This window comes from Oryctolagus cuniculus, chromosome 7 (genome assembly GCF_964237555.1).
Source record: "Oryctolagus cuniculus chromosome 7, mOryCun1.1, whole genome shotgun sequence".
Taxonomy (NCBI): Eukaryota; Metazoa; Chordata; class Mammalia; order Lagomorpha; family Leporidae; genus Oryctolagus; species Oryctolagus cuniculus.
Genome location: NC_091438.1, coordinates 38,117,311 through 38,183,774, shown reverse-complemented (window position 1 = coordinate 38,183,774; position 66,464 = coordinate 38,117,311). Strand labels below are relative to the sequence as shown.

At 44.3% G+C, this 66,464-nt stretch overlaps 1 protein-coding gene across 1 annotated transcript; it reads left to right on the top strand.

Annotated features, from left to right (window-relative positions):
- The first annotated feature begins 20,521 nt into the window (after positions 1 to 20,521).
- Positions 20,522 to 38,251, top strand: SLAMF7 (SLAM family member 7). The gene is made up of 7 exons (XM_008264211.4): positions 20,522 to 20,657; positions 29,197 to 29,529; positions 31,727 to 31,999; positions 32,215 to 32,334; positions 33,178 to 33,281; positions 35,182 to 35,244; positions 36,082 to 38,251. Exons 1-7 carry the CDS (start codon positions 20,603 to 20,605, stop codon positions 36,151 to 36,153), a joined length of 1,020 nt encoding a protein of 339 aa, XP_008262433.2. The 5' UTR covers positions 20,522 to 20,602; the 3' UTR covers positions 36,154 to 38,251.
- Positions 38,252 to 66,464: the final 28,213 nt, after the last annotated feature.

The window sequence follows — 66,464 nt, the reverse complement described above, 5'->3', positions numbered from 1 at the left end:
AGTGCCCAGACATTACCATATCAGTTAAGAAACAAAATGCACTGTTTCCTATTAGATGCACACCTTGAAGGTGTGTAGTACACCCTCACTGAGAACCTGTTTTACTTCTGGAACTCACAGTAGAACATGAGGATGAGAAACGTAGACCAGAGCAGATGTAAGATTAAGAGAGCCTAGAAAGAGGAAAAGTGCTTGATAAATGTGTAGGGGAATGTGCATACTCAGAGGAGAGAAAAAGCAGGATGTAAAGTCATGCATGAGAGGGGACATTGCAAAAAAGCAAAAGTAGGTAATGAGGGGGGTTAATAGAGGTGTTTCAGATTAAGTCAGCTGGCAGACATGCTGAGTCCTTTCAAAGCACTGGTTCTATCCAGGAATGTAGAGGTAGGCCTCAAAGGTCATGAGTTTCCCATAGCTGGTGGAATATGAGTACAACAAGATGGTCACTCAAAAGAAATGATGAGGACTAGATTCATGTTTCTTCTAAGACTGAATTTTTGGGCTGGGCACTGTGGTCAGAACTTGGAACCTCTGCATCCCATATCAGAGTGCTGATCCAGCCCTGGCTCCTCCACTTCTGATCTAGCTTCCTGCCATTACACCTGAGACACCTGAGAAAGCAGCAGGTGATGGCTCAAGTAATTGGCTTCCTGATATCCACATGGGAGACACAGATGGAGTTCCTATCTCCTGGCTTTAGTCTGGCCCAGCCCTGGCTGTTTTGGCCATTTGGAGAGTGAACCAGAAAGTGGAAGATGTCTCTGTTTGTCTTTCTGTGTCTCTCTCTGTGTCACTCTACCTTTCAAATAAATAAATAAGTAGAAGATGGCTGAATAGTGAGAAGCAGCATTGGCCTCAGCCCTGGAAAGCTAACAGAAAAAACAGGAAGGACCACATTCCCAGGGCTCTGATTGAGAGAATTTTTCACTGGAGAAGTAACAAAATATAAGACTCCAGAGGCAGCAAGGAGAGAGGAGAGACATACCACTGCTAGTTGTACCACTAGCCATGCCTGCATCTACATGCCCAGCTCCTAGCTGAGAAAGGACATATTGGCAGAGTAAGAAGAGGCTGCTGTGGCCCCTGCCACTGGTGGCTTTGAGGGAGAAGTCTATGGTCTTCATTGGCACTGAGTCAAGCCTGAGGAGCTGGCAAGGGTCTGCATCATCACTTTGCTCCATGAAGGGAGGCCACATTGCATCTCTCCCCTTCCTCCCACCAAACGCCATACTCAATTTGCTGTGGCGAACTCACAGTTGAACTCTGTCCTGACTCAGGGAACAGTGGTCAGTCCTGTTGCTGCTGGAGGTCACTGGGGACCATTCAGCTTGACTGCAGAGACTCAGAACTCCCAGCATTCTAGCTACAGATCATGTAGAGGGGTCTAGGGACACACTGTGGAGTGGATGAGATCTCCAGATAGTGTGTGCACCTGGGTGGGTAAGGTGCACTGACACCACAAGCTCAATCTAGGCTGTGATTTAGCTGGTTCACCCTAGCACAGAGAAGGGTTGGGACTGTGAACACACTAGCCTGCTCAAACACCCCTGATCCCCTGACTGTAGCCAGAAACACTCTACCATGCCCATCTTGGGTGTCACTTTGGACTATTGCTCTACACATAAATGGTGGCCAGATCTCTTTGGCCCCACCCAGAACACACCCCTGGAACTCAAGTGTAAACCTTAGGCACTCCATCAAGCCCCAGAGGCACATTTTCAGGAATAAAATCTTCAATAAAACAAAAAACCTTATCTTCCAGAGGTGATGGCAACAAGAGTTGCCCCAGATTGATAAAAACAAGTGTTGAAGCATAAGGAACATGAACTAGAAAGGCAACATGACCCCCTAAAACAAACACAATAATGCATCAATGTTGGGCTGTGATGAAGGAGGGATGAAATGCCTGAAAAGGAATTCAAAATAATTATTGCAAAGTCACTAAAAAAAATAGAGAGAAACAGGTAAATGAAATTAGGAAGTTAATGCATGACTTGGATGAAAAATTCATCAAAGAGACAGGGATGTCGAAGAATATCCAAACAGAAATATTAGAAGCAAAGTATTCAATTAATCAAATATAAATACAGTGGCAAGGCTTAACAACAAACTTGGCGAGGCAGAAGAAAGAATAACTGATCTGGAAGACAGATCTTTTGAAATAGCTCAGTCAGACAAAAAGAAGAAAAAGAAGAAGGAGGAGATTAGAAAGACTGAAAACAATCTGTTTGGGATCTAAGGGATACTATCAAATGAGCAAATATACAAGTCTTAGGAGTTCCTGAAGATATGACTTAGAAAAATTATTCAGTGAAACCCTAGAAGAACAATTTCCCAAGTTAGAGAAAGATATGAACATCCAAATCCAGGAAACACATATAATCTCAAATAGGAATTATCTGAAAAAGATCCTCACATCAACCTATTTTAGTCAAACTTTCAGATGTGAAACATAAATGGAATATACTAACATTTGCAAGAGAGGAATGCCAGATCACCTATGAAAGATCTCCTATCAGATTGACAGCAGGTGTCTCAACAGAAACTCTACAAGCCAGGAAAGAATGGAGACATTTACTCCAAGTCCTAAAAGAAAAATGTACCAACCTAGAATTCTTTACCCAGAGAAGCTGTCATTCATAAATGAAAGTGAATTAAAGAATTTTCAAGACAAGCAAATATTGAAAGAGTTTTTGCTCCTCTGTGAGTCTTCAAATGATGCTTAAGGATGCACTATAGACAGAAATCGAGAAAGACAATCCACATCATGAAAAAACCTGAAGATAGAAAACCTACTAATAAAAGAGCAAAAGAGGTTCTAAACAAACAATATGAATATTTATGAAAAAATGGCAGGACCAAGTCATTACTTATCATTAATACCCTTGAATGTAAATGGACTAAATTCCCCAAATAAAAAATACAGACTGGTTGAATGGGTAAAAATGAGACCCATCTATATGCTGCCTTCAGGAAACAAAATTCACCAACAAAGATACACACAAACTGAAAGTGAAAGGATAGGAAAATATTTTCCATGTAAATGGAAATAAAAAGCAAGCAGGAGTAGCTATACTCATATCAGACAAAATAGACTTTAACATCAAAACTTTTAGGAGACAAAGATGGTCATTATGCAGTGATTAAGGGACCATTTCAACAAGAAGATGTGACCATAGTAAAGGAACATGCACCCAATGCTAGGGTACCCAGTTTTATAAAACAAATGTTGATAGACCTAAAGGATCACATAAACTCCAAAACAATGGGGGAGTTCAACAACCCACTTTCATCAATGGGTAGATAAACCAGACAAAAAAATCAACAAAGAAACCATAGAGCTAATATACACTATAGACCAAATGGACCTAGTAAATATTTATAGAACATTTCAACCCATAGCTGCAGAATACACATACACACATTCTTTCCATCAATGCATGGAGTATTCTCTAGGATAGATCATATACTAAGCCATAAAAAATGTCTCAAGAAATTAAAAAAAATTAAAATAATATCACATACCTTTTTTGACCCCAATGGAATAAAGCTGGAAATTAACAATAGAAACTCTAAAAAATATAGATACTGAAAAACATTCTTCTGAATGAAAAAAGAGTCACAGAAGAAATCAAAATGGAGGGTTAAAAATTCCTTGGGTAGAATGAGAATGGAAACACAACATATCAAAACTTATGGAATATAGCAAAGGTACTGTTAAGAGAAAAGTTTATAACAATAAGTGCCTATAACAAAAAAAGGAAAGTTATCAAATAAATGATCTAGCAGTGTATCTCCAAGATCTGAAAAAAAGCTCCAAAATTATAGAAGCAAAGAAATAGTAAAAACTTGAGAAGAAATAAACAAAATAGAAATTCAAAGACCATACATAAGATTGTGAAATGGAGAGCTGGCTTTTTGAAAAAAATAAGCAAAATTGATAAACCATTGGTCCAACTAACCAAAAAAAGAAAGAAGATTCATATCAATAAAATCAGAGATGAAAAGTGGGATGTTATAACTGATATCACAGAAACACAAAGAATCATTAGGAATTATTTTAAATAGCTACATACCCAGAGTTTGGAAAAATCTAAAAGAAATGTATAGATTGCTGGACACATACAATTGACTAAAATTGATGCATGAAGAGAGAAAGCCTGTATAAATCCATAACCAAGACTGAGATTGAATCAATAGGAAAGAGCCTCCCAACATCCATTAGAAAAGCCTAAGAATGGGTGGCTTCACTGCTGAATTCTACAAAGTTTTAAGGAAAAACTAATCCTACTTCTTCTTCAACTATTCAAAACAATTCAGAGTGTGAACCCTTCCAAACTCAGTCTATGAGGTCGGTATTACGTTAGCTAAAACCAGAGAAAGACACAACAAAAAAAGAGCGCTAGAGCCCAATATCCCTGATAAACATAGATGCAAAAATCCTCAACAAAATACTAGAAAATTAGAGAGGAGAAAGAAATAAAGGTTAATCCTCTGCCAGCAGTGCTGGCATCCCAGATGGGAGCTGGTTCTAGTCCCAGCTGCCCTCTTCCAATCAGCTCTCTGCTATGGCCTGGGAAAGCAGTAGAAGATGGCCCAAGTGCTTGGATCCCTGTACCTGCATGGGAGACCAGGAAGAAGCACCTGGCTCCTGGCTTCGGATTGGCACAGCTCCAGCCATTGTGGACATCTGGGGAGTGAACCAATGGAGGGAAGACCTTTATCTCTGTCTCTCCCTTTCACTGTCTGTAACTCTACCTCTCAAATAAAAAAATTAAATAAAATCTTTAAAATAAAGAAATAAAGGACATTAAAATTGAAAAGAGGAAGTCAAATTATCCATGTTTTCAGATGACATGATGTTGTATATGGAAAAAAATCTAAACACTCTACCAAGAAGCTCTTAGAATTGATAAACCAGTTCAGTAAAAGTTGCAGTTTGTGAAATAAGCATACAAAAAACAGTAGCCTTTTGTACGCTAATAAGGAACTCACAGAAACAGAAATCAAGAAAGAAATGGTACTACAAATGCTGCAATAAATTAAGTATCTAGGAATAAATTTAACCAAAGAAGTGAAAGATCTCTACAATGAAAATTATCAAACATTGACAAATGAAATCATCAAGGACACAGAAAAATGGAAATATATTCCTTGCTCATAGGTTAGAAGAATCAATAGCATCAAAATATCAATAATACTTAAAGCAACCTATAGATTCAATGTAATCCCTATCAAAATACCAATGATATTCTTTATAGTTAGAAAAAATAATCATAAATTCATATGGAATTCTAAAATAACCTGAATGGTCAAAACAATCCTCAGCAAGAAAAATTAAGCTGGAGGCATCACAATACCTGATTTCAAAGTATACTACAAAGCTATAGTAATTAAAACAGCTTGGGGCTGGCGCCGCGGCTCAACAGGCTAATCCTCCACCTAGCGGCACCGGCACACCGGGTTCTAGTCCCGGTCGGGGCACTGGATTCTGTCCTGGTTGCCCCTCTTCCAGGCCAGCTCTCTGCTGTGGCCCGGGAGTGCAGTGGAGGATGGCCCAAGTGCTTGGGCCCTGCACCCCATAGGAGACCAGGAGAAGCACCTGGCTCCTGCCATCGGATCAGCGTGGTGCACCGGCCGCAGCGCACCGGCCATGGTGGCCATTGGAGGGTGAACCAACGGCAAAGGAAGACCTTTCTCTCTGTCTCTCTCTCACTATCCACTCTGCCTGTCAAAAAAAAATAAAAATAAAAAAATAAAATAAAACAGCTTGGTACTAGCAAAAAACCTGATACACATATCAACGGAACAGAATAGAGAACCCAGAAATTAATCCATGTACATACAGCCAACTGATTTTTTTCAGAAGTGCTCAAATCATACAGTGGAGTAAAGATAATCTATTCAACAAATGGTGTTGACAAAACTGGATGTATATATGTAGAAGAATAAAATTAGGTCCATACCTCTCATCATATACAAAACTCAACTCAAGATTGATCAAAGACCTAAATTTAAGACCTGAGACTATGAAGTTGTTGGAAGAAAATGTAGGGGAAGCACTCCAAGACATTGGTGTAGGGGACAACTTCCTGGAGAAGACCCCCAGACACAGACAACAAAAGCAAAACTAAATAAATCAGACTATATCAAACTCAGAAGCTTTTGCACAGCAAAGGGAGTGATCAAGACAACCAACAGAATGGAAACAAGTATTTGCAAACCACCTATCTGACAAAGGACTAATATCCCAAATATGTCAGCAACTTAAAAACTCAACAACAAGCAAAACAACTAATCCAGCTGAGAAATGTGCAAAGGATCTCATAGAGAGTTCTCAAAGAAATACAAATGATCAACAAATATATTTAAAAATATCGCTTCTTGACCTTTTAGCTAAAATCAAATGTAACATATATTTTAAAAAATGATCAACATCACCAGCCATCAGGGAAATGCAAATCAAAGCCATAATGAGATATTATCTCATCCCTATCAGAAAGGCTAAAATCCAAAACAGAGAACAACAAATGTTGACAAGGATGTAGGCCATGGAGAACACTCATATAACCCTTGGTGGGAATGTAAATGAGTTCATCCACTATGGAGAACAGTGAGGATTTCTTAAAAACTAGAAATAGATTTGCTGTACGTTCCAGCAGTCTCACTACTGGGCATGTAACTGAAAGACTTGAACACAATGTATGAAAGACATACCTGCACCACCATGTTTATAGCAGCAGTGTTCACAATAGCTAAAATTTGGCACCAACTGAGGTGTCTATCTTCAGAAAGAAAATGTTGTGTGTGTATATATATATATATACACACACACACACGGGAATATTATTCAGCTATAAAAAAGAATAAAATTCTATCCTTTGCAGCAAAATGGATGCAACTGGAGAACATCATGTTGAATGAAATAACCTGGTTCTAGAAAGACACATACCACATGTTCTCTTTTATAAGTAGGAGCTCTGGGCCAGCGCCATGGCTCACTTGGTTAATCCTCTGCCGGCAGCACTGGCATCCCATATGGGCACCAGTTCTAGTCCCGGTTGCTCCTCTTCCAGTCAAGCTCTCTGCTATAGCCCGGGAAGGCAGTGGAGGATGGCCCACATGCTTGGACCCTGCGCCCACATGGGAGACCTGGAAGAAGCACCTGGCTCCTGGCTTTGGATTGGCATAGCTCCGGCCATGGCAGCCATTTGGAGGGTGAACCAATGGAAGGAAGACCTTTCTCTCTGTCTCTCTCTCGCATTGTCTAACTCTGTCAAATAAAAATAAATAAATTAATTAAAAAATATAAGTGGGAGCTAACTTTTAGGAAATAAACAAAAAAGAAAGAAATGTATGTGTGCATCAGTATTGCTAATATTTGTAGTGTTTTGTTTTGTTTTGTTTTGTTTTGTTTTACTTATTTGAGAGGCAGAGTTACAGAAAGAGAGAGGGAGAGACAGAGGGAGATCTTCATCTACCAGTTCACTCTCCAAATGGTGACAACAGCCAGAGCTGAGCCGATATGAAGCCAGGAGCCAGGAGCTTCTTCAGGGTCTCCCACACAAGTGCAGGGGCCCAAGCCATCTTCCACTGCTTTCCCAGGCCATAAGCAGGGAGCTGGATGGAAAGTGGAACAGCGGTGCCCATTTGGGATGCCAGCACTGTGGATGAAGGGTTAACCTAATACACCACAGTGCTAGCCCTGCAAATATAGTTTCGTAAAACTTTGTTTTATAGCTTTGTGAAACCAGTGGTTAAGGGTGTTATATTACTGGGGCCCACGCTGTGGCACAGCGGGTTAAAGCCCTGGCCTGAAGCACCAGCATCCCATATGGGCACTGGTTCAAGTCCCAGCTGCTCTTCTTCTGATCCAGCTCTCTGCTGTAGCCTGAGAAAGCTGTAGAAGATGTCCTGGGTCCTTAGGCCCCTGCACCCATATGGGAGACTTGGAGGAATCTCCTGGCTCCTGGCTTTGGATTGGCTCAGCTCCAGCCATTGCGGTCATCTGGGAAGTGAACCAGCGGATGGAAGACCTCTCTCTCTCTCTCTGTCTCTACCTCTCTCTGTAACTCTTTCAAATAAACTAAAAAAATCTTTTAAGAAAAGAATGTTATATTACTATAGCTTTAATGCTTGTGATTACTTTAAAATTTACTATATATGGGTGAAATGATCATTTTTCCATTCAATTGTTGTTTATAGCCATCATCTATATTTCCACTAAACTACAGTCTTTTTGCTTTTTACTTGTTAAAATTCTTATATGGTGAACTATTAAGCCTATTTAAAATATGTTATCTGAAAAAACTAAAAAAAGAAAAAGAAAGGGAGAAGGCAAGAGTGTGGGAAGGAGAGGGGGGAGGGAGGAAGGAAATATCATTATGTTTCTAGAATTATATCTACAAATCACATTGAATCTTAAAAACTGATTAAAAATTAGAATTAAAAAAAGAATGCCTCTTAAAAAGACTGACATTTTCTACCTACTCACTAACCTCTGATACTTGAGTGTTCTTTTGGTGAGCTTCCACTGACAGTAGCTCTGCACTCATTACCCAGGCGAACTGTGGGCTTACTGCTGCCTTCTTCCATGAACTCACAGCTGCTCAGAGTATGTCAGTACCTTGTGGCAGTGAGTTCTTCTACCACAGTCTCCACTCTTGGATTTGAGGTCATTTTCAACTTAGTGTACTAGCACAGTTTGTCTTCTTACATCCTAATAGTGTGTTTTATAGCAAAACTACCCTTAATTTCTACAAAATGGTTCCCAAATGCTTTGTAAATTTATTTATCCTAATTTACATAACTGTCAAACAATTGACAAAATGTGAAGTTTCCACCAAGCTCTTTTTTTTTTCTCTTGAGAAACAATTATAGTTTATGAGTAAAATGTGTGAATTTACAATCTGGAGTGCAAGCCTCGTGGAAACAGGACTACGTGTAGTAAATGTTCGTGTCTGTCACTTCTACACATCTGCCAGTGCTCCCTGCACCTCGCTTTTCCACCCTAACCCAAGCCTGACAGAAGGAAGACATACCTTTGTCAGCAGAGGGCAGCAGGGAGTCAAGATGTATGAGATGAGGCATCAGGGTGCTGTGGTCTGCCTAGAGAGGCCAGATGGCTCCGTTTGCAGTGGGAGGAAGCAGGGACATGAACACTGAGCACAGAAGCCTGGAGGAGGGATGGTCCAGGCATGTGGCTCACCCACGTTTCTCACTGAAGTCTGGGACTGGGCCTTCACTGAGTATCCCAAGTGCCTTAGCTCAAAGCCTGGTTCCTTAGAATTTCTCAGGGATCAGTGGATAAGATACTGCTTGGAACCCCTGTATCCCATTTCAGAATCCTTGGATTTGAGCCTCAGTTTTGCTCCTGACCCTCGCTTCTTATTAATGGGCACCATGGGAGACAACAGAGAATGGCTCAGTTGCATCCTTGTCACCCACATGGATCAAGTTCCTGGCTCCTGGCTTCAGCCTGGGTCAGCCTGGCTGTTGAGAGCATTGGGAGAGTGAAACAGGGAATGAGAGAACTCTGTCTCTGTATCCATCTCTGTCTCTTTACCTTTTAAATAAAATAGATTATTAATTAATTTAAAAAGAAGTTATAAGAAACTTTTAAATGATTTTATTAAAATAGCAACTGGTGTTAACCAAAGACTTGCTAGTTAGGAAGCAATCTCTTAGGCTATTTTAATATGGATTACCCCATTTGATAGCTACAATTGGGAATTAGGAACTGTGGTTCTCCCCATTTTCCAAGTGAAGAAACTGGGGCATCAAACATTAAAATCAACTTGCCCAAGGCCAAAAAAGAGGGAGGGACAGAAATAGGACACAAGTCTAGGCAACGTGGTTGGGGAGTTTGGGGCTCAGCCGCTCAGCACTCAACTGGACAAGAGTAAGTAAGATGGGGTGACGAGGCTGACAGGAGGATGAGTTCCAGGGTCCTACTGTAACAGGATTATGGTGGTTTTATTGCATACATTGACAGTGAGTACATGGGGCATGTCTTCCCCCTGCCTTCTGCTCGGACTTCTCAAAGGAGGTTGAGCAAAGAGGTTTCAGAGAAGCCTTGTAATTGTTTTCTCCCCCAACTGAATAGTAAATGCTCACCTATGAAAGAGGTAGTGGTTAGACCCAAGAAGAACCAGTCTCTAGACACTAGGGTGGAAGACCAGCAGGGCGAGAGATGAGTCAGCCCTGCCTGAAGCGTTCCTACTTTCCAGTCCTTTGGTGTGGGTGCAAGAAGGGACCTGGGGTATGAGAGACTCCTCGTCTCCTTTCCTCTATCCTACTTTTTGCCTCTCAGATGTTGGGAAATGGAGCTAGGACCAGCTCTGGGCTCCAGCTGTCTTGGAAGTCCTCAGATCCAGTGAAGCTCCAGGAGGCTGGCACAGGAAGACTGTAATGGGAACCACCTGTGTGCCTAGTGGTACCTGTGGTACTGTTCTTTCAAGGGTTTTCACATTCATCCAACAGTGTTGTCCCCACAACAGCCCATGCAGTAGGCAAGAGAAGATGGTTTCGTTCTAATTTTATAAATGAAGATACTATGAATCAAAGACATTAAGTGAATTTTTTTAAGGGTTATAGTGCCTTTATTTTTTTTTCGCAGTACTTAGGTAAGTTTATTTTACTGTGTTTCAATGACTTCTTAGGTCATTCACTTTTTTTTAACTTTTATTTAATAAATATAAATTTCCAAAGTACAGCTTATGGATTACAATGGCTTCTTCCCCCCCATAACTTCCCTCCCATCTCCTGCTCCCTCTCCCATTCCATTTGCGACGTTAAGTGACTTCTAGTGGAAGACACTATATTAGAATTTCTCTGTCCCCTAAAAGCCCCCTGGACTTTTCCCATCAGAATCCTTGACTTCTGCATTGTAATTGTTGCTTTAAAGTGTGTCTTGAAGAGTATGATATTTTTGAAGGCAGACGATGTCCTTCAAATGTGTTTTAACATGTAGCACAGTGACACAATGCAGGGTAATGTCAAGTGAGGAGCACCAGGGTTTCAGTCCAGGACTCTACCGCAGTACTGGAGGTGCATAAATCTTTGGTACTTGGGATCAGCATGTGGGGCTGTAGTCATGCTGGAGAGTGTCCTGGATACAGGAAAGGAGGGTAATGTTCTATCTTACATTTTCCTTCTCTAAAAGACATGTCATGTGATCAGTGGAACCCAGAAGCACTGTGAGGGAAACTTGGAATGCTCAGTAGAGATGGCAGCTCTACAATGACTCACCTCTGCCCACTAGAATCAACTTGTGAATGGGGCAGTTTGGGGAAAGCACAGCCATAGACCATAGATCACAGTCAGCTGAGCTGGACAGGCTATGCTGATCTGCAGAGGTTAGCCCTGTGAGTGGACAGGAGAGGAAGCAAGGCCCAGAGAGCAAAGCGTGCACTCCCTGCTTTGGGTGTGAGGCTGAGGATTTCAGCATGACTCTGTGTGACTATGATGCAAGGAAACCACTGACCCATGAGGAAATCACACCCTGCCAGGTCTGCAGCTAATTTCTCTGAGGCCCCAGGCACTGAATTCTTAAAGTTACATGCAGCCCCAGGGATGCTTTAATACTAATAAAAAGATTTCAGAGTGAGTTGGAAGATGCATTTTATTCAAGATGTTGAAAAATTTGCTTAAATAGCAATTAAAATATATTACAAAGTACCCAAATGTTCCTTATTTTTTTAGCTTAAAACTTAAAACTCTCTGTTTCATGTTTTAATGCAATGTTTAATTATTTTATACTAAAGAGTTTAGATAATAATTCAAATCCGTGGTAAGATAAGTGCTATGCTTGCTTGTAATATGACTACTTCTGCTTAACATACATGTTGTGATGTGAATGAATCCCCCTAAGTTCATGTGTTGGAAACTTAACCCCAATGCAACAGTGGAGCCTGTTGAATGGAGTGATGCCAATCAGTATCTTGGAGATGGTTTTCTGATAAAAGGGTGAATTCCCCTCCCCCTTTTTCCTTGTGATTTCTCTCTTTTCCTTCCTCCTTTTGCCATGGCTGATGCAACGAGGAGTCCTCGGCCACATGCAAGCCCCTGGACTTTCCAGCCTCCAGCAAGGTAAGTGATGAATCTCTGTTCTTTATATATTACCCAGCCTCAGTATTCTGTTGTAGCAGTACAAAACTGACTAAGAAAATACTCTAATTATAGGTATTGAAAAACAAGTGACTACTGAGCTGCTGTTTTTAAAATAAAATTACTTGTAGCAATACCTTCAGGACTTAAAATAATCAGCAACAGTTTCTCACTTTGAGATGACACAGATATCCCCCTCCAATAATATATAAGCACTCTATTCATTCTAAATTTTCTCTCATCCCCCTAGAGTTTCTGAATTTCCTCCCATATTCTTCTCTGCCACCATTACCAATCTCACAGAAGATGGCGGGTTTGGAAATCCCATCCTTCATGCCTTCAATTATTTTATATAAATAGAAATGCTGGATGTAATTCATAATTACTCAGTTTTGTTGCTTATGACACTTATTCATTCATTCAGTATCTGTTTTGAGGGCTTATTATGTACCAGGCAGGGTGCTAGTTGCTGGGATAGGACAGCAAGCAAAGTAAAATCCCTCTTTTGATGCCCCTTTTACTTTACTATAGTGATCCTATGGGAAAAAATAATACTGGAGTAGAATAAGGGACCAGAAAACAAAAGGTCAGGGAGTGATGTTTTATGGAGGGGACAAGGAAGCCCTGATTGATATGTGACAATGAGTAGATCCCAAGGAAGAGATAGGTGTGTTGACATCACAGGGAAGAGCTCCTCTAGTGCAAATATGCATGAACAATGAGATGTTTAATGTAGACCAGACCAGGGGGAAAGCGATAGGAGATGACACAGAGAGGCAGCAAAGGATCATCAGGTAGGATAATGAAGGCCCTTGAAGAATTTTGCTTTTTATTCTAAGTGATATGAAAGGCACCTGGAAAGCAGAGGAAGAACGTGATCTGGCTTGTGTGTTAAAAATATCATTCTAGGGACCATTGCTGTGGCAAAGCGGATTAAGATACCACCTGCAGTGCTGGCATTCCATATAGGCGCTGATTTGAGGCCTGGCTGCTCCACTTCTGATCCAGCTCTCTGCTATGGCCTGGGAAAGCAGTAGAAGATGGCCCAAGCACTTGTGCCCCTGCGCCCATGTGGGAGACCTGGAGGAAGCTCCTGGCTCCTGGCTTCTGATTGGTCCAACTCTGGCATTTGCAATCATTTGGGGAGTGAATGAGTGGATAGATCTCTCTCTGTCTCTCTCTCTGCCTTTCAAATAAAACAATATATCTTTTAAAAATATCATTCTAGTAGCCTGTGAAGGATACATTATAGGAGGCTAGCTTGGAAACAGTGAAGTTGAGATAGTGCATGCAAAGGGTCACGCTTGTGGAGGCGGTGAAGATGACAAGAAGTGAATGGGTTCTGGCAGACCCAAGAGAATTTACTGATGAATGGGCATGCAGTGTGAAAGAGTCGAGTCAAGGACAGTTACAGTTTTTAAGGCAGGAAAACAGGATGATTAGCACCGTAATTTACTGAGATAGAGAAGGCAGGTGAAGGAGGAGGCAGGGAGCAGGGATGCAAGGGTTTGGCTGGCACATGTGAAGTTTAGATGTCTGCCAAACACACAAATGCACATGCTGAGTAGGGCAAACAAGGCCTGAATTCAAGAAAAAGATTAAAGCTGGAAATAAATTGGGTATTTCAAACCGAGAGACTGAATGATAGAAAATAAAGAATAGAATGGTTAAGGAAATTAGTAAATCTAAGCCTGAGCTAAGAGATATTTCAATATTCATAGATAGGAGAAGTTTTCAGCAGTAAGCTAAGACTGAGAAGCCTTAGCAAAGACATAACTGAGACTAGGGGAGGCCCAAAGGACCAAACATCACAAGGAACAGTGATTAAATACTGCTGATAAAAGTTTACGTTTTAAAGGCCATCTGCTTTTCATTTCAGCATAAGCTTTCTTTTTCATTTTGTCTCAGATGCTTCTTAACAGGTTATCCCCAGGAGTTTTTACTGATATCATCCTACTCCATCCAGGCCCCTTCCTGTTTCTTCCCAGAAATGTTGGCTTGGTCCAGGAACAAGGAAAGCTATGACATCAAGCACCAGAGTAGACAGCAGTAGAAGATGGCTAAATTCCTTGGGCCCCTGCACCCTCGTAGGAGACCTGGAAGAAGCTCCTGGCTCCTGGCTCCTGGCTCTGGATCGGCACAGCTCTGGCCCTTGTGGCCAATTGGGCAGTGAACCAGCGGCTGAAGACCTCTCTCTCTTTCTCTCTCCCTCTCTCTCTCTCTATGCCTTTCCTCTCCTCTCTTTCTCTCTGTGTAACTCTGACTTTCAAATAAGTAAATAAATCCTTAAAAAATACATTGGAAAATGTTTCATCAATCATTACTGTCTTTGTCAAGGCACAGAAAAGACATGCCCACATGGACTCATTTTGCCAGCTAGGAGTCCTATTTAAAGATTTTACTACTGGGGCCAGTGTTGTGGATCAGCAGGATAAGCCACCACCTTCAAACCCAGCACTCCATATGGGCACCAGTTCATGTCCAAGCTGCTCCATGTCTGATCCAGCTTACTGCTAATGCACCTGGAAAAGTAGTGGAACATGGCCCAAGGCTTGGTACCCCAACCACTCATGTGGGAGATCCAGATGAAGTTCCTGACTTCTTGCTTCAGCCTGGCTTAGCCATGGTCATTGCAGTCATTTGAGAGAGTGAAACATTTGAGGATGGACAATCTCTGTCTCTGTCTCCACAGCTCTGCCTTTGAAATAAATAAATAAGTAAATCTTAAAACAAAATATTTCACCATTATTTCAATGGAGTCAAAGAAGATAGAAATGTAAAAATTGTTATCAGGCTTCCCATTCCAGATAAGATGGAATAAACTCAATTCTCTCATTTTTTCCACTAAACACAGATTTGAAAATCCCTAAGTATTATTTAAAACACAAGCACACACACACACACACACACACACACAAAGAAACTTCTAAAAGGTAGAAAAGATACACTGACTAGGAACCTATGGAATAATGTGGCAGTGAGTTCCCTCAGTTTGCTTTTTATCTTCTGTATATTCTGAGCTGTGAGATATATGAGACTAAAATCCAGAAATATTATCCCCAAGAAAAACCCAGTCTCTTTCACCATAGGGCTAAAACAGGTGCAGAGTAGCAAGACTGAAGCCTTGGGATAATAACCATCCCATTAGCAAACGTCAAGTGAAAAGCCTAGATCTCTATTACCCCAGGTGGTAAGAACACCTCCCTTTCTACCCCTCCCCACCCTGCCCCACAGACATAGTAGGGTGATGTCAGAAGAGGCCAAGTGGGGAGATTGAATGTCCCTTCCCTCCTGGCAGTAATGGGGCAATTCTCCCCTTTCTTGTTCGGGGTGGTATCTGAGAATACTGCCCCGTATGTTAAAAATCACTCATCATACCAAAAATCAAAAAAATCTCAACTTGAATGGAAACAAGCAATCAACAGACACCAAAATCAATATAACACAGATGCTGGAATTATCTGACCAGGATTTTAAAACAGCCATCATAAAAATGCTTCAGAAAATAATTATAAATGCATTTAAAACAGACGAAAAATCTAGAACTTTTTAATTAAAGAATAGAAAATATGAAGAACAAAAGAAAAAATTTGAACTGAATATCATCAACTGACACCTAAAACTCACCAAATGGACTTAATAAAGCAAAAGGGGGATGATAAAGGAAAGAATAAGTGCTCTTGAAAACAGACAATAAAAAGCATCCAACCTGAACCACAGAGAAGCAATAGACTGAAAAGAATTATTAAAGCCTCAGAGACTACAATTGCCAAAGTCATAACAATCACAAGTTACAGTTCCAGAAAAGAGGAGACAGGTTGTGGGGCTTAAAAAAAGATATTCTAAAGGATACTGAAATTTCCCCAAATGTAGCAAAAGGAATAAACCTATTCATTCAAGAGATGGAATGAATCCCAAACAGGAGGAATCCAAAGAAATCCACAACAAGACACATTATAATTAAACCTATGGAGACGAAACACAAAGAAAAAATAGCTACAGAAAACATTCCCCAAAAGAGAAACAACTTGAACAACTGCAGATTACTCATCAGAAACAACTGCACAAAGAAGGAATGTCCTGATATTTTTCACATGCTGAAAGAAAAGAACTATCAGTTTGGGTTCCATGTTGTGGTACAGTGGGTAAAACCACAGCTGTGACAACAGCATCCCATATGGACACTGGTTTGAGTCTCAGCTACTTCACTTTCAATCCAGCTCCCAGCCAATAGCTTGGGAAAAGCAACAGAAGATGGTCCAAGTGCTTGGGCCCCTGCCACCCAGGTGGAAGACCCAGAAGAAGCTCCTGCCTCCAGGCTTGGTCTGGCCCATCCTGGCCATTACAGCCATTTGGGGAGTGAACCAGCATATTGAAGATCTCTCTCTCTCTCTCTCTCCTTCTTTCTCTGTAACTCTTTCAAATAAATAAATGCATTTTTTGAAACACAGAACTATCAATTTAGAATTCTTTGCCCGGGAATGGAAGTGAAACAAAACATACACTGGTTAAGGAAAACCAAGAGAATTTGTTACCAGCAGGCTTATCTGAAAAGAATGTCTTGAAAGAAAGCAATGATAAAATAAGGAAACTTGGAACACTGGAGTGAAGAGAGAACAATGGACAGAAGAAAAGTATGAGTAAATATAATAGATTGTCATAACTCCTCTTAAGGTTTCTGAATTAGGTTTGACAATTGAAGGCAATATTATAACATTAATTGCAATGGTTCTCAATATATATCAGTGATACATTTAAGATAAGAATAGTATAGAGGGGGAACAGTAAGATGAGGTTTCTACCTTTCAGTTGAATGGGAAAAATGTCCAGTATACCATAAGTTACCTATATACAATGTAATGCTTAGAGCATCCAATAAAAATTATTCAAATAGAAACACTCAAGATGCACCACAGGGACCAGAGCTGCGGTGTAGCAGGTTAAACTGCCATCTTCAGTGTCGGCATCCCGTATGGGTGCTGGTTAGAGTCCTGACTGCTTCACTTCCCATCCAGCTCTCCGCTAATGAGCTTGGGAAAACAGCCGAAGATGGCTCAAGTGCTTGGACCCCTGTACCCACTTGGGAAACCTGGAAGAAGCTCTGGGCTCCTGGCTTCGGCCTGGCCCAGGCCCCAGCCATTTTGGTCTTTTGAGGAGTGAACTAGCAGATGGAAAATCAAGTTCTCTCTGTCTCTCCTTATTTCTCTACAATTCTGCCTATCAAATAAACAAATAAATCTTTAAAAAAAAGATGCACCATAGATAATTCAAAATAAAATTATAGAAATAATCAAATAACCCACATGATGTCCAGAAAATTAAAGCAAAGGGGGGAAAATTTAACAAGAAACAAAAAATGAAATGGCAGAGGTAAGTCCTATTACATGAACAGTTACATTATTCAAGTGTTACTTGTATAAATGAACAATGAACTAGGATAACCCCAGAATATACCCACACAATTCCAACCAATTGATTTCTGATAAAGGGACAAAAGTAAGGGCTGCATTGTGGCACAGTGTGTTAGGCAGCCACTTGTAATGCTGGCATCCCATATTAGAGCACTGGTTTGAGTTTTAGTTGCTCTGCTTCCAAACCCATTTCCTGCAATGCACCTGTGAAAGCAGTGGAAGAGAGCCCAAGTACTTGGGCACCTGGCACTCACATGGAAGATCCAGATGGAGTTCCTGGCTTTAGCCTGGCCCAGCCCTGGCTGTTGCAATGATTTGGCTATTGAACGAGTAGATTAAATAAATCTCTCAATCCCCACCCCACCCCACACCTTTCAAATAAATATTTTTTTAAAATGAAAGCCATTCAATGAAGGAAGGATAATCTTTCAACAAATGGTGCCGAAACAATTGAACATCAATAGAAAAAAGAGAAATAACCTTAACTTAAATTTCATTTCTTACATAAAAATTAACTCACACTACATCATAGATTGAAATATAAAGCATAAAACTGTACAATGTTATGAGAAAGCCTGTAGAATTTAGGGTTGGGTTGAGAGTTCTTTGAACCATGATACCAATAGAATGATTTGTTACAGGAAAAATTCTCTGTGTACAGCACTGGCTGTTCTATAATTCAGTTCAGTTGGAATGCTGTCTACCTGGAGTCAGAGCAGACCTCATAGATTAAGGGCTCAGTCTTACAAGACCACATCCCACAGCAGATGCTAACCACAAGCGGTGAATCCCCAAGGTACCACAACTTCTGTCCAACTTGGCTAAAAATCAGGTTCCCACACCCTCACCTGGGCCTTGACCACTTACCGGAATGGCCACAGAGCTCAGGGAAATGTTTATATTTACTGTTTGATTATAAAGAATATTGCAAAGGATACAGAGCAAGAGGAGCTTAAGATGAGTCCTAGAGGGCCTCAGCACAAGAGCTTCTGTCCCTGCGGAAGTATATGTGCTGTCCTCCCAATATCTGGGTCTGATCACTAACTCAGAAGCTCTCTGATCTCTGTATGTTGGGGATTTTTATGATGACTTCATCATACAGGCATGATAGATTATTAATTCAATATCCAGTCCTTTTCCCCTTCAGAAAGGGGGTAAAGTATATCTTATTATATTACAGTATCACAAGCAGTATGCACATTTTTATTCATTTATAATAATTAACTTTTTTATTTTTATGAGACCCTTATATCTACTGTTTCCCAATAATAATAGAGCCCTTCCAGCATTCTCATGCCTAAGGGATGAGTGATATATCTTCATCCATCCATTTGATTTCTTTCTTTCTTTCTTTCTTTTTTTTTTTTTTTTTTTTTTGACAGAAAGAGTTAGACAGTGAGAGAGAGAGAGAGACAGAGAGAAAGGTCTTCCTTCTGTTGATTCACCCCCCTAATGGCTGCCATGGCTGGAGCTACACCAATCCGAAGCCAGGAGCCAGGTTCTTCTTCCTGGTCTCCCACGTGGCTGCAGGGGCCCAAGCACTTGGGCCATTCTCCACTGCCTTCCCAGGCTATAGCAGAGAGCTGGACTGGAAGAGGAGCAACCAGGACTAGAACCCAGTGCCTATATAGGATGCCAGCGCCACAGGCAGAGGATTAACCAAGTGAGCCATGGCGCCGGCCCCCATCCATTTAATTTCATGCCCATCTGTATCTTTCTATTTAAAGTGCATCTCTGTAGACAGCATATAGTTCAACCTTAGTTTTTAAAATCCACTTTAGCAACCTTTGCCTTTTAAGTATTTAGTCTGTTTGTACATAGTGCAATTATTTATAAAGTTGCATTTAAGTCTACCATTATGTTATTTTTTTAATTGAGAGGTGAAGGGGTGTGTCTGGGGGGAGTGGAGAGACAGAAAGAGCAAGCTCCTATCCACTGATTCAAACCCCAAATGTCTAAAATGGCTGAGGTTGGGCCAGGTTGAAGCCAGGAGCCAGGAGTTCAATCTAGATCTCCCATGTTAGTAGTAAGGACTCAAGTACTTGAACTGTTGTGTGCTACCTTCTGCAGTACAAATTAACAGGATGCTGAAATTGGGAGCAGAGTCAGGACTTGAACCCGTGTATGCTGATATAGGATGTGGGCAGCATGTTAACCACTATCCTCACTGCTAGATCAAACACCTGCCACACATTTTACTATGCTTCATGCTTGATCACTCTCTTTTTGGTTTTACCATTTCTCCTTTCTTCTCTTTTTAAAAATTATTATTATTGGAAAGATTCTTGAATTCTATTTTAGTACCTCTGTTAACCTTTTAACTTTTCCCATTTGCATTATTTTCTTAGTGTTTTCTCTTTATTGGACATTTGGCTATCTTTTTTTTTTTTTTTGGTAAAGTCTGATTTGAGTTTATTGATCTGGATTGTCTGTATAATTCTTATTGATTTATAGAACCTCTTTATATATTATAACCTCTTTATATATTATAGATATAAAATCCTTATAGAATATGTGCATTGCAAACATCTTCTCCTACTCTGTAGCTTTCCTTTAGTCTCATAATAATAATTTCTTCTGTTTGAAACAACTCCTTGATTTTGTTGTAATATACTCCAAATCTTTATTTTCTCATATGTAAAACAGAATTTATGGCAATCTGTCACTCACAGGATTATTATAAGGAATAAAAAAGAAAGCATATACTCCTAATATAGTTTCTATCACTTAGATGTCTCAATAAATATCATTATTCCCAGTGTCCCTCAGTTAACCTTTTTTTCCTAAGTCTCTGAGAGATTATGTGGCTTAGCAAGAAAGCAGACAACATGGTCTATATTTCCCCCAAACCTCCCCAAGTCTGATTCTTTATGGAATTTCATCACATTTGGGGTTCAATTCATTTTTCCCATCCTTGATATAAAAAAAAACCTGTTTTCACATGTTTGTCAGTAATGTATAAAAAAAAGAGATGACTCATTTGCATTTCCAGTCCTATGACCCCTCCTACTCAGCTATGACAAGATTGGAGCCCAATTAGAGGGAACTGTGTGCCCTTTCGTGGCTGAGATCCACAGAACGATATGGCTGGTTTCCCTACACTTATCATGCTCCTCTTTCTCCTCTGCCAGCGCTCAGGTGAGTCCAGCCAGATCCTCTCCCATTCTCCTGTCTTCCTTGCCCTGAAGTGTAGCTCTAGGTTCCTGGGTTGACCGTGGTCCTTGGCTTGCCTCAGGAGGCTTTGCTCTCCGTAGCTCTCCTTTTTTATTTTTATTTTTTTAAATCAACCTCTGTCCTCTGAACCACAGAGGGAGCAGGAAAAGGCTGGAGGGAGAAGTAAAGGAATGGCTCTGGGGACCACTCCCCTCCTGATGGTCCTGGGAACAGAGGGATGAAGGAAATGGTGCTGAGATCTGGAAGACTTGTGTTCTAACTCATATTCTGCTACAAATCAGTGGAGGAATGTCAAAGCTTCTTTGGGCTTCAGAGTCTTTCTCTTCCAACCCTCCCTCCCTTTGACAATGATGTTATTTATAAATATATTATATATAAATGTTTTCAATATTTCCCTGAGTCTATTTTAATGTATAGATGTAAAAATGATATCATGGAAGAAACCCTTCGAATTTTTCTCTCGACTCAAGCAATCTAATCAGTCTCTGCTTAGAAACCAACTCTTACCATAGGCACTTTAAATTTAATCTTATGACAAACAGGACTTTCCTGTACCTGTCACAGCTACTTTAGGCTTTGAAGATTTTGTCATTCTCTGGCTCTCAGAAAGGATCAGAAGCCCCGGAAGGGAGCAATGTCTCTTCTGTCATCAAACTTAGGGGGAGGTTCTATGTGGTCTTTCTTAGAGGACTTGCCTCCCTGTTCCTGATGTGCACTCCACACCCACCCGGAGTCATCTGCCCGACTGTACAGGTGGCCAGAACTCTCAGTTCTTTCCTCCCTCATGAAGTGGGCAGCATCAGCAGACTCACACCCCTTGAATTCATCAGAAGTTTCCATTTTTAGGGAGCACCTGGTTCTCAGCAGGTGGTCCTGGAACAGGCTATCTCTGTAAAATTACTCCATAAACGGAAGTGGTGATCAGAAATGGAACTTGAAAAAGGTGAGGTGGGGGAGGGTGGCAGAACTTTCCAAAGAACCAGGTGCCCACCTGAAACTTGCACTGTGCACAAGAGGGAGCAAACATGAAAAGCTGTCCCTGGGCCCTCCCCTGCCCTGCTCCAGGGGACTGAGTGCCGTCTTGTGGTACTTCTCCTCTTATAGCTGAAAGGAGCCAGAGATTGTCCCAGAACCTCCAGTGGAGAGAGCAGTAGAAAAGGACCAGTCTTGGGCAAGGATACCCTGGGAGTGATTTAGTAGCTGTGTTATTGTGGGCAAACTACTGAGCCTCACCCTTCTCAAGTGCATAACAGATGATGAACTCCAACTTGCAGACTTATTGTGATGTTGTAAATGAGATATCAAATGTAAACTAATCGGGCCGGCGCCGCAGCTCACTGGGCTAATCCTCCGCCTTGCGGCGCCGGCACACTGGGATCTAGTCTCGGTTGGGGTGCCGGATTCTGTCCTGGTTGCCCCTCTTCCAGGCCAGCTCTCTGCTGTGGCCAGGGAGTGCAGTGGAGGATGGCCCAGGTGCTTGGGCCCTGCACCCCATGGGAGACCAGGAGAAGTACCTGGCTCCTGCCATCGGATCAGCGCGGTGCGCCGGCCGCAGCGCGCCGGCCGCGGTGGCCGTTGGAGGGTGAACCTTTCTCTCTGTCTCTCTCTCACTGTCCACTCTGCCTGTCAAAAAATAAAAAAAAAAATGTAAACTAATCATAATAGTGATCACCATTTATTTAGCTCCTGCTGTATTCAGAGTGCTTTTCAAATAATCTCCTTAGAAGTCTGTGAGGCAGACAGGGAAACAGGCACAGAGAGATCAAGTTTCTTGGACAAGATTACACAGCTATTAGGAGGCAGAGGAGAGATTGAGTTTCCAAAACTAATGCTCTTCTCATCACACCAAACTGCCTAACACTGTACTTGACACTAGAGAGGTGCTCAGTAACTGTGCCTTGAGCTGAATCTTCTATGGGTAGAGTCCATTGGATTTCTTCCCTCTTTGGGTCCATGAACTCAAGGTAGGAACTGGAAAGACCCAAGAAAAACAGGTAGCTCTGTTTTGGGACTGTGGATGCAGCAACATGGAATCATCCTGTCCAGGCTCAGAGGGGTCATCAAGCTGCTCCCATAGCCTCAGTATTGTCATCTGGAAAATGAGCATAATAACCTGCTCCTCCCCAATGTACCCTTTGATGATTAAATAAGATAGTTGTGTTGAGGAGGAGACAATAAGAGGAGAGCAGAAAAACAGGTTGTGTGGGAGTATTAAGAGGTTTTTTTGGGAAAAAAAAAAAAACAGAAGAAACAGACAAGGGGCAGGCAATGAGTGAGGGGCAGAGTGCTGGATAACTTGAGTGTGAATGTAGTAGGTGGGGTGGGACTGCTGGGAAAAGTGTGTAGAGAATCTGGACACCTGTGAGCCTCTGTTTTGTGTGTGTCGCACCTGACATTAATTTATGGTGTTTTCCCAAGGGATGATAGTTTAGAAGAAATTGAGTAAGGAGCAGTAGATTTAAAATCTTTTTGTTTTGTTTTGTTATTGAGCAGTGGTTTCCTTCTATGAAGTGAAATTTTATTCAGAAACAAATATGATAATTAACTGTAGTTGATAAACACAAGTGACCATAATGTATTGACTTGATGCCACTCTGATGGAGAGGAAGTTCCATAGTCTTTGCTTGGTAACCCCTGTTGTAACTCTGTCCCAGAAATACAGTAAGCCACAGACTCCAAGGGAGCAGGGGACACGGTTTGGGAAGTCCTACCTTAGGAGCCTTGTTTCTTGATCCTGGCCTTCTACTGACTTAGAGAGTCTGTTACCACAGCCCTCTGAGCCTCAGCCTCCTCATCCGCCAACTGGGTCTGGAGTAAGGAGTGCCCAGGTTTCCTTCCAGCTTTGATTTCCATGAGGATGGAGCCATGGTGCACAGGTGCATGCTGGTGGTGCATCATGTGTGCAAAGAGGGGCTTGGAGACCGGACAAGCGAGCAGTAGATGGGCTTTAGCCCTCTTCACCCTAAAGACTTCCTCTTGGGCCACAACCCCCTTGCTTCTAGCTGCACTGATGTTGCTCCTTCCTTGTAATTTGGCTGCTTCCCTCCACTCAATCTTTGAGCCTCCAAGGAACAGGACGAGGAGGGGAGGTGACAACCAAGAGGAAAGGGAGATGACAAGGGAGAAGAGTGTTGTCCTTGTCTTTTACTGTATTTCAGATCTGACTTTCCCAATGCCCAAATCATCCAAGCATGACCGGGATGGACAGCAGAGAGCCTCCTACTCAGCTCCCTTCTCCTCCAAAGGCAGTTTGACCGTGGGCTTCTTGCTGCCAGGCTGGCCTTCCGATCACTTTCTGAGAAGCCATCCAAAGCGGGTTAGGGAAATCACCTTTTCTCACTTTCAGTCATCCTCGCAGAAATGAGACCAAAACATTGGAAGCTTCCCCAAAGTCTGGCTCTCACGACCCCACTCCCTGTCCCTGACTTCCATCTCCCACTCTCTTGGGAAGTGCTCAGTACTTCTCAAAAAAGTTTTCAAGTCCATATTCACACTTCATCCTCTCCAAATTCCTGGTAAATAAAGTTGTTATCTTTCCCCTATGGGAGATCAGAAAACTGGCATTCAAAATGCTTAGTGAGCCAGTAGTGGAAAGAACGTAGGCCTTGAGGTAAAGGAGCTGACTGACCAGTCTCTGCCACTTCTCTGCTTGTGGCCTTGGGAAAGTCACTCAACAGCAGTGCTCTTGTCCACAAGTTGAGCTTTAGCATCTGTCTCATGGGATTGCTCTGAGGAGCAAGAGAGATACTGTCTGTTTAACTGATTCAGCCTAGTGTTTGTTGCTGGACTGGCGATTATGGAGGAACCAGAATAGAACTCAGGTTAGGCTACAGCCCTTTCCCACACAGTTGCATGGTGGAGAGGAAAGGGCATCTCCACCCCTGTCTTGGTTGGATTCCATGACCTCTCATTGGACGGTCTGGACCCTAAGGCTAGAAGACTCATTTGCAGCAAAATGATACATGCATCAGTACCCAGAGGTGTATTTCTTTCTGGAGAATTTAAAGTGAGAATGGAGTGACTTCAGTGGTGAATTTGCAGGGGATAGGAGTGAAAAAGACTTGGAAATTTCCTCAAGGAAAGGCCTTGCACTGGGTCTTTAAGGTTTTGAATAAGATTTAGGCGGACATAGGAGAGGATAACTCCCAAACAATAATGAGAGGTACAAAGTGAACCCAAAATCGGGAGAGGGAGGAAGCCTGCATACCTGTCTGGAGACCACAGTGGGTGTCAATTGCAACTTCATGTCTTCTCACAGCACTATATTGTCATCCTGGCTTTAGAACAGAATCCTGGGCTTCTCTCAGATATGACCAACCCAGGTCACATGATGCCCCTGAGCTAATTACTGTGCCCAAGGAAGGAGAGCCACCACTGGAGCTGGGCGCCCGTCAGGCTTTCCAAAACCATTTAGCTGCTACAGAATGAGGAAATGGTGAAATGCATGTGGAGGAGGCAAGTTACAACCTTCACTCCACTGGCTTGGGGGTGGAGGTGGACATCTGAGGAAAGTGGATGAGACTCATGGGACCCAGGCCTCTCGGTGCTGTAGGCAGATGTCATAGCCACTCATTCTCCAGAGTCTTCTGATCCCATGGGTCATGTTAAGTCCCTTCCCCATTGCACATTCTCACAGTGTCTGTTATTTCCCTTTTCATGACACATAGAGTTAGTTAGTTAGTGACTGTCTCCTAAATTAAGTCAGCGTGGACAGCTGAAATGACAAGTCTCTTATTTTTGGATCCCATTTTCCAGTCACCTAGGAAGAAGAAACAAAACTGTTCAGGACTAACCAACCCGCCCCCTATCTTCTAAAGCCATATTTAGAAAATAGCAAAAAGGTACTTCCTGCTTTCAGTCTCTGCTTCCTACTCTAAAGGTCCCCTTAAGATGGGAAAATGCACTCTCCAGAGGCTCTGCTGACAATTTGCCCTGCATCACTCTCCAATGTCATTCTAACAAGGCACAAGGAATTTGGAGAAATGTTCTTATACCCCCACATGACTCATGTCTCTTGGCAGTTACCCTGTGAATACAGCACCAGGTGTAGAGCAGTGAGTGATTGTTCTTGACGCATGCACACACACTAACACATTAAAGCTACATCCTAGCAGTTTGGCCACTTGCCCACCTTGCTATGGTTTGCATGTGGTTTGTTCCCCAGAGTTCGTTACTAGAAGATCACTCCCCTGTTTGGTGGTATTGAGGTGGTGGAACATTTAAAGGTGTGGCCTAGTGGAAGGAATTAGATCATGGGAACATTGTCCTTAGAAGGAGTTAATGCTGGTCTCATGGAGTGAGTTAGATCTCTCCAGACTAAGCTCTTTCATAAAGTGAGGCCAACTGACTTGACCCTTTCTGCATGGAGCAGTCCTCTTTCTGCTTCCCCGTGTTGTGACTCAGCCAAGGGGGCCCTCACTAGAGGCCAGATGGGGCTGCACAAGTTAGACTTAGAGACTCTTCAAACTATAGGCTAAATAAGCCTACAACAGGAAACAAATTAATGCACACCTTAAATGCCTCCCTAAAACCTAATGTGAAAATGAAATTACTTGAAATTTGCCTGAGTGCGAGGATTTTATCACTTGGGGACAAGTGATAATTTCTATTTGACTTCAAAATACACACATTTTCCATTCTTTTGTTGCGGTAAAAGAATGTATCCATTAACCAATAAATCCATAATTCAAAATAAAATTGATTTTGTCTATCACATTGAAATTTCTTTGACAGCTCTTGAGATGATCAAAGAGACAGCAGTCAACAAACTAAGCTGATCTTGTTGATAGGAAAGTAGGAAAAACAACTTTCTGAAAAATTGGGTTAGCAGGATGAATCGATAAAGGCTCGAGGGATTCAAAACATATGTGTACTGACTGATAAATTATAGTGATGGGGGATGTTTGAAAATAGGAATCAGCTCCTAAATTATATTTACTCAGGAAGAGAAATAAGTATTTTCAGAAATAAATTTAACAAAAAATCTATAAACAAGGGAGTAGGCCAATATTAGGGTACGTCAAATTTCCCCATGGTAGGCTACTGGCAAGGGTTTTTTATGCTTAAAGGAAGGTCACCAAAGTATATAAAGGGGGAAATTAGGGTCAGTGGGGCCCAAGAGCTTTGGAGTTGACACTTTAGCCCATTAAAGGGTTGGAAAAGGGAAGTGAGGTAAGGGGCTGGAGCTGATACAAATGCCAGGGGTCCTTCAAACTGAGTCATCATGGCAAGTGTCCAAGTCTTTGAGTTACCATAACATTGAGTTAAATCCTCAAATCGTAACTTACCAGCTTTGTGCCCTGGGGTTAGTTACTTGGTTTTTTAAGCATCTCATTTTTTCATAAATTCAAGATTTAGCAAACTTTTCTATAAAGACACAAATAGTATTTTAGGCTTAGCAGGCAATATGGTCTGGGTTGCAACTTCTCAACTCAGCCTTTGTAGTTCAAAAGCAGCCCTAGATGATCCATAAATGAAGAGGCATGGCTGTGTTCAAAAAAAATCTGCTTATCCAAACAAGTGGAGGACCAAATTTGGCCTGTAGGCTGTATGGGTTGCTGCCTACTATGTCAAAGAATCAAAATGCCTAATATGATGGATTGCTTTAAGTATTAGTTATAATCTTTACACTACATGTTTGGCACAGAGTGAACCTCTAATACAGGGCAGTTATTGTTATTTGGGATCGCTGGTCAGAATATTTGAGTTTTAATAGGAACAAAGGAAATGCTTCTTTTAAAGTAATTTTGGATATCTTGGTAGGTCATATAAGAATTTGTCTGTTTTCTGGAAGAGGAACAGTGTTACATTGGTGCTGGAGTGGTGAACAATGTTATTGTAACAGTGAAATTAAACATATCTTGAAAGCTCAGCCAATCTCACAGGGCCAGTTAGATAAGTGCCTAGGTCCCACAATAGTTTTGATTTTTAATTTCTCTTGTAATCAAAAGAAAACTAAATAACACAACAATGATGACTATAAAAAGAACCCAACCTGGATACATTCTTTTTTTTAATCAAGTTAGATATAAAATAGGATTTTAATTATTTTTAATGGAAAAGGAGCTAAGAGATGCACAAGTGTGTAGACCCATGAAAGCCCTATTGCAGTCTTGCTGTAGTATCATTATAATACTCATACAGAGGTCACAATCCTGGAACTTGGCTGTTCTGTTGGCTTTTTAATATTTCATTTGTTTTTTCCTTTTGTGCTTTCCATGACAGTAAATAAAAATTCTTTAAAATAAGTTCACCCTGATACATTACGTTAAAGGTAAAAGAAAAAATAACTTTGGGTTTTGTATTTTTGAGAGAGCATCTCTAAGAATTTAGTCTTACTTTTGCCATATCTGTGAACCTTGAATAAACTCTCCCTTTCTCTTTTATTTCATTATAAAGGGCATTGCATAAAATATGCACTTCATAGTCTTGATCCTGTGGCTCCTGATGTGAGCTCTGCCACTTACTATATAGTTTGAATTACATCACTTAAATCCATTGTGCCGCAGGCTCCTGATCTGTAAGATGGGCATATAACATACACTTCCCCAAAGGGTGGTGGTAAGAGTTAAACAAGATCACAGTAGGTGCTTTAAGCTGTTAGTCCCAGTCTAAATTATCTCAATGCTCTGCACTGTCCCCAGCATTTGTCCATCAGATTTAGTCAGATACAAGATGCTCATTTTCCATTCCTGTTCTCCTGAAATGCTCAGTTGCCCAATTCTGGAAGTTTCTTCATCAGTTCTTAAATGCTTTCCACTTGGAGCTATATAATTGGTGATGGGTTCTTGTTAAGTCCTGTTCTTTGAAATGAACCAATATTGTAGTGGGAAAAATTGCTTGAGAAAACTAAATCTTACTGCAATTCTTAATAGTTTAAGATGAGTACCATGAGTTAACTTGGAAATATTGTTAGGTTCCTTTGTCACTCATTTTTCCCTTCACACTCAAGCATATTAGAATGCAAGTGAATGAGAACCTCTTGGGGGGATGACCTTGAATCCACTCTATCACAAGAGGGAAAGATAAATCATCCTCAACCTTTTAAATTATCACTATCATTAGGATCATGAAGCTCACCTCCCAGTGTCCTGATCCATGCATGAGAAGAACTGCCCCCAGGTCCAGCAGACCTTCTTCAACAGTTTCAAACTCAGCTCTCTCCAGGGCAATCTGGAAGAACTAAGGGAAACTTGGGCAGTAACTTCTCCGCTTGTCCCCACATCCCCCAGTAACCTGGCAAGGATGCAGCTGGGATTTCTGGTCTTCCTCAGAGCTTAGTCTTTTCAGCCGGATGGCCCTGGGATTGAGACAGGGTTATCTACAGTCACTCCTGTTAGGCAGAACATTCTAATCTCAATGCTGTCATATGAGTGAGGCCCGGTTGGGTTATGCTAAGACATTTTATCAGATTCTTCCCCATACCTAAAGGCTGAGTTATTAGTGGCAAGGACAAATTTGGGTTTATTTTGTGTTTTTTGTTTGTTTGTTTTTGTATCTGCAGTGTTGGAAGCCTCAGGAGTACGGAAGGAGCTGGTCTGTGCCCAGGGTGAATCTGTGACTTTTCATCTGAATTTCACAGTGAAGCCAATTGACAGTATTGTCTGGACCTTCAACTCCATCACTCTTGTCACCATACAGCCAGCTGAGGGAGACGGCAATGACACTGTCATAGTGTCTCAAAGTCGTAATAAGGAAAGGATGTACATCCCAAGTGGAGGCTACTTCCTGAATCTCAACAAACTCATGAAGAATGACTCGGGTGTCTACCGTGCGGAGATACACAGCTCATCATTCCAGTTTCCCATCACCCAAGAGTATGGGCTGCGTGTCTATGGTGAGATGACTCAGTTTCCAACGCAGGGCAGTGGTTAGGCTGTTGCCTGCATCTTACATTGGAGCACCTGGATTCAAGCACCAGTTCTGCCTCCAATTCCCGCTTCCTGCTAATATGCACCCTAGGAGACAGCCGATGATGGCTCAGATATTTGGGTCCCTGCCACCCACATTAAAGGCCTAGATTAATTTTCGGGATCCCAATTTTGACCTTGCTCAGATCTAGTTGTTATGAGCATTTGGGAAGTGAACCAGCAGATGAAAGATCTCTCTGTGTCCCTATATCTCTGCCTTCCAAATAATAAATAAATCAATAAATAAACAAACAAAATTTTAAAGAGTAGATTTTTAAAAAATAGCAACAGGGGAGAAATGCTTTCTGCTACCGTAAGTCTAGATCTTAGAGCCCATCCAGGGAAGTTGAAGTTAATCAACCAGCTACAAGGAGAACAGCTATTTGAGCTGTAATATCAGAGATACCAGGAAATGGGTCTCTAGAATTGCTTGTAGGAGATAGGCTGGGTACCTTGATCCAGTTCACCCAAAGGTACTTAAGAAAGCTCATAGAAAAATTAAAAGATAAGTTTATCTTGGCACACACCAAAAAACTGGAATCATGTATAGTTTTTTTTTCATAATTTGCCTTTTCTGTGAACTTTTGGAAGATCTTTTGTGAGTCTTCCATACAGACACAGCTAAAGGGAAGACAAGATATTCATTCTCCAAGCACACTAGCTGGAGAAGGGACATAAAGAGTTTCAAAAGCACATATGAACAGGAGTCTTTCACAGCTCAAACCTGTAAGCAGAAAAAGATAGGCCATGGGAGTCACACTCGGATCATCTCAGCAATGAATGAATTGCCCAGTCTGAAGGAGGAGATGAGGTAAAGACAGCAAGGGGGACAAGAAGTGTTGTTCCCATAGTATTCTCTTCTGGACAGTAAAGATCAAAGTCTCTCCAGGGAAGCCAGAGAACAGGGAATAGGAAGCCTTTAAAAAGTATAAAATTAGCTGACATCTAAAAATGCATTGTGTGAGTGCTTGCTGTGCAGCTATATTTGTAAGTGGAGTGGTGTTCTTTATTTTTGTTTTTTAAAAGATTTGTTTATTTGAATAGCAGACTGATGGAGACAGAGGGAAGCATGAGACACACACACACACACACACAGACACTGGAAGAGAGAGAGGAAGAGGGAGAGGGAAAAGGAGAAGGAGATGGGAGAGGGAGAGGGAGAGGGGGAGAGAGAGGGAGAGAGAGAATCTCCCATCTTCTAGTACACTCCCCAAATGGCCACAACAGCTAGGAGCAGCCAGGTCAAAGCCAGGAACCCAGACCTCCATCTGGATCTCCCATTTGGGTGGCAGGGGCCCACATACTTGGGCCATCTTCTGCTTATTTCCCAGATTCATGAGTAGGGAGCTGAATCTGAGGCAGAGCTGTTGGGACTTGGGACCCAAAAGAGCACTCTGATACAGGATGCTGGTATCACAAGCATCTGGGCTTAACCTGCTGCACCACAATGCAGGCCCCACAGAGCAGCATTCGTGATGCATTTCTATTATTTTTAGTTTTTTTCCAAAAAATCCAATATATGAGAACCAGTCTCCAAAGGCAGATGGTGCCAGGAGACTGAAGAAAGAGAACAAATCCAAAATTATAAAGAATATAATTTATTGGGAGCACTCAAAGAAATGTTGTTTTAGGAGCCTGCAAGATACATGGATCTCTGTGCCACAAGACAGGAGAAAAGAGTTGTTTAAGATAAAGGTTTCCCATGGCTAGCCTAAGTGCACCTGGACTTTCTCAAGAAATATTAACATTCCAGGCATTAGATAAGGGACACTCTAGGGCCTGGTATCAACAAAACAGGCCTGGCATGTAAGTACTCCCTCAGGTCACCTAAAGGCAAGATGGCAGTCATGGACAAGATGGCAGAAGTCACATGAAGCTGAAGTTCTGCATTTTTGCTGTTGTTATACAATCGTTACTTATGTAGCTCTTATCTGGGAAAGAGAACTATCTAGGTCTGCTTGCCCAGTGATGTATAATAATAATTATTGTCATATTAACTATCTCTTAATTGCTGCTTTCTCTCTATTCTGGAGCTGCCCCAGGGAGAGTCAAGTCTAAAGTATTCAGGAGCGAGGAGAACCGTAGGCACATTTTCCATTCCTGGTTGTCCTTTATCTTTCACAGAGTACCTGTCAAAGCCCACGGTCACCATGGCTCTGCAGAGCAATAAGAATGGCACCTGCATGACCAATCTGACATGTTCCATGGAACAAGGAGCGGAAGATGTGACCTATAGCTGGAGGGCCCTGGAACAGGCAGCCAATGTATCCCATAATGGTTCCATCCTCCCCATATCCTGGACACTGGGAGAGGTAGACATGACCTTCATCTGCATAGCCAGAAACCCTGTCAGCTTCAACTCCTCCAGACCCATCTTTGTCCAGAAGCTCTGTGAAGGTGACTGTCTTTCCTCTCTTTCCGAAGCTACTGGTCCCAGAAACTATAATTTCTTTAGCTCCTGGTCTCCAAGGGGGACAGGCCTCATTTGAAAACTGGGGACCACTGGGAAGACATCAGATTGGGAGGAAAGAGGTGGGTGCTCTAAAAGTTGGGCCGTGTTCCCTACTAATGTTTCATCACTCTCCAAGCCTTTACCCAATCTCTCTTTAAAGGTGCTGCTGGTGACCCAGATTCCTTCATTGTCTACATGTATCTCCTGTGGGTGCCCATCCTGCTCTGTCTCCTCGTACTAGTGCTAGTATTTTTGAACATACGAAGAGAGAGAGGAAAAGGTAGAGTATATATGACTTTTGTCTTCACCCTCACCCCTCATTTTTTCCTTAAGTACATATTGAGCTGTGTGCCAGGTTTGGTGGAGGCACTGGGGATGCAGAGAGGAAGCCACCAAAGTCCCTGCGATCAAGAAGCCCAGTGACAGCCTGCACTTCTCAGTTATGGAGCAGAAAGAACACTGGACATCTTCCCTTCTCTTCTGATGACAGGGTCCTCTTCAGTCTCCACTCTTCTCCTTCCCCCAGGACAAGGAGGCAAATGCCTCTGACTCTGAGGTCCCACAGACCAGCATCTTCCAATCAGACCTTCCTGTCCCTGTCCCTGTTCTTATCAGATCCTCCAAACCAGTTCCAGTCCTTTCCGTTATCAACCCTACAACTTCTCTTTACTTTCCACCCGAGTCCAGACACACTCCTCCTGGATAAGTTGTCCTCTGTCTTGCTTCACGTTGGACCCTGCTAACTTGTCTTCTTGGGCTCCCACCCATACTGTCCATGTGGGAGGCTGGGGTAAGGATATAAGCGTCCATTGGGTGTGAACTGAAGGCTTTGAGATCTCTCTCCTCTTGAAAGCACTCTGGGAGCACTTCTGACCTCTGCTTCCCACATTGGCTACCTTGGTCCAGGGATTAGGGAGTCAAGTGGTGAGAGTGACTAATTCATCATGGTTTCTTGGATTTTCCCAGTTGTAGCACCAAAGTACCCTGCCCCAGTAAAACTTTAAGATACAGAGAAACTGGGATGGTTACACACCTTGAGTAGGCCAGCCAGCTGTAATGGTGGGCCTGTAAGGCTGGCGAGGGGTAAGAGCCTGGCTTTGATTTTCACCCTACTTGATTTTAGAGGCCAAGGAAAAGAAGAAGAGAATGGATTCTCAACAGGAAATTCCTAACTTCTGCCCACATTCAGGAGAGAATGCAGAATATGTCACAATCTCCTACCCTGCCGTGAGTCTTTCTGCATTTTTTCTGGGACATGATCTTCCTCTCTGAGGCTCTCTTTGTTTTGCTTGAGATTTTCCCATGAGTTTGGGCAACATGGGAATGGGGAGGGGAGATAAGCATCTATAGCTATTAAAACCCAATGCACCAGTTGGGTTTGCACTTGGTGTCTCCCCTAAGACTTGACATATTGTCTTCTGGGCAGAAGTTGATGGTCTCTGGAGCCCCTGGTTCTGACCCAACCAGTAATGCTTATACTGTGACCTTTACATGAGTCACCTCTCCCCCTGCATGGTTCACAACTGCCACTCAAAAGGCTTGCTTCACTTTGCATGAGGCCGTGGGTAGAGAAGTGTGAGTTTGGCATGATATTTAGTCATGATGTCAGTAGATCAGTTGCTCCAGAGATGCCTTTTCTTCTGAGGTAACTCAAAGAGCTGTCAGGAGCAGAGGACCCACGGGAACTCTGGGTCTACACTCAAGGCTTCCCAAGTTCCCACTTCACCAAGCTGAAGTGAGCCCAAACATAATTCAAAGGAAACTCTCCAAAAAGAAAATCATAAGAGTAAAATTTAGAGAAACCCATGTAACAAAAGACAACTTGGAGACATGAGATGAGGAGGTAAATGAAAAATCTCAGAACCAATCACTGTTCTCCAGGCTGGGTGGACCTGTGAGAAGTCATGGAGCCCTTTTTCCACACTGGCACATTTAACAAAGAAATAAGAATATATCGGCACTGCAAAATCCCAATTGTGCTTCAGCCTTTGGTATTCCTTGATGAGTTAATACCTTCTTACTTTTACCTACAAATTGACTTATATTTACCCCTGCAAAAAGGAGACATTGCCCTCCAAGCCACTGGTGTTCTAGGAAGTCGCTTCCTTCTTCCCAAAGGTGTCTGCTTTGTGCTCTCTACCTTCTCTGGCTTCTCACTTGATCACATCCTCCCTCTTCCTTTGCCTCAGATGCATCTCCTGGAGGTGCCAGGACTTCCCCAGTGCTCAGGAATAAACTTAACCAACACAGTGTATTTTTTCTCCAGTGAGAAAAGAGCTCTTGTTGCTCTTTGTTTTGTCTCATCAGTCATACTTTCCAATTTTCCATAAGGGACCTTTGACTGTTGGAAAAGTTTATTTGCAACATTAGCACAATTATTTAAAATTATCTTTTAGCCACCTTAGGAGGCTAGTAGCTGATGAGACATCTTGTATATTCTTTTTTAGAACTTTCTTTTCCTTAATATTTATTTATTTATTTGAAAGGCAGAATTACAGAGAGGCAGAGAGAAAGAGAGAGAGAGAGAGAGAAGAGGAGAGAGAGAGAGAGAAGGAGAGAGAGTCTTCCATCTGTGGTTCACTCCCCAAATGGCTGCAATGGCTGGAGCTGTGCAGATCCAAAGCTAGGAGCCACCTCCGGGTCTCCCACGCAGGTGCAGGGGCCCAAGGACTTGGGCCATCTTCGACTGCATTCCCAGGCCATAGCAGAGAGCTGGATCAGAAGTAGAGCAGCTGGGACACAAACTGGTGCCCATACAGGATGCTGGCACTGCAGGAGGTGGCTTTACCCGCTACAACACAGCACTGGCCCCTATAAATTCTTGAAATTCATTTAAATACAACACAGCTAAAAAAGCTAATAAACAAAACAAAAAAAAAAAGAAATCAAAGTATGAATACAAATAATGTAATGGCACCCTGAAAACTTTATTAATGATTACTAAAACAGCAGTCACCAAAAGAGCACTTCCTTCCCACTTACCCACCTCTATTCCAGAACTGCCTCTTTCCTCTCACTGTCTCTCCCACCTCTGCTTTCCTCTGTCTGCAGTAAGGTCTGTGTCCTTGTCCATGTGACTCAGGGAATGAGTAATGATTTCTTTTGTTTGTTGCTTGTTTTTTGATAGAATACTAGCCCAGAGGAAGATCCAGCAAATATGTTATATTCTACTGTGCAGATACCAAGAAAGGTAAAATATTTTAGACTTGAATTTCATCTTACTTTCTTATCCCTTTTCCTGGCTCACATTTAGGCTAACATTTTTTGGTCCTAGGAATCTCATCTTCTCTGATATTAAAAGATATCCTTAGTAGATGCCCGAGATATTTCCTTAGAGTTATGTAAGGATATGGGGAGTAGAAGAGAACTGTGTTTTACAAGTTAAATGGGGGGGGGGGGAATAGAGGAGAAGAAGGTTCTGGATAGGAATGACAGAGAAAATCAGAAAGCTTCTGACTGAGGTCATGAATGAAGAAAAAGCCATGGCTTAGGCTGTCCCTGGGAGGAGAAAGATGGTGGGGAGGAGATTGCAGCTTGCTTCTGAGATCCGAGACACTAAAATGTAGGAGAGGGGACTTCTGCTCCTTTTCCTTGCTCTAGGTATGTTACATCTGACTTTCACCCCCTGCCAGTCATACTACTAATGTGGTGAGATTTAAGACCTATTCCTTCACAGATCACACATGGCAGAAGCAATGGTAACTTCCGGTTCCCTTTCCCTTCCCCTCCAAAATAGATCTGAAAAGATGGGGATGATGAGGAAGGCAATTGACTTAGCAAAGATTGTTTTTGATGAATTATTACCAGGAAATATTAAGTATTCAGCAAGTATTAAGCATTAAATATTCATTAAGTATTAAGCCAGAAAACTATGGACTCAACTGAAAGAATAGTTTCTCTAGGTTAAGAGTGATTAAACAGTGGCAGAAAGCATAGATTGGGAGCCTTGCAGAAAAGCAGTGTCAGGGATGGAAGTTCCAGGGCCCCACCTGACTCCAGCACTCTGCTTCCTTATGTCTGCCTGCAGGTGGAGAATCCCCCCTCACTGCCTGGGACACCAGACACAGCAAGGCAATTTAGCTATGAGAATGTCATCTAGACAGCAGTGTACTCCATCAAGTCTTTACCTAAAAGAAAATTATCAAATGACGTCAGTGATCTGATCAGAAGCATCAAGGACTAACGAGGAACTTTGACTTCTTATAGAACAAACTATCATTGATGATCATCCTGGTTTAAGAACTCAAAATTCTGCTCACTGTCCAGAAATTTTCTCAAACCATTTCTTCTTAGAAATACGGCTGAAAATTTGTCAGAGAACTCCAAGAAAAGAGCTTAGAAGTGACTTTGTTGAAATGGGGATGTAAATCAGTGTCACAGGTATTAATGACAGCCCCTGTCATATTAACAATGGCTCCCAGCCAGTCTAGTGTCTCATCTCTCCCCAGAGCTTGGAGATCAGAATAAGCCAAGAGTCTGCTTGCTAGGAGGGCAGGAAGGCCAAAACAGCACGTCCAGCAGAAGCAGATGTAGATCTATTGATGGACTCACCCATGCTCACTGTGCCTAGCACTGGGCTGAGCTTACCATCCTTGGTTAAAAACCATCTTGAAAAAGTGGCTTGGGCTGGCGCCGCGGCTCAATAGGCTAATCTTCCACCTAGCGGCGCCGGCACACCAGGTTCTTGAACCGGTCGGGGCGCCAGATTCTGTCCCACTTGCCCCTCTTCCAGGCCAGCTCTCTGCTGTGGCCCGGGAGTACAGTGGAGGATGGCCCAAATGCTTGGGCCCTGCACCCCATGGGAGACCAGGAGAAGCACCTGGCTCCTGCCTTTGGATCAGCGCGGTGCACCGGCTGCAGCGCACCGGCCGTTGTGGCCATTGAAGGGTAAACCAACGGCAAAGGAAGACCTTTCTCTCTGTCTCTCTCTCTCACTATCCACTCTGCCTGTAAAAAAAAAAAAAAAGAAAAAAAGAAAAAGAAAAAGTGGCTCATCACAGACAGCCACAGCAGACCTGACCACTAGAGAGGCTAGTATTGGATCCACAGGACTTAAAAGCCAAAGTGCACACAGGGATGGAGAATCCAGGCCCAAATGATGGCTGGCACCATTGGTGAAGACTAGAAATGTACCTGACCAAGGACCAAGACTTCAAGCCCTGGCTTTATTTATGTTCTTGTGCTACAAGAGAATAGCTTATGCCTTAAGGCTTGTACAGGAGCCCATCTCAATGGAGAAATGGAGCCAGAGAGCAGATTTTGGACCTAGTACAGGAGACTGGGAGTCAGAGAGTGGGACTTAGGAGGTGGTTACTGGAACTTTTCAAATACTTTAACTTCCTTAACAAATATTACTGAGAACTTGAACAAGATCAGTCTGGCAAATGAAACAAACATGATCCTTGTCCCCTGAGAATGCTCCTTCTTTTTAAAGTGAAAAGAGATGGAGTTGGGGAGGGCTACTTTTGATTGGTTCCCTGACTTATGTCTTGAATGGAGGAGACCAAATGGAATCCACTGTCCCAGTGCTGGAGGTGTGAAGTAGAGTAGGTAAAAGTGTGTTTAAATTTGTGAAAGGAGAAAATACTGGGGGAAAGAAAGCCTTCCAATATAAGATGACCAAAGTAAAAAGTCAAAGGAAATAAATTTGCAAGAGAAAAATCAGGGAGCAGGCTGAGGGGTAAAGACGGATTGGAGAGGAAATGAAAGTCAAAAGCCAAAAGCAGGATGCAGCCCCTCAACCCTGAAGCTGTGGGAGGAGGGTCAGGCTGGCCTCCTCCTGGACTGTGTGTTGGATACTAGAAATGTTCGTATGTATCAATGTGATTTTCTGGGAAAAAAAAAACAAAAATTTTTAGAAAATTTTGTTTATTTTCAGTTTAATTGAAAGAGAGACAGATACACAGAGAGATCTTCTACCTGCTGGTTCACTCTCTAAATACCTGTAGCAGCCAGGTCTGGGACTGGCTGAAGACAAGACCCTGGAACTCACTCTGGGTCTCCCACATGGGTGGCAGGGATCCAGATACTTAAGCTGTCACCTGCTGCTTCCGGAAAGCTGAATAGGAAGTGTTGTAGCCAGGACTCAGTCTTGGCACTCCAATATGGAATATGGGTGTCTCAAACAGTGACTTAACCATAGTGCCAAATACTGCTGATGTTTCTTATTTCAATAAAATCAGTGTACATTGAGAAAAGTTTTTTTTTTTCTTTCCTAATTCTCACTGTGCTGGGGGGGTGGAGTGGGGAGCAAAAACACTGAAAGGGGATCCAGAAGTGAAAACCAGGAGCTTTCCCAACACTGACTCAATATGTGTGTGACCCGTGTTGATGCCACCTCAGCTGTGACACTGCACCACCTCAGGGCCTCAGATCAAGCAAGTGAAGAACACACCAGGGCACAAAATTTAAGGGGCACTAGAAAACTCTGCAATCAAGACAAATAACATTTTAATGTTACGCTTTTAAATATTAAACCTAGTACAAAAATCCCTGAAAACAGAACATCAAAATGTTTAGTAAATAAGTGCCAGATCTACTAGCCCTCAGCTCAGGCATTCCGCAGACTGCACAGGAGGGCGAGTGGCTAATGTGGCGAGTTCATAGAGATAACCAGGGAGCACCTGCAGAAAAATGGTGCATTCTACCAATTCTACTCTGTGTGGATTCATAGGGGCTAGATTGACTCTACTGCATGAAACAACCAAACCAGCTCAAGAATCCATGAAGTGATGGTTTAGCAGTCCCTGGATGGAAGGCAGCCAAGGACAGCAATGCTGGACAGAGTCAAGTAGGGGTACAGGGACAGTATAGTGGTGAGGGTCACCCAGCTAAAAACCAGAGGAGGCAGCTGCCCAGACAAAAGGCGGCAGGGAAACTACTGGAACCCAAAAGGATGAGAGGGACCTGGAGCTGGCTTGTCCTGGTCTGGGACTGCTCTCTGTTCCCCAAGACAGAACAGAAAACTGCATGGGAACAGAGCAAAGGATGTAGGAATTCTTGCCTCCACTGTGGAAAATAAACAGCCCGAGACTAAAATTGCACTCATTCTAACATAGGTTCACAGCGAGATCTGGAACGATCAAATCATTTCTGAGTAACTACATTCCATAGTAAAGCTCAAAAATATAGGCACACAAAAATATCCTTCACCCTAAAAGGTGAGATTCACAAGGTCTGGCATCTAGAAACAACTACCAGGCATGCAAAGAAACAGGAAAATATGAACCATAATGAGGAGGAAAATCAATCTGCCTAAATTGACCCAGAACTAACACAGGTGGTAGAAATAGCAGACAAGGGCATTAAAAGTAAGAATTTTGGTGCTCAACCCTCTGCCTCTCAGCTGAGCTGCCCGCCAGGCCTGCCCAGGTGTACCAGGTGTATTCTCTCCTTTCTTTCTTTCTTTCTTTTTTTTTTTTTTTTTTTGGACAGGCAGAGTTAGACAGTGTGAGAGAGAGAGAGAAAGGTCTTCCTTTTTCCGTTGGTTCACCCCACAATGGCCACTATGGCCGGTGCGTTGCAGCCAGCGCACTGTGCCAATCTGAAGCCAGGAGCCAGGTGCTTCTCCTGGTCTCCCATGGGGTGTAGGGCCCAAGCACTTGGGCCATCCTCCACTGTACTCCCAGGCCACAGCAGAGAGCTGGACTGGAAGAGGAGTAACCGGGACAGAATCCGGCGCCCCGACCAGGGCTAGAACCCGGGGTGCTGGTGCCGCAGGTGGAGGATCAGCCTAGTGAGCCTTGGCGCCGGCTGTATTCTCTCCTTTCAACCATGTAACCTCACTCTCCCCCAGTCCGAGTGACTAGGCACTCTTTCTCTGTCCCTTCCGTTCTGACTGATGCCCTGTCCCCAATAAAGCCTCATCACTTAAAAAAAAAAGTGCCATATCAAATCAGACTGAAGGGAAAAAGGAAAGTCAATACTAGTGATTCTGTCTTTAATCAAAATTTTGATATTTTGTTTGCCAAGCTATACTGTTTTATCTCCTTCAGCACAGACCCAGGTGAATCTTCAGGCAGGAGTGTGAGCCCCCCAATATTCTATCAAAGTAAAACCAAACCCACAAATTAATTTGTAGTGTTCCTAAAGCAAGATCACAGACTTTCCAGGTAAGACCTTGGGTGTTTACCCGGCTGTACTGGAAACATATGTATATATATCATTCAGATTCCACTACCCTGTTGCACCTGCCAGAACTTCCCAACCACAGGACCTCCTCACCCACCGCAGCTCAGCCCCCACCCTCCATCTCACAATCCCTTACAGGGGCTGGTTACTTTTATGTAAATTTGTCCCATAGACCTTCATAGGGCTCCTGTGAAGAGAGGTGGTCTGTGGTACTTACATTCAGTTTACAGATATTGGAATAAAGGCCAAGAAAAATGAGAGACTTGACTGAAGTTTCAGATTTCAGTGAGTATAACACCAGGTAGGAATCAACAGAATGCCCATTCTGCTAGCCACCCTCGACTGCAGATGAGGAGTGAGCCCGGACTCAGTCGTGGGAGGGCTGGGTCCTTCTCATCTTGGTGTAGACTAGAGGGAAGGAGTTAGCTTTGTCTCTCTTTTTTTTTAATTAGTAGTATTTGACAGGTAGAGTTAGCTTTACCCGCTGTGCTACAGCACCAGTCCTAAACCTCTGCTTTCTTATCCGTGAAACCCCTCTGGGGCAGCTTGCCGTGGTAAGTAATTCTCACATAGCAGGAGAGTCACACATTATCTATGAAACCTAGGGAAGGGGACAGTGGTCACAACTTCCTAAAAGCCAACTAAGGACATAAGACAGAAGCACTGAAATGAAGAATCAGCCCTTAAAATGATAACCCTATTGTGTATAGCAAAAAGAAGCAGGACTAAGGGGAAAAAGTGGGAATTTATTCCATGACCACACCAAAGTGTTGAAAGAACTTAACAACAGTGCTTATTGGAAAAAAATGGGATTGAGCATGATCTTCTCTCAAAAAGACATTGTGAGAGAGTTGGGGGCTGATCTCTCTCCTCTGCTACAAAGCATCATTCAAGTGGCCACCCTTGAATAGTCTTCTTTATTGTCTTTTCTAACAAGACATCAAGAGATTCACATAGAAAAATAGGCAGTATTTTGCTATATGCAATAGTGAAATTTTGAGGACTACCTCAGTGTCTGACAAACAGGGCAAGGATAAATAAACACAGGCCTTAAGAACGATCCATGGCCGGCGCCACGGCTCAATAGGCTAATCCTCCCCTGCGGCGCCGGCACCCCGGGTTCTAGTCCTGGTCAGGGTGCCGGATTCTGTCCCGGTTGCTCCTCTTCCAGTCCAGCTCTCTACTGTGGCCCAGGAGTGCAGTGGAGGATGGCCCAAGTGCTTGGCCCCTGCACCCGCATGGGAGACCAGGAGAAGCACCTGGCTCCTGGCTTCAGATCAGCGCAGTGCGCCGGCCACAGCGGCCATTGAGGGGTGAACCAACGGAAAAAGGAAGACCTTTCTCTCTCTGTGTCCACTCTGCCTGTAAAAAAAAAAATTCGTTACAAAGCCAGAAGATAGTATGACATCACAAGTGGAAAAAGTGGGGTGTGAAATGTATTATGCTGTATGATTATAATTATGTCTAAAAACACCTGTGCATGCAAAAATTTTGAAGAAAAAAAACATGAAAATGTTAACACTGGTTGCAAGGGGAGAGTGAAAGCTTAGGTGAGCTGTTTTTCTTTTTCTTGATCTCCCAACTTGCCTACATTTTTCAAATATTCTTTAATGAGAAATCATGTGCTACAAACTAGAGTAGAAGAACTTTTTAAATATGTGCAGAATGCAAAAAAAAATATGTTGCCCACTAGAAGGGGTTGAGGTGGAAATTCTGAGACCCTCATGTTGAAGGTGGGGTGAAGAAGGACAGGAAGTGCCCCTTTGAGGGCGGAAGGGGTGGGAAGGAGGAAGCCCCTTCACGTGATGATCAGAGGAAATGATTACTGTACCTCAGAGAGGGGGCCACAGGCTGTGGGGAGCATCAGAGAGTGTGAAGACGGGGGAGGAGAGAGAGAGGACTGCTGAGTTTTTCTAAAGCACCTGTTACCCCGGAGCTAATTCGGATGGTAAATAATTGGGGTTGATCACCCAACCAGCTCTATCCCCTCCACCCCCCATTTTGAAATGGGGCTTTGGGGAGACCAGAGATCTGGGTCTGGAAACTCAGGCAGGTCTTTCCAAAGCCAGCTGTAGAAGGAGGCTTTGGCTCACGAGCTCAACCAGCAGCAGAGGAAACCACCAACTCGTTAGGGCGAGAAGCCACACTGCACACACAAACATGCAGCCCGTAGCTTGTGGTCTGGGACTTGTGTGGCCAACGGTTCTTAAGTGCAGAAAGCTCAGGGAGCTGGGGTAAGAGGAGTAAAAAGCTGCCTGTACAACATCCAGGAGGCATCACTCATTCATGCACACATGCATTCACTCATTTACTCATTCAGCAGTCCTTATGGGGCACCACGAAACGCCAGGCACTGTGCTGAACACAGGAAATACAATAGGAACCAAAGCAGAGGTCTCTAACTAGCGAGGCCAATCTAATGATCCTGAAAATTACACTGCAGCAGTGAGGACTGGTATGAGAGAGAGGTCTCTGGGGCTATGCTAATGGAGAACAAGGTATTTTCCTAAGATCAGAGAAGGCATCTCCAAAACAATGAGGACTGAGCTGCGATCGAAAGAGAAGTAGAGCTAGTTACAAGAAGTGGGGAAAGTGAAAGCTCTCTTCTAGTCAGTGGGCAGAGCCTGTGCAAGACCCTGTGGGTAGAGAACACAGGAATACAAAGTTAGTATAGTTAGACCAGAGGAACTTGTGCTTCTAGAATTTCATGAGTTGCAGAATGAGAAACAGATTGTAGAGGGTCAAGGCTTGGCACAGGCAAACCACTCAGGAGACTATTGCAATGGTCCAGGAGATGTTGGACAGGATGTCAGGACGGCAAGGGAGAATGAAGGGTAGTTTCAAGAGATATTTAAAGGCAAAGGAGATCTCTCTCATCTGAACGGGGCTACAAGGCTGACCTTAGCTTCTCACAGTCTCTTGGGACTGTACGGACACAATTTCAAGTCCAGGGTCACCAATGTTAGAGACCCAATAAGTCATCTGTTGCTTTGACCTGACACTCTAGAAGGCTTATCCTAGGAGAAAGGGTAAACAAGAGGTATACCTGACTTTGTCAGCTTTAAGTCACCTTTTATAGCCAAGAAAATCTCAAGCCTGGAAACTAGTTTAAAGGGATCCAGGATTGCTGGTATCCCCAAGTACCTGGCAAGAGAAATGACCATCACTAGAAGAAACTAATATTATTAGGTCTCAAACTTTTCCTGCAAATAATCTTTCATAAGCAATGCTCATTATACAGAGTTAGCCAGGCACATGAGGAGACAGGACCCTAGAAGCAAGAACCTCATTGTGGGGAAACTACATACCACAGACTGTAACCCAGGAGGTGGTACAACCCCTTTCCCTCATATTCCATCCCAGGAGAGGGAGATAGTAACTGCAAGTCTTCTCAGTCCATGTGCATGAAGATAAATTCTGCAGATGCTTTGAGTTCTAACTAGCTATAATCTTAATCACCCTCCTTACCTCAGTCTGTCAAGAAGATGGCCAGTAAGAGACAGGAGTTGATAAATCACAAAACAACAATCTAAAATAGTTAAAGCATTTGACTGTAATCCAAGCACTTAGCATATATTCATGTGTATGTATATTTGTCTTCAAAAATTTATGAAAAATGTTTATGTGAAGGAAAAGGTACCCTAAACCATTGTTGGTGGAAATGCAAACCAGTACAGCCATTGCAGAAGACAGTACATATATTCCTCAGAAATCTAAAAATAGATTTACCATATGATCCAGCCATTCCATTCCTGGGAACTTAACCCACAGGAAATGAAATCAGCATATGAAAGAGTTGCTCATACCCCTATGTTTATTGTTGTTCAACTCACAATAGCTAAGATATGCAATCAACCCAGATGTCTGTCAACTGATGATTGGGTAATGTTGTATATATACACTATGGAATACTACTCAGCCATAAAAAAGAATGAAATCCTGGCTTTTGCAACAAAATAAATACAGCTGGAAACCATAATACTTAGTGAAATAAGCCAGCCTCCAAAAGACAAATACCATACGTTTTCCCTGACTTGTGGTAACTAATAGAGTACAAAAAATGTAATGTATAAGAGTGAAATTGACATTTTGAGATTTGATTATTTTTTACAACCCTGTCTCTACTGTTGAGGAACAGTGCTGTTATTTTGTTGTTTTTTTTTTTAAGATTTATTTATTTATTTATTTGAGAGGTAGAGTTTCAGACAAAGAGAGGGAGAGACAGAAAGAAAAGTTTTCCATCCTCTGGTTCACTCCTCAAATGGGCACAACCACCAGAGCTGAGTTGATACAAAGACAGAAGCCAGGAGCTTCTTCCAGATCTCCCACATAGGTGCAGGGACCCAAAAACTTGGGCCATCTTCCATTGCTTTCCCAGGCCAGAGAGCTGGATTGGAAGAGGAGTAGTTGGGACACAAACTGGCACCCATATGGGATGCCTATACCACAGGCAGAGGCTTAGCCCACTTTAACACAATACCAGCCCAGGAACAGTATATTTTTTTATTCTTCTTACTATTTGTTGGATTTTTTACTTAGTGGAGGATTAATCTTATGATTATAAAATAAACTGAAAGCATGCCATTGTACAAATTCAAAGAAAGAATAGGACAGGAAGGAGGAAGGAGAGTGGAAGTGTGGGCAGGAGAGCAGGTAGGGTGGGAAGTATCACTATGCTCCTAAATATATATGAAATTCATGATATTTACTCACCATATATAAATAAAAATTGTACATAAAAATAAATAAAAGAATGAGAAAAATGTATATTAGGAAAAAACCACAGAGATTTCAAAATCTTTTAGTGGCAGAATAAAAGCATGTTTTAATCCTGTTTTCCATAAACTTTTAGAAAAATATACATATACAGCCATATACATATATGAGTACTAATTTAATCCTTCTTACAGACACAACCATTTTACATGATGTTACTGAAGTCAAAAGAGCTTTTGTTTTGTTAGTTACATGGGTTGTTTGTTTTATTCAGTTTTTTTTTTTTTTATAGTCCAGAGACCCTTTGTTTTCCTTTTGCACTTTCTATGCATGAATTCCTAGGAAATGGGTTCCAGCAGCTCAGGCTCCTCTCGGCTGTTTCTGACAAAGTGGGCTACTCTGGGTGGAGCAGGCTTCAGCTGAACCTAGTGATCTTTCTCTTCGCCTTCTTTTTCTGATCTTTTTTCCTTGCCACGTTTCAGGAAGCTGTCTGGGCTCTTAGCAGGCTGAATATGCTCTATATGCACAGTAAGTCTCTTATCAAGAGTTCAGCCCTTGCTTGTTTACAACAGTGCCACTGTATCCTGGGTAACACTGTGGGCCCTTTCCAGTTTAGCCATGGTAACACACATGGAGCAAGCTTTTCTGAACAGTACCCATTCCCTTGATGTCTACAATATCACCGTCCTTGTAAATGTGCATGTATGTGGCCAATGGATTTGTGTTTGTCATTTTGCGGAATTACTGGAAGACACAGTTTCAGGAAAAAGGCTGTTTTGTTTTGTTTTGACTCACAAAAATTACTGCTTTGGTTAGTATTAATTGATTAGTATCAGATTTATTATTTAAAATAAATGCTGATGTTGGCCATCTTTAACTGGAAATATCATTCATTATTTCAAATAACATTTCTAATGTGCCTACAGCATGCCTCCATACTTCCAGGAGCTCACGGTCTGGTAGGAGAGCGGGATATCAATAGATATTAAAAAACTGAAGTGAAAAGTTCACAAAAGAAAGGTGTGTTGGGAACAGGTGCTTGGTCTAGCAGTTGAGACTCTGGTATGTCTGGGTTTGATGCCTGGCTGCAGCTTCTAACTCCTTCTGCCTCTTAATGCAACCCTGGGAGGCAAGAATGATGGCTCAAGTAGTTAGGTTCCTGACACCCCTGTACTGGATTTACTGGGTTCCCAGCTCCTGGCTTCAGGCCCTTGCAGGCACTTGGGTAGTTAACAAGTGAATGGGAAAGATCTCTCTCTCTCTCTCTGAGAACCAGGACTGCTGATGTCCAAGGGCAGAAGATGGATATGTTCATTCAAGCAGAGAGATGAGAGGTGAAATTCTCTCTGGTTGTCTGTTCTACTCAGGTCCCCAGTAGACTGGATGATGCCCTGTCACTGGTAAGGGCAACCTTCTTTACTCAGACAACTGATTCAAATGCTATTCTCTTCTGGAAACACCCTCACAGACACACCCAGAAATCATGGTTTACCAGCTACCTGGACATCTCTTAATACAGTCAAGTTGACACATAAAATTAGACATCACTGGGACTGAGAATTGTTTTCCTTTTGCCAAGGTGTACTATGCGCAAGACAAGCCCAGCTCCAACATGGTTGCTTCCAGAAGAAAGAGTCCTGGAGCTCAGTTAGCCTAGGCAGAAAACAAGCAAGGTCACGAAGAGATGAAGGTGAGGCAGAGGGAGAGCCAAGGCTAAGAGCTGAGATCCAGTCTTTTTTTTTTAAAGATTTTATTTATTTATTTGAGACGTAGAATTACAGACAGAGAGGGAGAGACAGAGAGAAAGGTCTTCCTTCCGTTGGTTCAGTCCCCAAATGGCTGCAACAGCCGGAGCTGCACCGATCCGAAGCCAGGAGCCAGGTGCTTCTTCCGGGTCTCCCATGTGGGTACAGGGGCCCAAGCACTTGGGCCATCTTCCACTGCTTTCCCAGGCCACAGCAGAGAGCCTGATCAGAAGAGGAGCAGCCCGGACTAGAACCGGTGCCCATATGGGATGGCGGCACCGCAGGCAGAGGATTAATGTACTGCACCATGGTGCCAGCCACTGAGATCCAGTCTTCAAAGATGAGTGGCCTGCAAGGCAAGTGGTGGAGGAAAAGCAGAAAGTTAAGAGGAGACAGCTGTGGAGACCATGGCTACCCAGGGCCTGGGGCTGCATAAAGTTCCTGCTCTTGTTCTTCCACAACACTTCCAGCCCAAACTAGGCAGAATAAAAACCCAGGGGTGAACTGACTAAGAGAACCAGGGAGAAAATTGAAGGACAGCTTAAAATGAGAAAGAGAAGAAGCATCCCATGTTCCTATCAGAGGTCAACCACTAATCTGCATTACGTTTGCCACCTTGAGAACTGAGGTGATGGGAGACATGAAGAAAGAGGAAAGCAACTTTGGGCATCATCTCTCTCTTCCTGATCCTATGACCAGGAGCAACGCGCTGAGCTTTTCCACACCTCAGCTTCCTCTCTTATAAAATGTGAAGACAGAATCTCATGGTGTTCCAGTGAGTTCATCATACACATAAAGGATTAGCAGAGTTTTACAACACCATGATCACTCCCACGATTTACTCTCTATTAAGAAAACCGTTGTGCATTTCTATAGATTCCATTCAGATCCCAGCCTCCAGAACGCTAAGTATAAAATGTCATCAGAGACCTGAGAACACCTGTGAATGAGATCACTCGAATGCTGAGCGTGTGTCTGACCCTGCTGGCAGACAGGTGAAGTAGTTAATAACGCCCCTGTCTCATTCATTCATTCGTACAAGCTTTCAGGAAGCAACCAGCCCTGAGCTCGCGCTCCCCTTCCCAGCCCCCGCTCCTCTGGTGCTCACTCTGGCTCCTCCTTCTCTTATCCTGCGTGCGTCCTCCCAGGAGCCATGCATGTAAGGATCTGTGCCCCTTCCCAGGAGCAGAGGCAGGCCCTGGTGAGGGGGTGTGAAGCAGGCTTTCTGGTTCTGGAGATATTTTAGGCACGATTGTCCTGTGGGTACAGCCCTGCTCTGTCTCTGCTTGGTCGGTCAGGCAGCCACCAACCAACCTCTCTGGTTTTCTGGAAGGGTGGGGAACCTGTTCTCAACTTCTCTGGTTTTCTGGCAGGGTGAGGAACCTGTTCTCAAGCCCCACCTCACTTGGTCTCTGTGAATCCAAAACAGTTTCCTGCTTCTCTGGGTCCCTGGGCCCATGTAGGGACCACTGATCAAGTCCTGGTCCGTCTTCTTCCCCAGGCCTGCACCGTCCATGCCTCACACCTTCCCCATGCCTGCCTACAACACCCGCAGGACCCTGGAAGTCCCACAGGAATGTGAACCTCCTAAGAGTAGGGCACTTTTGTCTGTTTCACCCTCTGTTCTGCCCCTTAGCCTAAATAAATGTCAAGCTCTATTTAAAACTCACACACAGCACCTGGGGGCCTCAAAGAGACTCAACAGCTCGGGGAGAAAACTGAAAACAAGATCAGGGGACAAGTTAGTGGTAACAGGGTTTTCCACCAAGTAACGCGGGAAGCCCTGGGTTAGCTCGCTGCTGCCCCCTCCTGGCCCCAGCTGGCTAACTGTACAAATTCAGACATTTTATTAGTCAGGATTTTGTTTTAAGTTTATTTATTATTTTTATTTGAAGGAGAAAGAGAGAAAGGGATGGAGGGAAAGAGATGTCTTACATCAATTGGTTCACTTCTCAAATGCCTGCAACAGCCAGGAGCTGGGCCAGGCCAAAGCCAGCAGCCAGGAACTCCATCTGGGTCTCCCACATGGATGGCAGAGACCCAAGTACTTGAATCATTACCTGCTGCCCCCTAGGATGCACATTAGCAGGGAGCTGGATCAGAAGAGGAGGAGGGACTTGAGCCCAGGCATCTTCAATAGGGGATGTGTGCATCCCAAGCAATGGCTTAACCCTATGCTCCACAATGCCCACCCCAGTTTTTAAATTTGCTTTATTTTTTTGTTGTCAAAAAAATTTCAAAACCTTATGAAAATATTTGCACATTAAACTTCATGAGGGCAATGTTTCTGTGAGTCAAACTGCCGAACGAGATCTGTTTCTTCAGGCTTTTGAAGGATGATGTCGGGTAATAGAATCTGGAGGAGAGTTTAAGGAGAGTTCAGAGGAAAAGAATAGTTTAGAAGGCAAAATATTGCCAGAGGAGACCCACAGGAGCTATAGAATGGCAGCACGAAGGCCAGCTGCCCTGCAGGGTTCAGGGTGGACGAAGCTATGGGGAAGCCAGGCTGTGGAGACCTGTTCACTTCTCAGCTGGGAAGAGCAAGCGAACTTTCCATTCATTGGTTTCAAAATAGCCTGAACTGCCAACATGTGCTTTCACTGCTGAGGGCCAGTCAGCCGTTCCCTCCTCTCTCTGCCTGTTTCCATCTTCCTGCAGCACAGGCAGGCAGGTGCTGCCCACATCCATACAGCTCAGACCCCATACCTAGAATGTGCAACAGGCACCACGTGCCCTGCTGTTCAGGGTAAGGGGTGGGATTTGGGCCATTCTCCTCTGGCATCGCAGGACCTTTTCCATCAGGAATCAGCCCCCCCCCCCCATTTTCCTATTCCCACAAAACACTGCTACTTCTCAAAAACAGACACCACAACACAGATTCCACGCCCCCCCCCCCGGCCTTAAGGATTTATTTATTTGAAAGGCAGAGTGACAGAGAGATGGAGAGACAGACAGAAAAAGAGATCTGCCACCCACTGTTTCAATGCCCAAATGGCCGTAACAGCTGGGGCTGGGCAGGCTGAAGCCAGGAGCCAGGAACTCCATCAGGGTCTCCCAGGCCCAAGTACTTGGACCATCATCTGCTGCTTTTCCAGGTGTATTGGGAGGGAGCTGGATCAGAAGCAGAGTAGCTAGGACTAGAACCAGTGCTCCAATATGGGATGCTGACATCAGCATCCTAGGTAGCAATTTAACCTTCTGCACCATGACGCCGGCCCTCTCACAGTTCTCCTGCTACCTGCGGTTTCAGGTGGGCTGGCTCTCTTCAGGTGCAGAGCGACAGAAGTTTGCCTCCATGGGGCTGTACCTTCCACAGCTGTGCTTGCTTTCAAAGATTATGCTACCTGAGGTGAATGATGTCTGTGTGCAAAAATAAGCAAGGTCCTGGCAGCCTGGGAGTTGCTTCCCCTGCTAGGAAATCCTATGTACGCCAGAGTATTAATTAGCTGGTAGCAATGAATTCTGTTAAATGCATAATTGGAGCTAGCTCTGGTGAGAAGCTCCAACTCTGAGTTCATTTCAATTCCAGCCGTTATGGATTAAGTTCTGCATCTTTGTTTAGATTATTCACTCTCCCTGCTGCATCACAGCACTCATCTGCTTTTGTTTCTATTGAGTGAGTTTCCTGTGTGTCCTTGTCTCCCTTTAAAAATTTTAAAAGTAGTGTGTGTGTGTGTGTGTGTGTGTAGATATATTTCTAAAATGACTTACCTGTCCTGCCCTGCCTTGGTTTCAGACATTATTTGTCGAGTTCCTGTCCTGCCAGGGAGAAGATGATCTGGCTCCTAATCCTCTATATTCTTTTGTTCTTTATTTTAAAGGAAAAAAACGATAATTATGTTACCTCTTTCCTAAATTTCCCCCTCTGTTTTCTCTGTTCTTTCTTTTCACAAACTGTGGGGTTCAGCTGTTGGGGCTGCTGTCTCAGTTCTCCCCTTCCATTTTCCACCTTTTTGTCTTATGTTCTGAGATGGTTCCCCAATTTATTTTTCTAAATATTGCATTGATTTAAAAAAATTTTCTGTTGTCATATTTGTTTTATTTTGTACAGCTCTCATTCTCTGATTTCTCAGTTTTTTCCTATTCTGCTACTCTGTTCCTATTTGAAGTGAAATATCTCTTCACATGTCCCTAGGAATATTAAGTATGGGTATTGGTGGTTTTATTTAATTTTCTCCTGCTCCCTGTTTTCTCTCTCTTCTAACAAGTTCCGACCTCCTACCTCCACCTCATGCCGTTGGTTTGGAGACGTTCATGTCAGAAGCTTTCCACAAAAACCTTGCGATTCTGTCTGCTCTTTCTGTATTTCAGAATAAGTCACTTATGACTTGACTGGAAACTTGTGTGTAATGGGTGGAGTTTGTGGATTCTCATTGCACTGAGATAGGAAACACTGAGAGTGAGAGTGAGAAAGGGGGAGGAGAAGTTCAAGGTTTCCCCCTTATTTAAATTTAACTTTGGTTCAGTTGCTGGTATATGGCTCAAAATCTGATCAACCTACGTAGCACTCCAGAGCAGCGTGCTAACAAAATAAAATAGAAATGCCTGTCTTCTTATTTTAAAAAAAAAAAGATTTTATTTATTTGAGAGATAGAGTCACAGACAGTGAGAGGGAGAGACAGAGAGAAAGGTCTTCTATCTGCTGTTGACTCCCCCAGATGGCCACAGTGGTTAGAGCTGGGCCAGTCTGAAGTCAGGAACCATAAGCTTCTTCTGGGTCTTCCAAGTGGGTGCAGAAGTCCCAGCACTTGGGCCATCTTCCACTGCTCTCCCAAGCCATAGATGAGAGCTGCGTCAGATGTGGAGCGGCGGGAATAGAACCGGCGCCCATGTGGGTTGCTGGCACCGCAGGAGGAGGCTTAGATAACTAAGCCACAGCGCTGGCCCCTGTCTTCTTATTTTAACTTTACCTTTTAATTTCTGTTGAATATCCAGGGAAATTTTTCAGATAAAGATTCCATTTCTATCTTCCACACACACCAGTATAGGCCCCAGATCTTTATGTAACCTCCTGATAAAACCTTAAAGAAAAAAAACATTTTTAACTTTCATCCATCCATCCATTCATTCATCCATTCAATAAATACCAAAGTATCTGCCATGAGCCAAACACTCTAACACCCTCTAAGGTTGCAGCTGTGAAGAAAACAGAAATAGTTCTTGTTCTCCCTGAGCTGAAGGTCTTATGGGGGAAACGCCCAGCAAACAAGCCAGCCAACAAAGAAGTACATAAGTGTGAACTGTGGTAAGTGCTTTGACAAGACTGCACTGGGAACTTCAAAAAGATAAATTTAGATTTGTTAAATTTTTAAAGAGTTTAGTTGAGTCAACAGTAATTCATGAGTTGGACAGCACCAGACCACAAGTGGTTCAGGGTTCCACTCCAAGGATACCAGGGAAAACCTTGATTAGCTGTGCATAGAACTAAGGCAAAGAAAATACCTGATTGGTCAAAGTGGGAAGTCCCTGGTGAGAGGTTCGCTGGTGGATTCTGGTTAGGTAAGTAGCTCTGAGTTGGGTTTCTGTTTGTTTACCAGAAAACTGGAGACCTCCGGGGTTAATGATTTTCCAACCAATTGTTTTGAACAATACAATGATTATAAACAAGAGGGCCAGCTATTAACACTGTTAGTCAAGTGCTCCTGGGACGTGACATTTAATCTGCAGCTGGGGCTTCTGAACCCATTTACTTCAACGTTGACAAAAAGCACAACAAAATTACATGTACAACACTTCATAACTGCATTTAACTTTTACATTTCTGACTATACAATGTTTCTTAAATGAATATGCTCCCTATTCTCTCTGATGCTTGAAAACACTCTCAACGAAAATATAAACAGAGGATTTTCTGCAGAAGATATGTGGCAGCTTCCCTGGAACTCTGAACTCTATTTGTAAATGAAACAGGCTTACTGCCCCCATGTGTATTAATGTCCCTCGCCCACTCACAACAGGAGAGGTTGGCTCAGCAGCTCCTTGTGCAATGTCTTCATCTCTGTGTCTTGAAGGGTAATGGTCTACTCCTAGTCCTCTTCTGGGCTTCTCCAAGGTCAAGGTGCTATTTAGTTCCCAAACTCCCAGGATGAAAAGGAGAAGAAATCCTTTTCCCAGGGACCAGGGCAGAAAGGAGGCTGAATGGTCAATGACCACAGGTTAGGAATTGGACTAAAAGGGAGAGAAGAAATGGAAAGGCAGGGAAAAAGGGGAAGAATTTTCACTGATGAAAAGCCAGGGATTTGAGTGGGAGCTGGAGCCTCCTTTAGGAAGTCAAATTTGGGGATGGAGCTGAAACAGCCTCTGGGCCCCAAAGAGGGAGGGGAAGAAGGTGAGACTCTGAAGCCAACCACCATGGCTCCTTGTGTCTCATAACACACACTTACTCCTTAAATACTTTTTTTTGGACCTACACCTTTTAGCACCTACCATAGCCTTTGCTCCTTGTTCAGCAGGGGGTAACAGACACATAATGCAGCACATTCAGTGATGTATCTGTACACCCCAAGACTCCCTTAAAGTCATTGACCAGGGCTGTCTGGAAGACAAATGGTCAAAAAGCTAGTCACATGCAGGCTGTGATGATTCCAACTGTGAGTCCCTTGAGGGGTTAGGCTTTACTTGGACTTCACTGCATCTCCAATGGCTGGAACAGAACTGGATGCATAAAAGATGCTCACTAAACACCAATTGCTTAAATAAATGGACACTGAAATTCTTATATCTTAGATAGTGGGCAGGCATTTTTAACTTTAAAAATTTATCTTTGAGGGGCTGGTGCTGTGGCATAGTGGGTAAAGCCACTGCCTGCAGTGCCAATATCCCATATGGGTGTCAGTTCGAGACCCAGCTGTTCAACTTCCAATATAGCTCCCTTCTAATGTGCTGGGAAAGCAGTGGAAGATTACCCAAGTGCTTGGGCTCCTACACACGGGTAAGAGACCTGGAAGAAGCTCTGGGCTCCTGGCTTTGGCCTGACCCAGCCCCAGCTGTTGTGGTCATTTGGGGAGTGAACAAGCAGATGGAAGATCTCTCTCTCTCTCTCTCTCTCTCTCTCTCTCTCCTCTTTCTGTAACACTGCCTTTCAAGTAAATAAAAAAATAAATCTTTAAAAAAATCACCATTTATATTATTTTAAATTAACAAATCATAAATGCATACACTCATGTGATAAGCGATCTCCCATCTGCTTATTCACTTCCTAGATGCCTATGAGAGCTTGAGCTGGAGCCAGACCAAAGACTGAAACCCAAAACTCAATCCAGGTCTCAGATAGACAAGGACCCAAATACTTGCTCCATCACATACTGCCACCTAGGGTGTACATTAGCAGCAAGATACTTTGGAAGTGGAGCTGAGACTCAGACCCAGACACTCTGATATAGGTTGTGAGTTTTCCAAGTAGTAGTATCTCAACCATTACACCAAACACCCACTCCCACTCTGATGCTTTGATACACACACACACACACACACTCTCTCTCTCTCTCTCTCATATACACACAAGTACAACATGGCATGATTAAATCAAGGCATTTCATATAGCCATTACCTTACTTGCTTACCTTTTTTTTTAGACTCTTAACATCTATTCTCTTAGGTGTTTTTAAGTATATAATACACCACTAATGACCACAGTCACCCTGCTGTGAGACACATCCCAAGATCTATCCTCCTAGCTGTCTGAAACTTCATACCCTTTGATCAACATCTCCCCATTTTTTTAAAAAGATGACTTATTTGAATTACAGAGTAACAGAGAGACAGAGAGAAAGAGGGGGAGAGAGAGAGAGATGTTCCATCTAATAGTTCACTCCACAAATGGCCACAGTGGCTTGAGCTGGGCCAAGCTGGAGCCAGGAGCCCTGGACTCTACCCATCTTGGTTTTCCATGTTGGTGACAGAGGCCAAAGTACTTGGGCCATAATCCTATGCCTTCTTGGATTGGCAACAGAATAGCCAGGACTCAAACTGGCACTCTAATATGGGATGCAGTGACTTAACCTGCTGAGTTACAGCACTGGCCTACCAACATCACAGTTTTAAACAGAACTATCTTTTTTTTTTTTTTTTTTTGACAGGCAGAGTGGACAATGAGAGAGAGAAATAGAGAGAAAGGTCTTCCTTTTCCGTTGGTTCACCCTCCAATGGCCGCAGCCAGCCGGCGCACCGCACTGATCCGAAGCCAGGAGCCAGGTGCTTCTCCTGGTCTCCTATGGGGTGCAGGGCTCAAGCACTTGGGCCATCCTCCACTGCACCCCCGGGCCACAGCAGAGAGCTGGCCTGGAAGAGGAGCAACCGGGACAGAATCTGGTGCCCCGACCGGGACTAGAACCCGGTGTGCCAGCGCCGCAGGCGGAGGATTAGCCTATTGAGCCGCAGTGCCGGCCCAGAACTATCTCTTAATTTAGAACTAATTCTGGCAGAATGATTAGGAAGACAATTGGAAAGGGGAAATGTAAGGAAAAAGTAGTTGGGAGGCAATGTCAGGGCCAAGCAAGGAATAAAGGGAAAGTGTGAGCCACAGAGGCAGTGGTGGGGAGGGAGAGGGGCTCTGAATGGCACCTGCGTTTCAGACTTGGTAACAGAAAGAAAAGAAGGGAAGTGGGAAAAGGAGTGAGTGAGGAGCAGCATGGGTCCTGAGGAGGACAGAGGGGGGAAGAGGTCCCAGGAGATAGCCGCCCACGCCTGCTGAGAGCAGGCCAGCGTGTCAGTGCTGGGAGAATTCAGGTGTGGTCACTGAAATCAGCCATCAGGATGTCCTGGTGACAAACCAGCAGAGCTTGTGGCTGAAAAACCCAAGATGCGGAGACCACGGTTTCAGAAGTAACCGAGGAAAGGAACGGGGTGTGCCTGGGCCAAACGGTTTCCTGCTGAGGTGAGGCGTGTCTGCATTGAAAGAGGAAGGGGTGAGGGGAGGCTGTGCTTCCCCACCAGACAAGCATGGGCTCAGGTTCCTTTAAGAGCAGCTCTTGGCCAGGGGTCCTCTCTGAAGACAGCCAGGGGGTCTGGGATTCCTGCTTAGTGGGCTCTGCAGGACAGGGAATCTGAGGGAAGGACCTTCCCCCTGGGCATCCCAAGAACAAACCAAAGCCCCACCGAGTTTCCAGCAAGCCTCTGGGGGCTGGCAGACAGCAGGTGGACAGAGCAGGGCCCTGGGGGGTGTCCCTGAATCCCTGCCTTTTACCTCCTCAGAGACACCTCCTCCTGCAGGTTAAACCTGCCCCTCTCTTTCCCTCTCTCTCTTCAACTGCTCCAAGACCCAAGAGTAAAGACAGCATGGGTGCTGAGAATGGGGTCTGAGGCGCCCCAGGAGGAAGCGGTTCACAGAGGAAGCTGTTACAGGGGTCTGGTGAGGATGGAGCTGGAGCTCTGGCTGATGCGGCTCCTGGCAGTACAGCAGTAGCTGTCACTATCCCCAGATCTCCAAGAGGTACCGAGAGTGGTTCCCCCATGGGACACAACAGCCCCCCGGCTGTGGGGGTCCCAGCTGTACTGAACATCCTCTAACACCTGTTCCAGGGAGCAAACAGGTCCCATTGCTCATGATCCGGGTGCTGGCAGAGATACGGGGCTCCTGAAGCCTCTCTGTGCCAAGAAGGGAGAACTCAAGTTATGAGAAGGCTCTGAATTGGTCAAGAGGAAAGGTCAGGGCTGTCCACCCCTCCTCACCATAGACACGTAGGGTGAAATCCTTGCTGATGTTGTTTGGGGGGATGCACAGGATAATCTGGGCTCTATAGATGCCTGAGTCTTGCAGCCCCAGGGGGCTGATCTGAAGGGAGTAGCCATGGTGGGGTATGCTCAGTCTGTGGCTGCAGGGCCCTGGAGTCTCTTCAGTCAGGACTGGTTTGCCTGCTGGTCCTGGTCGCAAAACAGCACAAGCCCTGGAGAGCTCCACATAACATACTCTACCTCCTGCTCTGCTGAGACATCCAGGGGCAGGGTGGCTGACTCCCCAGGGACACCGATCACCACCTGCCCCACTGTGTCTTCTCCCAGGGTTCTTGACTCTGCAGACAAGGAAGGGAAAGCCATCTTTCTATCCACTGAGGGCAACCTCGAGCCCCACCAAGCTCCTCCTGCCAGGGTCCCTCCAACCTCCCCATCTGCCCCCAGGGGGGCTTCTCCTCCCATTCCCCAGACCAGAGGGATGCAGATCCATCCACCTCTGGCCCACCCACCCTCTCAAGGGTGTTAACCCCGTCCTCAGGGTCTGGAGGGGACCAGTACTCCTTCCTCCACCCTCCCTCCAGAGCTGCTGTGAAGGACGCATGCTATGGTTCCCGAGCAGGTGGAGGAGCTGGGCACCTGTGCAGGAGTGTGGCACTGAGGCCGGGTGGGAGCTGCTGGTACTGACTTGGTTCTTGACTATGCAGGTAAAGGTTAGAGCACTGTCCTCGGGCCTCCAGGACACACTGAGAACAGATCCTACTGGGACACCACCATCCGTGGTTCCAGGAGTATCCATGTATACGTCACGGTGTCTCCTCTGCTTTCTGTCACACATGTCAGGATGACAATACAGTACCCATTCTCTCCCATCCTGGAGTTCACTTTGATGTGGGGCCGGGCCAGCTGCTCTGTGTGTACAAAAGGGAACAAAATGAGAAATGAGACACCTCTCTGGACCTCCAGGTGATAAGCGGGAAGTGCTAGGCATTGCTGTCAAAAACGCTTCCTCAACCTGAATGCACATGAGGACCAACAGGTGGCGCCTTCCCTTGACTGTTCTAGAGCTCCGGTATTACCAGGCAGGTCACTCAAATCTCATTTGATTCCCAGACCAGCCCCCTTCAGTTGGTGGAGGAGCTGTTATCTCTACTCCATCTCACAGGCTCAGGGAAGCTGCCCAAAGTCGTAAGTATTAAAGTGGTGACTCCAAAACCCAAATCCAGTGGATTTAATCCCAAAGCACCATTCGGCCTTAGCCCTGTGGCCCACCAAGGGCAGCTCAACAGTGCAAAATAGGAGCACCAGGGCCCAGAGTAAGTCTCTCGAGAGCAGGCAGCCTGGACATTTCCACCAGTGCGTAACTTTCTGCTGCTTGCCCCAAGCTCTTCTACAGACTGGGAAGGTCACTGCTGCTGCTGGGGTGTCAGCCAGCAGCAGAACCCCTCCTCCAAAAGAGGTTAGCACAGCCTAGTCTCCTGCTCTAAGCTCTCCCTGCATGGACAGAGGGGTTCTCCTACCAGCCTTGGGCCCACCCTCATGAGCAATGCCATCTTGGCTGCAGCAGCCCCAGTCCCAGCCCCAGCCCCAGCCCCAGCCCTAGTCCCAGCACACCCTCGTTCTGGGTGAGGAGCAGCCACAACCAGCCCAAGCCTGATTCATGGCAGAAATGCCTTCTCAACAGTGCCAAACCAAACAACAGCAATCACCTCTACTTAGAAAACGCTTCATCTCACAGGAATATTTAATTTTTAAAAAAAGAAATTTAGGATTTATTTAGTTATTTGAAAGTCAGTTACAGAAAGAAAAGGAGAGAGACAGAGAGAGAGAGAGAGAGAGAGAGAGATCTTCCATCCATTGGTTCACTCCCCAAAAGGCTGCAACAGCTAAGGCTGAGCGAGGCCAAAGCCATGAGCCAGGAGCCAGGAGCTTCTTCTGGATCTCCTGTGTGGATGTAGGGGCCCAAACACTTGGGCCATCTTCCACTGCTTTCCCAGGCCATTAGCAGGGAGCTGGATCAGAAGTGGAGCAGCCAGGTATTGAACCAGTGGCCATAGGGGATGACAGTGTCACAGGCAGAGGCTTTACCTGCTACGCCACAGCACCAGCCCCTGACAGGAATATTTCCTATCACTTAACCCAAGGAAGTGTCTGAGAACGTTCTTAGCCTTCCTTCCATCAGATTCCCTGTGTCCAGGTACTGTAAACCTTTCCTACCTGCCCCACACCAGAACCCGGCACACCTCCCCACACAAGGGCTGCCACCAAGGCTCAGCTGAGTCCCCACCAATAGTCTCATAGTCCTCCCAGAACACGTGAGGGAGGTGGCCTGCGGGGCACAGGCTCTCAGCCGTCTCCCGCTTGCCTCTCTCTCCCTTGAGAGGCTGAAATAAGGCAGTTCTCCTGGCCTCAAGGTTCTAAGGAAGTGTGGCCTCCCTGGCTGCTCTCTGCTCGGCCCCTGCCTGAGCTGTGACTGGAAGCTGCCCAGCCACAGGCTAAGATGGTTCATCAGCGTCGTGTGTCTGGCAGCACGCTTCACAGTCGTTCGGCTGCTGGGTTTCAGTGTCAGCTCGGCCGATGTGTGGGACAGGCACCCAGGGGCCTGTCGCTGTCTCTGAATCTAAAAGAGGCTTGTGGTGTCGTCACTGGCTGAATTAGGCAAGCGCTGGCCCCTCCTGGTGCTGCATATACTTACTATGTCCTGTGTATTTTTCCTGGATAAAATTTTTTTTCTTCTAATTTCTCTAAGAAATACAATAATAGCTTTCTCTCTCCTCAGTGTAGAGCTTTCCAAAACTCTTTCCCAAGCCTTTTGTTCTCCCAAGAAGTAGTGTTCCTTTTTTACTAATGAGGAAGCTCAAGGCCACACAGGTAGGCTGTGGAAGGTAGGTTGTGTAGGTACACACAGGTAGGTTGTGGCACAATATGGTACTCAGGGCCTGAAATCCCAGGCTCCGCCCACTCCTACCTGGGGCAGGTCCTGGGCAGCAATATTTTCCAGAAGCTTCTTCCAGAAACTCTACTTTTTTTTTTTTAAGGTTTAAAAGCAAGATTTATTAGAGTCAAAAGACCTTCAGCCAGAGTGACATGGAGGGGGCTACAAGAGAAACAAAACACAAAAGACACCATGGCACTGGGGTTTTTAAGTACAATTTTGGGGATGAAACTGTCAATTAATAAGGTGGGGAAACCCCAACAGAACATCTGATTTGCAATTATTTATCTTGCCTTGCTTGCTCACCATAAAACAAAAAAACATCACAAGGTGAGATACCTAATTTGTTTTCACAATAAACTGTGGTCATTTCTCCCTTGCTACTCTCATGGTAAATTCGGAGATTCTGAAGGAAGGAGGGTGGACTTTTTGTTTTTGCTAAAGATAACCTTTTGGGGAAAGCAAGCATTTTATACTTCAAATTCCACTGGGAACCCCCTGACTGTTTATTAACCCATCCTGACTCCTCACATTCCCCTCTCAACAGGAATGGACCCTAATACCTGGTAGGGGGACTGGGCAATGATTTCTCTGCCTACTTCATGTTGAAAAGGGTTGTCATTGGGAAGGGGAATCAAGACAGGGTTCCAGCAGGAGGTGGCTTCTCAGCGGGAGGTGGTTTCTCCAGGGGGAGCAGTGCCAGCTTGCAGAAACTGCTTCCATCGGAGGTTTCATGTGCAAGGCCACCTAGAATTTACTTTGTCAAGTCTGGAGAAAATGAATCTAACAAGCAGTTTAAACTCAGAGGATCTAAAACTGAGAGCAGAGTCATTATTTGAGGCCCTAAGAAAGGTGTCTAAACCACGAGCAAGTTTTCTCACCGAGAGGCAAATAGAAACTGACAGAAAGGGGCCTGATAATAATCAGGTGGGCTTTAAGGCCTTGCCAGTTACAAGGCCCACACCTATCTACCTCTTCACATGGGGTACATCATAAGGGAGGCACCCTGTTTACTTCCATTACCTAGCTAGCCTGGGAGGAGAGCTGGCTTGAAGAGAAGGTAGGTGGCATCTCTAAAAGGAAAACATTTTTAGTTAATATACGGTTCTGCCTGCAATGTTACTGACCCTACTTAGCCATCCCCTCAATAGCAGTGGTTACTTTGGAAGCTGGGCCGAGTGAAGGGCTTTTCAGCTTAGAGCCAACGAGGCCTGTGGCTCTTATCTGGAGCCCTTCGACTCCAGGGCAGTTCCATTTCCAGTGACCCAACTCCTGGTTGGCAGAGATGCCAAGGATCTTCATAAGCTGACTTCTGCTGAAGCCCTGGCTTTCTGCGTAGAAAACCAATGCAGTGGACTGGCCTGTTGGGTCTCCTTGATGGCAGATCACTGTACAGAACAGCCATTAATTGTCCTGCCGTCTATCTTTACATTGCTTCTGCCTCCCAGCTTCCTCTTCCTCCTGGTTTTTGTTAAAACAGACCAGAGGAGACCTTTAAGAGGATACAAGTCAAGGGAGTGCTCTGTCCCTAATGTTTGGTGGCCTAAACTAGAAATCTGTAGTCACAGGCATGTTCTGATAGAGGTTTTTCTTTGAGGTGCTGTGGTCATATGTTACTCTTGTAACCAGAAAGAAAATTATAAATGATGGTGAAGATGACTGAGAGATGGACACTGCCCCCACCAGCCTGCCCCAGGACACTCACCATAGACTTGCAGATGGTACTCCTGGGTGTGGATGATGGGAGAATGCCTCAGGTCAGTGTGGGCCCAGTAGAACCCTGCATCCTCCAGGCTCAGGTTGCTGATCTGCAGAGAGTAGCCTGGGCCCACAATGCTCACACGACCCTGGTACCGGGTTTCCGCCTGAGAGATGTGTCCAAGCTTCCAACATCTACCATGGTGACTGAAGCGATTGTCACAGGGACCGAACGGGAGGTCCAGAAGATGCTCTGCACCTGCTGTCCGGGCAGCAGCTGCAGGGGTAGAGTAACAGACCGTCCTTGGGTCCCAATTACCACCCAGGGGCCTAGGTCCTCTCTGGAAGCAGCTGGCCCTGTGAACACAAGACAGAAGCTTTAGGGGCAACCCGACTAAATGGAAAATCATAACAGGCCTGAGTGAGACAGAATAGAGAAGAGATCATTCATCCCATTTTATAGATGGGAAGGCAGAGACCCCAATGAACTGAGGTGACTTGCTGCAGACTACATAGCTAGTTAATGATAGAAACAGAGCCCGAGTCAATGGCCTTTCCTTCACACCAGAGCAGTCACCTGTGATATTTGCATACACTAATTCTCATATAATGAAATAATTATTTGAATGCTCTCCTGAGTTTTATAGGTACTAAACAGAACAGTGAGATGGGAAATTCTTGGGAGGCACCTGATGATCCCTGCTGTTAACTCCCAGGGGACTGGGCCCAGAACTCACCTCATCCAGCCCATGCACAACAGCAGCTGTCTTGCAGCACCCCCAGAACTGCTTTTCCAGCCACTTCTGAAGCAGAAGTCGGCTCCTCCAAGGCCTGGCCAGGGCTCCAGGGGATGCACCTTTCTAGAGTGACAGAATTGGGGCTGTGCTGACCACACCAGTTTGAAGATCCTCAGTTGGGGCAGTCGTTGAAATTCCAGACCATAGTTCTCTTGAAAGAGCATGTAAGGACTGGGACACCAGACAGATTTTCAAGATTCACTCTTTGCTCTACCTGGCACCACTTATGTCATCTTCAACAGCTTATCTGAACCCCTGTGAGTCTCAGGTTTCTCACCTGTGAGAGGATGAGTGCCGTCTTCTAGAACTCTGTGAGGGTTAAGTGAAATAATGCAAGCAAGGACTCTTCACTACCAGGATTCACTACAATTATAACTCACCAGAACTCATAGTTTGTCAAACTACTTAACATCACTGGAATAACTTACTGCATGCACCTTGTTTGCACCCTGCCAAAGCTGGTCAGCACCCTCGTAAATAAATTTTAAGAGCCACTCCTCAGTAGCATGACTCATTGCTGTTAGGACATTTTTACAACACAGACATGTGGCCCCAGGAGGCAGAAAGTCTGAAGCTGACCAAGGTCTACTCCACAGTTGCCTAGAGAGAAAGGCAGCAAGGCTCAGTGAACAATCAGGGAGGCCTCTGCATCCTGGTTTGAACTTGAGATCCAGAAGGACTGTCTCCATCACTGTTTCCTAGGCCAAGTGATGAAGCTGTTTATACCAAAAGTTGAACAGAGAAGCCCCATCATGGTAGTTGTGGTCAGGAGCAATGAGAGGTGGTAGCCTCCTGGGGGCACATGTGTCAAGTCAGGGGACACGCAGCACACCAGTGTGGTCACCACAGAACCCACTGGAACTTCCTCTCCTCAGACTGGGGCCCAGGACTGAAACCTGGCCTGGAGGAGCTCCACCTACATCAGCAACTTGGCTTGCCCTTGCCCTTCTAGTGCAGTAACTCGCCAGGCCCAGTTCAGGTTCTGCTCCCTTGCTGCAACCTTGTCTGAGCTCCATCCTTCTCATAGAACCATACCTTCCTCCAGCTTTCTTTTGGTCTGTGCTTCTGTTTATTTAAGTATTTATTCATTCTGCCTCACACAAATGGCAGTGCTCTGCATCTTTCCCCAGAGTTCATGAGCTCCCCCAGGTGAAAAGGTGGAAGAGAATTAATATTTAATAATAAAGTAAAGTAGGACTGGATGGTTTAGTCTCATAGTTCGGTATAGTGGGGTGCATGTCAAACTACCTGGTCTCAAGCCCATTTCTAGATTCAAGTAAAGAGAAAGAGACACAAAGCCATCAGATATAGAATCAGAACCAGACACATGGCCAAGCCTGTTAAGTCCACTATTCTTCCCAAAAATGTGTACAACAGATATTCTTAATCCCACTGGACAAAGGAAGACAATGTAACTTGAAGAACTTTAGGAACTTTCCCATAGTCACCAGCGACATAGAAGCCATGTCCACATGACAACCCAGGAGTGTCTGGCCCCAAAGCTGATGCTCTGTTTGATAGACTGTGTGGCCAGCAGCAAGACTTCCCCACACTCAGCCCTTCCCCATGTCACTATCCTTTATCAGCCACACAGAGAGACTACAGGGCTGAACTGAAGACTGGTGAGCAGTTTTATTTATTTATGTACTTATTTATCTAGAAAGGCAGAGACAAAGACACACTTCCCAACAATTGGCTCACTTCCCAAATGCCACAACAACCAGGGCTGGACCAGGCCAAAGCCAGGAGACTGGAACTCAAACAGGGTCTCCCAAGTGAGTGACAGGGACCCAAGTACATGAGCCAACGTCTGCTGCCTGCCAGGCTATGCATTTGCAGGAAGCTGGAATTTGGAGCAGAGCCTGCACTTGAATCTAGGTTCTCCATTAACGGGATATGCCCCAACTGGTGTCTTAGTGGCTTCACCAAATGCCCTCTCCTGCGAATATTTTTTTAAAACAAAACCGGGTCACCCATTCTTTCATCCTAGGTCTGGAAGATGCCCCTGTGGACAATGACCACCAGGGGCCTGTCCTGGAAACTATAGCAGGAGAAGAGTTTCTAAATGTGCAAGTTCTGATGAGAGAGAGGAAGGTGAGGCTGGGAGGAATGTTCCTGGAATCCAGCTTCTTGGTTTCAGTTCTGTGTCTTTGGTCAGGATGCTGTGGTTCTCTGTGGCTTTCTTTTCTACTGTGCTCTCACAGCTGAGCTGTGCCTATCTTCAGTTTCTTGGATCACTAGCCATAGCCTGAGAAGCCACCTGATCTCTCTGAGCCTCAGTCTATCATCTATAAAATGAGTGCAATGCTTTCTGCCTTACCCAAGTTACAGGATTGTTGTATTGTTCCCAACTGTAAAATCTAAGTGAAAGTTCTTTATAAACTTCCAAGTTTTATACATATCTAAGTCCATCAGTCTTTAAGGACACCTAAAGGCCAGGGTGGAGACAACTGAGACTACAGGTGACACTAACACCTAGCTCAAGCTGATTTTTCCCTAAAGCAGAAGGAGACCAGCAACAGAACCTAGATCCTCACTGTGAATTTCTTTTTTTTAAGATTTATTTATTTTACTTGAAAGTCACAGTTACACAGAGAGAGGAGAGGCAGAGAGAGAGAGAGAGAGAGGTCTTCCATCCACTGGTTCACTCCCCAGATGGCTGCAACAGCCGGAGCTGTGCCAATCCAAAGTCAGGAGCCAGGAGCTTCTTCTGTGTCTCCCATGTGGGTGCAGGGGCCCAAGGACTTGGGCCATCTTCTACTGCTTTCCCAGGCCATAGCAGAGAGCTGGATTGGAAGTGGAGCAGCCAGGTCTCGAACCGGCACCCATATGGGATGCCGGCACCACAGGCAGCAGCTTTACTCACTACGCCACAGCGCTGGCCCCTGTAAATTTCTTAAGAGCCTTGTTCCCCAAACCTTTAGTTCCCAAACCCATTTCCTGCTGTCTCTCAGATCATGGAGTGTGAATGGAAAGAATCTAAAGAGAAAGTATCTGCCAATTACCTATCAGATGACTTGACATCCCTACTGAAGTCATTTGTGGAACACAGAAGCTCCAACTTATGAGAAAGGGTGAGTCTCAGGGACTGGCAGGAGGCGGAAGGAGAAAAAGACACAAGAATATCAGGTATAGAGCACTAATCCCAAGGAACAACATCCCTATAGGTCCTTAAAGACCTGAGTATCTTGGAAAATATCCCTGAGCTGGGCTGGGCCTGACTCTGTTGCATGGACACAAGAGACAGCTTCTCTGGAAATGCCCAGATTTCTGGTGCATTGTTGGTAGCAGAAATGTGAGGGAGGCAAGCTCACAGTCTGGACCTGTGTAACCTGGGATTATAGCATTATTGCACACACATGCACACACACACATGCACACAATCACTGTGGCTCCCAGAGAGACAGCATCTTCAGAGAAAACTGCCCACTTACAGAATGAACCAGCATGCAAAGCAGGAAGAAGGGTCTGGACAGTAGTGGGAGGGGTAAACTTACCCATGAAGACATGAAAGAAGGGCAAGGATCATGTTAGAAAATGGTCCATACTATTCACCAGAGTACTGACCTACTTCATGGGAGCTGCTGGACTGTGCCTGTGTAAACATTAGCCCACAAATATTTCCTGTTTTTGCTTCACCACAATAATCATATGCAGTTTTTGAGTCACAAGAAGAAAATGAGGAGACATAAAAGAAGGAAGAACAAGACGCACCAGAGTGAGACATTTAAAAGCCAAGGCTATCAAAGTCATAGTCTTGCTCCAAACCTTCCAGAAAGCTGCCCTCCATAACAAGGCTGAAATCCAGGGTCAAAGTCCCAGTAGACGATGTCCTTTATGACCATGTTGCATCTTACCAACCACCCTGGTCACTGAGTTTCACACCTGGGACTTCAAGACTGCTCCTAAAGCAGTCTCTTAGGCATTCTCATTTTGGTAAATGCAATGCTAAGTATCATGTAATTTTACTGACTGGGTTTCCCTGTTTCACCTGCCTTCATCCTGATATCCTCCTATTGCCTATTTCAGGTCATCACCATCTTGGGAAAGCCTTCTCTGAAGCCCAGGCTAGAGCAGTGCTAAGACACCATCCTCTCCTGCCCTAGGACATTGGTGGTCCTGGCCCTCAGGCTTTCAGTTGTGGACCAGGGAACTTCCAGAACAAACTCCTCCCTCCCTCAAATTCTAAGTCTTTGGACTTGGCCTGGGACTTAGACTATCAATAACCTTGGTTATCTAGCATTCAGTCTTAGACTGAATTATATCATTGGTTTGCCTAGTTCTGATACTTGCAAATATCAGATTGTGGGACATCTCAGCCTCCATAGTTGTCTGAGTCAATTCCTATAATAAATCTCTGAATCAATCTAGCTCTATTCTATTTTTATTTCTATGGAGAGCTTGTTCTAATACAGACTTTGATACTGAGAGTGGTTCCACAAGAGATAGAATTATGGAATTTCAAGGACGAGTCTTGTATTTAATAATATTTCTTTCTTTATTTTAAAGGCAGAGAGAGAGATATCATCTATTCCACAATGCTCCCCGGATGGCTGCAACAGCTAGCATTGTGCCTAGCCAAAGCCAGGAGCCAGGACTTCTATTCAGGTCTCCCACATGGGTGTCAGAGATTCAAGCACTTGAGCCATCATCTGCTGTCTCTCAGGCACACTAGCAGAAAGCTAGATTGGATGCAGACAGACAGGACTCAAACTGGCAC

Coding starts and splice junctions, on each gene's coding strand:
- SLAMF7 (XM_008264211.4), top strand. CDS start 20,603: ATGGCTGGTTTCCCTACACTTATCATGCTCCTCTTTCTCCTCTGCCAG. Junction 20,658..29,196: donor TCTCCTCTGCCAGCGCTCAG/GTGAGTCCAGCC, acceptor TTGTATCTGCAG/TGTTGGAAGCCTCAGGAGTA. Junction 29,530..31,726: donor GTATGGGCTGCGTGTCTATG/GTGAGATGACTC, acceptor TATCTTTCACAG/AGTACCTGTCAAAGCCCACG.